Source organism: Balaenoptera borealis (assembly GCF_965194805.1).
Source record: "Balaenoptera borealis genome assembly, chromosome: 11".
Classification (NCBI taxonomy): Eukaryota; Metazoa; Chordata; class Mammalia; order Artiodactyla; family Balaenopteridae; genus Balaenoptera; species Balaenoptera borealis.
The window spans coordinates 15,867,849-15,939,757 of record NC_138868.1 but is presented as its reverse complement, the minus strand read 5'-3'; the positions used below and the strand labels follow the sequence as shown (position 1 = coordinate 15,939,757).

The 71,909-nt window shown below is 48.8% G+C and overlaps 1 long non-coding RNA gene across 1 annotated transcript; it reads right to left on the bottom strand.

The window, feature by feature from the left end:
* Window positions 1-26,718: 26,718 nt before the first annotated feature.
* On the bottom strand, window positions 26,719-71,707 carry LOC309605909. The gene is made up of 3 exons (XR_014231563.1): window positions 70,914-71,707; window positions 40,844-40,914; window positions 26,719-40,099 (listed from the first exon to the last, which is right to left on the bottom strand). It is a non-coding gene; the product is annotated as an uncharacterized lncRNA (long non-coding RNA).
* Between the last annotated feature and the right edge of the window lie 202 nt (window positions 71,708-71,909).

Sequence of the window (71,909 nt, the reverse complement as noted above, 5' to 3'; positions counted from 1 at the left end):
CTGCAAAGAAGTGATGCCATTTCTGTCTAAAATGAGTCTGTGACAGCACTGGGGAGGTCTGGCTGGACCAGGAGGGAAAACGGAAGTTGTCCAGGGGATGAAGGAAGTAGGATTTGGTGGGGTTCATGGAGCCCTTCTCTTAGGAAGAGAAAGAGGGGCTCTTCAGCTTTAGAGTTTTCACAGAGCTGTCATGAGAATGTAGAGCCAGGAGTTATCCAGTCCACTGCCAGTTTTCAGAGAAAAAAGAAGCAGCTGAGGCATGGGCAAGCTTGAAGGCTTGTGTGAGGAAGATGTGTGTGTCCTTCCTTTTATACATCTGTCTACCTGTCCGTCCATCCATCCATCCATCCATCCATCCAATAATATATTGTGCCCATTATGTGCCAGGCATCAGGCTGGATCCCGGGGGTGCACAGTTAAACACAGAATTTAACCGTAAAGTGTTCATATTATCTTTCTAGATGCAAACAAGAAAACAGTACAATATGATACAGGAAACGACAGAGCGCTGGATGCACACAGGAGAAACACCTAATTCCCCGTACCCGGAGACTCAGGGCAGGCTTTCTGGAGGAAACAACGTTTAACTTGACACCTGAAGGATGAGGGGAAGTTAGCCAGATGTGGTGGAGACAACCAGCCATGTTTGTCTCTTCAAATTCATTCTCCCCTTCCATGGTGTAGGGCTGTCCCTGGAAGGGGGCTACATCTCTCAGCCCTCTCCTTGCCGGTGTGGGCCGGTGACGAGATCTCGCTGGTAGAACATGAGTGGAAGTTACATGTGCCATTTCTGGGCTAAGGCTTTTAAGAAGTAGGTGTGTCTTCTTCAGTATCTCTTTCCCCGAACTGGACACAGATGCTGTTGGGATGGCAGAACCACAGACAGAAGGAGGCTGGATCTCCAAGACTTCATGGAGGAGAGCTGCCCACGGACAGGAACACCCACTTTCTATTCCTCTTACCTTACCCCATGGATGTTTGAAATTCATTTGTTATAGTAGCTAATGTTCTTTAAAGGGAATGAAGAATACACCCCATGAAGAGAGAAGGAGAGGAAAGGGAGAAGAGCGTTTTGGAGGAAACCTCGAGTATAAAAGCCCTAAGGAGGCGGAGAGAGAGAGAGAGAGAGAGAGAGAGAGAGAGGAGAGTGATGCCAGGGAAGGCTGGTAGGAAGACTGAGGCCAGGTCAGCCGTGCCAAGCAATTGGGACTCCATCCTAAGTTAATAGGGTTTAGCCAGGCCAGACAGCCCTAGGCATGCCCCTCTCCGCCCTCAGTCTCAGAGAAGATGGGTAACTTCCTGGAGGTCATCTGAACAGTAGACAACAGAGCTGGACTCAAGCCCAGGTCTTGCTGACCCCATGTACCTAAGCACTCAGCACCATGCTTTCAACAGAAAGTTGTACAACAGAGAAACTATGACATTCATCGCCCAAGAACTTTATGGGAATCCTGCTTGCATGGATTCCTTCTCCAGTTTTCTGGGACTGGACCTCACCCAACTAAGAATGCTATCTCCTAGCCCCCGGCCCAGGCCAGCACACAGAATGGTCACCCCCACCCAGCTACAGTGGCCATCTGCATCTCCCTCCCTGGCTGGTGCTCTGTATCCCCAGTCAAAGCGAGTGAACGTTCTGCCTGGTCCAGGCCCACATCTGGGGGGAGCCCATCACCCAGTGAGTGAGGTTGGTCATGTGGATCAGCTCCCACCCTGTGGTCTGATCCTCAAACGGGACACAGGAGGTGGCAGAGGTTGCTCAGAGTTACTCCTCTCTGTGGCTCCCTGGGCTAAATGAATGACTTGGCAGGGTTTCAGATGACACCCAGTACCCCCATTTGTACATCCTCAGGAGAACCAGAAGCAGACATGGCTGTGCTCCCTTGGGTTACTCTTAGCTAGGTGGGCCCTTGCTAACCCAATAGGCAGTGATAGTCGATGTGGGCAGGAAAGGCTAAGGGTTTGGCTAAGGTCCCCATCCCTCTGCCATCCTTCCCCAGTATTCTGTCTTTGTTTCTGAAAATGGAATGTTCTGTATCGCCGTTGTCCAAGGCCTTCCTTGGTTTTGCAAAGGTGTCTCTGGTGCTCCTACAGAGAGTAAAGGTGAGGTCCATGGGTACCAGAGCTTCTGGTGCTCTGCCCGCCTCTTTACCCATCCTCTTTTTCTCTGTTATCATGCCCAACTTTGCTCATTACGTAGCCTCTGAAGACAGGATTTCACTAATAAAACGAAAGTTTGAAAACAACTGCTTAAGTCCAGCAGTCTAATTTTCTGGAAGGAGACATGAAACTCAGAAAGGGGAAGTATCTTTTTTGAAAATATGTGCACATAAGTTATAGAAAAGTGTCGGCTTGCCTATTTGTATCTGTGTCATCATCCATCCATCCATCTCTCCATTCATCCATCCACTTGCCCATTAATCCCTTTGTCCATCATCCTCCCATCTATTCATCCACCCATCCACTCATCCATCCATCCATCCATCCATCCATCCATCCATCCACTCATCCATCTGCCATCCATCCAGTCAACAGGAACTGAAGGCTCAGGATGTTATGACCTTCTCACCTTGCAGCCTGGGTAATTGCCTCTAAAGCTCTTGGTCTTTGCACCATGGAATAGAAAGAACCTGGATTCTGCATAGATTTTTGCTCAAGCCCCTTTTCTGCACCTTTCAACAATGAGCTTAATTCCAGTTTCCTCAGTTGTAAAATGCAATCACTATTTCCTACCTCTGGATTTCTGTGGGGACTTAGTGAGGTAGTGTGTGCAACCCCTGATGGAGTTCCTACAACATGGCAGAGCCTCAATACCTGCTCAATGGCGGAAAGTTCTCCAAGTGCTCGGTGCTTGGGGGAGAGCAGGGGGGCTCTGGGCCTGCTCTCATGCAGAAGTGCTCAAGGCCACCAGGGAAGGAAGTCTCTCTGCTCCCCTTGTAGAAAACCAGGCCCTAGTCCTTCCTCAGCTGTCACCTAATTTTGGTCTGGCAGGAGCTGGTGACTTCCTTTTCTCCTCATTGTCTTGGAAACCTTGAGTGAACTTGGCCAGGACCATTTCCTTGGGAATGACTTATATTCACCCAGCCAGTCATATTGTGTACACCCTCCTGCCCCCGCCCTCTCTTACACACTTTCTCCCCTGCAGTCCTGAGGTCCCTCTCCCTTGCCCCCATAGAACCAAAGCTCACTCCCTGGCTTCCTGCAGGTCACCCCTTCAATTATCACCTCCTGCGAGAGGCCAGCCCTGACCCCTCGCTGCCACTCTCTCTCCCCTTCCCCTAATTTATTTTTCATCACACCACCAGAAGTTATATAGCATATATTTCATGTGCTTGAATGTCTGTTTCATACCAGCGGATATAAGCTCCGTTATTTTGTTCCTTGTTGGATCCCCAGCCCTGTCACATGGTCGGGGCTTACACAAATTTGTTGAATGAGTGAACTGGTGAGAAATCGAGAAAGCTTGAACTCCCCTTCCCTAAAATTCACCATATTCATTGAAGTCACCCACCCCCGTGCCACAGAGTGTCTATGGCCATCTGGGTCGAGGTGGAGATGATACAGGGTGAGTTCCTGCACAGAGCATGAGAACATCTCCCAAAGGGCAGGTGTAAATGTCAAACTCACCTGGTTGTGTGGGAGGGGCTGCACGCGGATCATACTTGCCCCCCAAGAGTGGGCACGGGAGTGACTCAACACAGGAAATTTGAGAGGCCTGACTTGGAAGTCACACAGACCTGGGTTCAAATCCTGACTCTACCACCTTCTAGGAGAAGTCACTTAGCCTCTCTGAGCCTCAGTTTCTTTCAGGCAATGGTGCTAATGATTCTTGCCTCAAAGGGTTGTTAATAACAAATCTACCCTTTATTGTTGTTTGAGCATTGGGTACAATGGTGGGCACTCCATACACAAACCTTGCCTTTGGGTGGTGCTATGAGTGAGTTGTGTGACCTTGAGCAAGTGACACTACTTTTGGGTGTCTCAGTTTCCCCATTTGTAAGATTTGTGAAGCTTTTGTGAGTTAATGCATGTAAACAATTTGGGTCTGTGCCTGGTATTCATAACATTCAAGAGTTTTATTTTTATTTGTACTCTTTACAAATCAAGGTATAGTTTATGTGCAGTGAAATGCACATATCTTAAATGTTTAGTGAGAAGAATTTTGACAAATTATGTATACGATCTCCATCCACGTAACCCACACCCAAATCAAGCACTGGAACATTCTCACCATTCGGGCAGATCCCTGTGCCCCTTCCCAGTCAACTCCTGCCATCTCCCTCCCCAAGACTGTGTTAGGTCTGTAGTGATAGACACTAGAATAGTAACTATTTATCACTAGAAAGTGCTCATGAAATTCATATGAATGGACTCATACAGTGTGTACTTTTTTGGGTCTGGTTTCTTTTGCTCAGCCTAATGTTTCTGAGGTTTATCCATTTTGTTGTGTGTACCAGTGGTCTGTCCTTTGTTATTGTTAAGTAGCATTCCATCATATAAACATTCCACATTTTCTGTATCCATTTTTCTGTTGGTAAACTGTTGGGTTGTTCACACGTGAGGGTAATTGGGAATAAAGCTGCGATGAGCATTCTTGCATCCGACTCTTTGTGGACATGTTTTCATTTCTCTTGGGTACCTAGAAAAAAAACTGCTGAGTCATAAGGTAAGTGGATGTTTAATCTTACAAAAAATGATTACAATCATTTGACGTTTCTTGAGAGTTCTTTTTTGGCCGAGCACATCATCTGTAACTTTCCACACTTGAAAAAAAAATGCATATTCTGTAGTTTTGGGGTATAATTTCTACAAATGTCAACTAGTTTACATCTTCTATAATCTTACTGATATTTTGCCTCTCAATTATTAAGAGAAGAGTGTTAAATTCCCAACTATCATTCTGGTTTTTTTCTATTTCTTCCTCTAATTCTGTCAATTTCTGCTTCACATAGTTTGAAGCTCTATTACGACGTACATAGACATTTCAGGTTATTAGGTCTTTTTGATGATTGGCCACTTTATCATTAAGAAGTGCCCTGATAGTATTTCTCATCTTATATTCTATTTTGTCAGGTCTTATATGGCCACATCAGCTTTCTTATGCTTAGTGTTTGCATGGTTTATCATTCCTCAGCCTTTTACTGGGAAAAGTGTATTTGTATGTAAAATTGATTTCTTATGGATGGCACAGAGAGGGTTTTGCTTTTTTTTTTTTTCACACATACACACTGTATTTTATTTTTACAAGAGATAAATAAACTGACACCAAGCATTGTAAATGGCTGACCACAACAAAAGCAACAATGATTGCAATTACCAAACAGGGTTTTGCTTTTTTAACACATTCTGAAAACCTCTGACTTTAATTGGATTGTTGAGCTCATTTATTTAGTTTAATTGTAATTTTTGATACATTGAGCTTGAGTCTATCATCCTACTATTTATCTTCTGTTTGTAATCGTCTCTTCTTTGTCCCTTGGTTTTGCCTTTCCTACTTTGTTTTACATTACTCAAGTGTTATTAATTTTTTAGTATTCCATTTTATCTCTTCTATTGGCCTTAAGCTATATATTTTTGTTTTATTTATTTTTAGGGGCATCTCCAGGGGTTAAAATATGCATCCTTAATTACCATATTCTACCTTGAATTAATATTATACACTTTCCTTATAATGTAAGATTTTAAAACATTATACTTCCACCTTACCCCCTTTTGACCTATTGTGCTCTTGTCAATTGTTTCACTTCCGTATGTGATGTAAAACCCTACAGCACACAGCTATTATTTTTGCTTTGAAGAGTCAATTTTTTTTTTTTAGTTTTCATGTTTTTTATTTTTTTAAAATATCTTTATTGGAGTATAATTGCTTTTAATAGTCAATTTTTAACAGCTTAATTGAGGTTTGCTTTACATAGCATAAAATCCAGCCATTTTAAGTGTACAACTCAATGATTTTTAGTAAATCTACAGAGTTGTGCAACCATTGTCACAAAGCAATTTTAGAAAATTTCCATCACCCCAAAAAGATCCCTTGTGCTCATTTCAGTAACTCACTATTGCCCTCCCCTCCTCAGCCTCAGGCAACCACTAATATACTTCATGTGTCTGTAGTTTTGCCTTTTCTGGACATTTTATCTAAATGGGATCATACAATATGTAGTCTTTTGTATCTGATTTATTTCACGTAGCATAGTGTTTTTGAGGTTCATCCATGTTGTAGCTTGTATCATTAGTTTGCTGCTCTCTATTGCTAAATAATATTCCAGTGTATGATTATATCACATTTTTTGTTTATCCATTCACCAGTTGATGGGCATTTGGATTGTTTCCACTTTGGGGACATGATGAATAATGCTGTTATGAACATTCCAGTAAAAATCTTTGCATGGATAATTTTCATTTCTCCTGGATAATATCTCAGGAGTGGAATTGCTGGGTTCTATAGTAAGTTTAACTTTTAAAGAAACTGCCAAACTGTTTTACAAAGTGGCTGGAACACTGTATATTTAGCCTGCGATATGTGATCAATTTCGTTTCAAAGAAGAAAAGAGAAAAAATTTTCTCTTCTATTTACTCACTTATTTACCTTTTATGGTGCTCTTTATTCCTTCCTATAGATCTGCGTTTCTATTTACTATCATTTCTCTTCAGCCTGAACATCTTCTTTTAGCATTTTTTATTGTGTGGGTTTGCTGGCAATGAGTTCTCTCAGTTTCTTTTTATCTGAAAGTATCTTTATCTTACTTTTATTTTTGAAGGATAATTTCATTGATAGTTTTGGTTTTTTCCAGCACTTTAAAGATGCTTTCCATTGTTTGCTAACTTGCACCGTTTCCAGTAAAAAGTCAGCCATCATTCTTATTATTTGTCCCTCCGAGTAATGCATCTTTTTTGTTTTTTCTGGGTGATTTTAAGATATTTCTCTTTGTCACTGGTTTTTATCAACATTACTATAATATGCCTAGTTATGGTTTTCTTTGTGTTGATACTGCATTCTCCTTTCCTTCTGGGATTCCAATTATATGTCTGCAAACTGCTTGATATTATATCGTAGCTTACTGATGCTCTCTTCATTATTTTTCAGTCTTTTTTCCTCTATGCTTAAGTTTAAGTTTATTTTGACCACTCTTCAAATTTACTGCTTTTCTCTTCTGCTGTGTCAAATCTACTCTCTATACAATAAGCTTTTCAGTTCTGATATCTTAACTGTTATTTCCAGAATTGCCATTTGGTTATTTTTTGAGATTTTCCATTGATATCCTGAAAAATCCCATCTCTTCACCATTCTATCTATTTCTTTCCCTATAAACTTCTTCATATGTTTATATATGTATTTAAGGTCTTTCTGTTGTTGTTGTTAATTCTAATAACTGTTACATGTCTGCTTCTATTACTTCTGCTTTCTCTTAGTTATGGGTCACATTTTTCTATTTATTCTCTTGTCTAGTGTTTAATTGTATTATATTCTTAAAAGTGTGTATAACAGAACAATTGAGATTGAAGTGTCATTTTAATGTTTTGTTTTATTTATTTCCTAGAAAGTCTAAACCCTTTCTGCTGTCTAATAGCTGGATTGAGAGGCTGCTCATCCAGATTTTGCTTAGAGTATAATTGAGCTGGGGCTGAGAAATAGCTTCAATTATTCTTAGTTACCTGTAATTAGCCCAACCACCAACATCCTCTGCCTTTTTTATCTTGTCAGTATTTGAGCTAGGAGGGGGTTGGCTGCAGTTTCAGGTATTTTTGGTTTACCTGCATTCCAATCACTGTGAGAATGCTCAAGACTATGTAATTTTTCTCTACTTATGTGCCTTTCCTCCACAGCTGGCTTTCAGAAAAGCTTAGGTAGGGCGGGTTGGGAGGATGAATTGCTGAACCAAATGATCTCTTCTTTCACTGAGAAGATGGCTTGTCCATCTTGATGGGCTGAGTGATGTCTTGTTTCATTCAGGATGCATCCAAGACCCCAACTTGACCTGTCATCCCACACCCTGGTCCAAGGCTGGAATGGTTTTCCTTTGTCCCTGCAAAGTCTCTCCATCTATGGCTGATGTTCCTCTGTCTACCTATACACAAACCAGAACCTCCTCCAAGTGTGGAAGCTGTCACAACTCTCGCTCCCCCATAAAGAGCTTGTTTCTTTCTGGAATTCAGTTCTTTGAGTCCACTATTCTTCCCTAGTAACACAGAAAGCTATACTTTTTATTTTTTCTGGGTTTTTCTTGTTGCTACCACAGGAACAAAGGTCTTTACATCTCTCTATATCCTTACTGGAAGTAGAAATTTCCATAAGTGTTATTATTAGTGGACACAATCATGAATAAAATAAGCACACAAAAAAGAATATAATTGCGATGAAGATTAGTGCTATGATGCAGAAGTACATGGTTCTGTGAGAGTATTTTCTGGCAGGATACCCAATGTGCAGATGAGGTAAAAAGAAACTGAGTACATTGTCCAAGATCACATCACTAGCAGAAAACAGGAGCAGGATTTTAAGTCATCTAATTCCAGAATCCACAATTTTACCCATTCTGCTGTAAAATAAGTATTTATATTTAATTTACTTGAAGTAAATTAGTAAATACTCAATGAATGGCGCTATAGAAAATGGCCTGTCCCTAACTGGGTCACAGCACATAGAGAGTCCTTGACAAATATTTATGGAATGAGTGAATAAATCTCTACCCACAACACACACATGCATGTACACACACACACCCTCTCTTGACCTGGAAGAAGAGCCTCATGCCTAAAAGGATCTGAGAATGTTCTGTCATAAACATTAAACCTATTTTCATGTCTTTTTTGAGCTGCTTTCTCCTTCCCTTCTGACAGCCAGTGACTCTGGGGAATTAAGCAAGGGGACAGAGAGGAGAAATCTCAGTTTCCAAATAGTCTCATGTTCTCAGATATCATCCCTGGAGCTTACTAGGTTCCTGGCTCCAAGGTGACCCAGTGGCATCTCCACTAGGGACTGGAGACTGTGGGGCTCAGTATCTTGCCCAAGGTCCATCTACCCTGGGGCTATTACAAAACCCACCCCTCAGGGAGTGGTGGTCCCTCCCAAGTCATCCCTGTGGTCTCCTCCTGGGTGGGGGCAAAGAACACTGCTAAAACCTGTGCTCAGTTCTTTAGACTCATGCAACTGTGAAGGGTCCTGCATTGGACCATTCAGTTCAAATCCCAGCTTTACTTGCTTCCAAATGCGTGAACTTGAGCAATGTGCTTAAACTCCCTGAGCTTTAGTTTCCCATTTAAACTATGGAGGTTAAAACTAGAACCTACCACACAGAGTGATTGATCAACTGGGCCAATGCACAGTCAATTTTGGCACAGTGCTTAGTACATAATAAACACTAAATAAATATTAGCCATTCTCAGTCATATCAGCTATTTGGATTGCATATTACCAAGAAGAAGGACCAGGACTTGAATCAAAGTCAACGTCTGTGTTTTACCCATTGAACTAGTTTTCACCCAGAGAGTTGGTTAACAAGGCAGATTCCAGATGCTATGCCCAAAATGCTGATTCAGAAGCTCTGGGGTGGGGTCCAAGAACCTGCATGCTGACACGCACCCGAGGTGATCTAGATGCAGATCTGGGGTCCGACTTTAAAGATCACCCTTAGGCTATCCCACCTCCCTGCTTGGAGCCAGGCACTGTCCAGAGACAGAGGTCTGGAGGGGGACCCTGATGACATCTGGTCACCAGCACATCTTCTCTCCATACTCTTCAGACAAGACAAAGAACATCTTAGTCTGCATCCCTGGTACATTTAGGTGGTCTGGGAGCCCTGGGGGATCAATTCCACAGCTGTCAGCATGAGACTTAACACAGCAGGACTGGGACACTCAAGTCCAACCCTGCTCTCTGTCTATTCTCAAGTAGTGGCAGCTTGGGGCTGCTCTTACCCTCAAATAGAAGGCTCTTAATTTGGGTCATAGAATTGCCAAATCAGGCTGTTGACCTACTAGGCTCTGGACCTATGTGAAGTGTCAGCTCTGCTCGCCAAACAGGTTTCATTCCATGGTCCAAGTCAGCTTGACAGTGGCTGCTTGGAGTGCCCTGTGTCCACAAGGATGCTAGGCTGAGTCTGGGTCAGTGCTTCTTAACCAGTGGCAATTTTATTCCCTAGGGGATAGTTGACAATTTCTGGAGACATTTTTGGTTGTCACAACTGGGGTGCATGGGGTAATGACATCTAATGAGTAGAACCCAGGGATGCTGCTAAATTCCTACAGTGCATTGGGCAGTGCCCCACAACTGAGAATTATCCTGCCCAAATGGCAGTCAGATCAAGGGGAGAAATTCTTCTCTAGGCTCAGTGGGAAACGGTGTCATGATTGATTAGCCATGTCTGGCATAGTGGTGGCGGGAGGGTAGTGAAAGCACATGTGGTCTCTATTTGCAGATTCTTTCAGCTTTGATTTCAGTCTGTACTTTAAGAGTCCCATTAAATGAGAGATGAGACATTGTAACTCCTGTTGGCCAAAGGGGGAAATAGAGACTCAGGAAAGTAACAGGAAACCCTGTGCTTGATCTTGCAGTGCTCCTGAGGCCTGGGGACACGTGAATGAGGCTCAAGGGGGCCTGTCCCCATTGAGGTTGGAGCTGCCTTTCTGGCCTGATTCACTCTAAAAAGACACTTCTCTTCCTTGGGGACCAAACCCAGGCCAGTCCTGGGGACATAGTGAAAGAGGAAATGGTCATATCCTCCTGGGCTCTTGGGGGGTGGGACCAGGAAGCAGTGGGATGCCCTGGGAGAGGAAAGGGCCATCAGGGAAAGCTGTTGAAGAAGCAGTGGGACACTCCCAGATCCTCTCCCCAGTTCTGTGCTGCAGGGTGACGGCTCCTTCCCACCCGACAGAGGACTCCATGTTTGTTCTCTGATGATTATGAATCAGGAGTCTCTGTCCTGGAGAGCTCCAGGCACAGGGGAAGATGGGGCACCATATTGAAAACAGGGGGTTAAGGGAATGTACCATAAGGAACACTGTCAGCCAGACGTCAAATTTCCAGACAAGAGAATGGAAAGGTCTTCCCTGGGGAGCTGACAGATCAGGAGGAAAGATCTAAGGACCCTGACATCCAGCATTCCCCACAGATGCTCAACACGCCCACCCTCTATTATGTCTGGCTCTTTATCAAAAGCAGACAATGAAGGATCACTGGGCATGTCTGAAAGCTGCTAATGCAAACTTAGAGACCTAAACAGACACACAGACCAAAGGCACCAGAACGGGAAAGACAGTAGGCATGGAAAAAATCATAAAAAATATAATCATAATTACATCAAAAACCTCTAGATCCAGAGAGAGATAGACGATAATGCATCCATGAAAAAAGAACACGATGCCATAAAAAAGAAACACAGGGAACAAGAAGAGCTCTTGGCAAACAAAGTATGATAGCAGAAACAGAAAGCTCAGTCGAAGGTTTGGGAGACAAAGTTGAGGAAATTTCTCAAGAATATATAGCAAAATAAATCATTGAGAATGGGAGATAAATGATGAGACAATTAGAGGGCTGGTACAGGGACTCTAATATTCAAATCGTAGGAGTTCTAGAAAGAGAAGGAAAATGATAGGAAGGAAATATCGATACAATAGTTGAGGAAAATTTCCCCAAAGTGAAGGATGTGAACCCCAAGATCAGAAGGACCCCACAAGTGCTGAGCACAGCGCACGAGCCAGACTTCCATCAGGGAAGGTCAAGGGGAAAATCTCAGGACGTCAGCAGCACAGGGAAGAGTTGACTGACTTCCACAGAAGTAAAAATGGAGTCAGAATAACTTAAAGCTTCTCGAGAGTAACTCTGGAAGGGAGAAGATAAAGAAACAAAACCTTTACATTCTGAAAGCAAAGTGTTTCTAACGTAGAGTTCTAGGTCACACCAAAAATGTAAAGATACCCTTAGACAAACAAGGACTCGAGAAAGGTACCTCCCACCTACTCTTTCTCAGGAAACTGAGAGAGTATGCTCTCCACTGAAATGAGGAGAGAAGCAAGAAACAGGGAGACGTGGAATCCAGGAAGCAGGAAATCCAGCTCAGAAGAGAGGTGAAGGGATCCTCAAGCTGATGGGGGGCTGGGCAGCAGGGGTGGGGAGTGGAGGGAGGGGAGATCCCAGAGTGCCAGCTGCAGAGGGCAACATGTCCAGTTTGGAAATGTCAGAAGGTTCCAGGAGAGACTTCTTTCAAGATGATGAAATTAATAGAAAGTCGGATGTGAATGAAAGTATTGAGAAAGCTTGGGACAACTGGCAAAGTTTAAGGTTGAAAAACATTCGTGATCAGGGCACAGAACACTAAGCAAATGAAGAAATCGTAACAGTTGTAACACAGAGTACCAATGTCACCAAAATTATGGCATAGCCATTTGGGGAGGAGAGGCGGGATGGAAGTGTGGGGTTGGAGCAGGAGAAGACAGAGATTTAATACTGCATGTTCTAGAGCAGGGAAGCAATGGAGAATGCCTAACACTGAAAAAATACATATAGCGATACAAGTCTGTTATGGAGCCATCGGGAGCTAAACACAGAATGATCAACTGAAGGAAGTGAAGTGGCCGTTTCTGGAGAAGAGGAAGCGGAGGCGAGAACGGCTGGAAATGGCCACTTGTCTTTACTAACTTCCTAAACCAGCTCACTCTTTGAACTAGGAGCCTGGGTAACTGACAAAAATTGGAAATTAAGAACAATACCATTGGCATGCATGCAAAAACTGGTGACGTCTGAGTAAGGTCTGCATCTGAGTTAATAATATTGTGCCGACATCCGTTCCCTGACTTTGACGATGTACTTTGGTTACTTGAGATATTATCATGAAGGGAAGCTAGGTGAAGGGTATGTGGGAACTCTGAACTATTTCTGTGACTTTTTGTGAGTCTTAAATGATTTCAGATTAAAAAGTTATGTAAATGGCAACAACCAACAGCAGTTATAATAGGCAACTACGCTGTCCGCAAAGTTATCCTTTGTAGAGGAAGGAAAATGAGCCTTCCTCACGCGGCCAGGCAGCTTCTGGAAAGAGCAGCCATGTGCAGTTGGCGCTCTCCCCAGAAGGCTGTGGCTGTGTGGCTGGAGGCAATGGGAGAGCTGGGTCACTCCAGGGCCAAGGAGCCGAGTGGTGCCTGCCTGCCAAATCTTATCATCCAATCTTTGTGGGACAAATGAACAAATGGGGGAGGGAGGCAGGAAGAATTGAATTTGGAGTCAGAGCGATCTGAGTTTACATATGAGGACTGCCTGATCCTATGTATCTGTAGCCTAATACCCTTGGGCAAAAGCCTTGCACTTCTCAATCAACAGTTTCTTCACCTGAATATGGATGTTCAGTGTGAAGGTTGTAAATCAATGTCTGCCAGGCCCCAGGCACAGGGCCCCAGAACTTTTTCACATATGAAGAACTGTGGCCCAGAGATGTCAAGCAGCTTGCCGAAGATCACACAGCAGATAAGGGGCCCAGCCAGGATGGGCACCCTGTTGGTGTGGGTTTAAAGTGTGGCTCCACCAAAAAAGCAAACCCTTCCCAGTCTTTGCCACGGTACCTTGGTGTGCAATCAGGTGTTCCCAAATCATCATGAAACACCTACTACGTGCCAGGAGGCGTTCTAAGAGCTGAAGTTGCTGCTGTGAATGAAATCAGCCCATGCCCTCAAGAAGCTGGCCTTCCAGTGGGGGAGCTGATAAACATAAACTTGAGAGGCGTCACATGTGAGAAAAGACAGCTGACAGGCAGGCTGAGCAGTTTGTGAGCCTGTGCCGCCAGACGGAGGCGCCAGCACTGTCCAGTCAGGAACCTGAGCAAGTTCCTCTTCAGCGGAGAGGGTCACGGGGTCTGGATTCCAGCATCCTGCCTCCTGGAATGACGGAGAGGTAAGACCAGCCTTGGGGATTAGCTCAAGGATGGTCTGGCTGAGTAAGCCTGAGGCTATTTCTATAGATTAAATGTTCGTGTCCCCCCAGAATCTGTAACATTGAAAAACCTAAGTTGAGGGCTTCCCTCGTGGCGCAGTGGTTAAGAATCCGCCTGCCAATGCAGAGGACACGGGTTCGAGCCCTGGTCCGGGATGATCCCACATGCCGCAGAGCAACTAAGCCCGTGCGCCGCAGCTACTGAAGCCCGCGCACCTAGAGCCCGTGCTCTGCAACAAGAGAAGCCACTGCACTGAGAAGCCTGTGCACCACAACAAAGAGTAGCCCCTGCTCACCGCAACTAGAGAAAGCCCGCACCCAGCAACGAAGACCTGACACAGCCAAAATCAAATAAATAAATTTATTTAAAAAAAAGAAAACCTAAATTGATGGTATTAGGAGGTGGGGCCTTTCTGAACCCTGCTTACTAAGTTCATAAAACAAGGCTGATGATATTTGCTTCACAGGCTGGTTGGAACAATTAAATGAGACGATACATCAGAATCATCTGCACACACGTGTTCAATAAGGAGCAGCAATATTCCATTGCATATATGTACCACAACTTCTTTATCATTTCGTCTGTCGATGGGCATTTAGGTTGCTTCCATGACCTGGCTATTGTAAGTATTACTCAGGCATAAAAAGGAACGAAATTGAGTCATTTGTTGAGACGTGGATGGATCTAGAGACTGTCATACGGAGTGCAGTAAGTCAGAAAGAGAAAAACAAATATCATATATTAACGCATGTATGTGGAACCTAGAAAAATGGTACAGATGAACCGGTTTGCAGGACAGAAGTTGAGACACAGATGTAGAGAACAAATGTATGGACACCAAGGGGGGAAAACCGCGGTGGGGTGGGGATGGTGGTGTGCTGAATTGGGCGATTGGGATTGACATGTATACACTGATGTGTATAAAATTGATGACTGATTAAAAAAAAAAAAAAGTAGCAGTTGCTATGAATCAACCCAACTTCAGTTCATACCTTCTTCCAATCTATTCTTCACAGTGTAAGGAGAGTGAACTTTTAAAAACACGGACCTATCACACCTCTCCCGCATTCAAAAGCTTGCCACTGTAGCTAGGATAAAGTCTAGCCTCCTCACCATGGCCTACACAGCCTCACTGGCTGCTGTACTGTTTCTTGAATACGTCAAGCAGATTCCAACCTCAGGGCCTTTGCACCTGCTTTCCCCTCAGCTTAAACAACACTTCATAATGGAAGCTTCTCCCAGGCTGGGTCAGCCCCCATTGGCAGCTCTTATGGCATTCTGTATGTTTCCTTCAAATCACGTATTTATTCTTGTGTTACGTGTTTAATGTGTGTAGGTGCCACCAGACTGTAAGTTCTAAGAGGACAGGGACCCTCTGCTTTGTTCACAATTATACCAGTGCCTAGTATCATCCTGGTACATCCTGACTCAATAGTGTTCAGTAAATAGTTTGTGATTGAAGGATAATATGAATGAATGAACGAATAAATATCAATTTAGCATCCCACTTCAAGTTTTCCCTGGCCCAGGGCTTTGGGTTGCTCTCAGGAACACTTTGGCATCACCCAAATTTTGAAGTAGAAACCTGGACGAAGTCTTTGGCACCCCTGGCCTCTATTCCCATCTCTGTAGGACTCTTGTAGTGAATTTGGGGAAGTCACTCCACCTCTGTTGTTCTCAAGTCCCCATCTATAAAAAGGAGGAAACAAGGCCCCTCCTCTGGTTTCCCGAGCGGGCTGGGGGAGCAGTGGCTGCACTTCTGCAAAGGCCTCTGGAGGAAGTGCTGGCCTTGGTCTCCAGCTCTGGCTGCACGCTGAGACCAGGATGCCTGATGCTGAAAATCAGAAGCCAAGAGAAGGTCTGCTGTTAGCCCCCACAGGGTCCTCTGTAGAGGGGGAAGATTTGGAGAAGGGGACCTATCCCAAAAATGTACCCCATAAGGTCATGTAGTGAGGTGAGACTTTGAGGAAGTTTTGGGAGAAGGTGAGTGTATTTTGCATGTGGAATAATAATCATGGTCAGAAAGGAGTACTGTGGTAGATGAAAAAAAGATATTCTTTGTAGCATCTTGCTTTAAGGGATAGAGTCTATTTCACCACCTCTTGAATCTGGTCTGGCCTTGTGACTCATCTTGATCAATAGGATGTGGCAAAAGTGACACTGTATGACTTCTTAAGAGGCTTTGTACCTTCCACTCTTGCTGTCTTAGGACCTAGCTCACGACAGGAAGCCTGGGCTAACCTATTGGAGGGGCTGCACGGAGGTGAGCTAAGGTGCCGGGCTGACAGCCCAACCAATTGCCAGACTGAGTGAGAAGGCCATCTGGGACCAGCCAGCCCCCAGCCAGCCTGCCAAGTGACCTTTCTTCTTGCCTAAAGTTAGTCCAGCCAACACCACCTGGAGCAGAGAGGAGCCATCCCACCTGAACCTTGCCCAAATTACCAAATCCTAAACCATGAGCAATCAATGGTTGCTGTTTTAAGCCACCATTTTGGGGCAGTTGGTTTCATAGCAATAGGTAACTGATTCAGCTGTCCGTCTGTCTGCTTGGCCAGACTTTCCTTACTCTTCCTGTGTCCTGATCACAGCAGAGTGTTGAGAGCATGCAGCAGCATCAGGCAGACCTGGATAAAAATCCTGAGTCTCCCACTTACTAGCTGTGTGACCTTAGACAGGTTTCCTAACCTCTATGAAGTTTATTTTCCTTCTTCAGTTAGATGGGGGATGCTAATAGCACACAGCTTTGGCTTATGGGTGATTGTGAGGTTGAAACGATATAATATTCGGTGTCTGGCACATAAGTGTTCAATAAATTTATTAAACTGCCAATGAATATTTATTAAACACCTACTACATATACACTGATCCTGGAATTATGGAGCTGAATAAGACAGACAAGGGCTCTGACCTCGGAGAGTTTATATTCATGCAGGGGAAGACAGAATAATAAACACATAAAAACTGAGACAATGGCAAATGGTTATACAGTCTCTGAAGTATGATGTGACAGAAAATGACTGAGGCATAATATGAAGGGAAATCAGGGCAGGCCTCCCTGGGGAGGTGATATCTCTGGTGGATGAGGAGGAGGAGCCACCCACAGGAAGATCAGAAGAAGGGGTGTTCTAGCAAGAGGGAACAGCACATGCAAAGGCCCTGAGGAGAGACAGGGGTGGGTGAGACCCAGGAACCCAGGGGGTCTGCAAAGTGCTGGGAGGAGTAAAGTGGAGGAGTCGATGCTGGTGGTAGAAGCAGACGGGGGCTGCTTTATTATTGTTGTTGTTTCTATTGACGTCAGCCCAGGCTCAGGACCTGACCCACAGCAAATGCTCAGTTCATGTCGGACATGAGGTCCAGGCATAAACTGTGTAGTATTTCCATAGAAACCCATCATGCTCCCTGCTGATAACTAGAGAGTCTCCCCAAGGTCTCATATCCTCTGGACCCAGCTGGCCCTGGGCTGATAACGCTTCCCCTTCCTCTGCGTCTCTCTGAGCCCCAGCTGTGAGGGAGGCCGCAGACTGGAAACAGATAGGCTCTCCCTCGGGCGAGCAGTCCGCACACACAGACAGCACACAGGGCCCAGGCGGCCCCAGGCCAGGCCCCGCCGCCACCCGTAGCCCACATCAGCAGCCCGGCCCGGATGCAGCTGGGCCCCACCTGGGCCTGCGGCAGGAAGTGCTCACGTCGATGGGGCCTGGGGAGTGGCCATCCACTGCCCAGACAAAGGAGCTGGACGGAGACCCCTTCCTCAGAAGACGAAACTCAGCCTCCCGGGCGGAACATCAACACAAGTGCTTGTGTGACCCCAGGATGGAGACCGGCTGCCCCGCTCGACAGCTGAGGAAATGGGCCATCGTGGTGGGACTAGCCTGCCCTCAGAGAGGGGTGCTTCCAGAGCCAGACTGCACCCTCCATTTGGGCATATGTGTGTAGTCACACGGTCACACACAGGCAGACTCACACAGCCACACACTGTGAAGACAGATCCAGATATAACATGTTCTGATACAGTAAGACAGGAAACACAGAGACACCATGACACACAGCAGATGCGAGAAGCACACACAAACACACACCATTCGGTAGGACGCGCTCCTGTGAAGATGAGACACACACGTGCAATTCTACACGACAAGGCATATACACCCATCCACACAGACACTCCTCACAGCACACACGCAAAGCTGCAGACACATCCATGGATGCCGCTGCCCTCACTTCCCAGATAATTGTGCCAGAAAATAGAAACACCTGCTCCCCACCGAGCCGTCACCCGGCAGCGGTGGGAGCAGAATGATTAAGCCTTCACAGGAGGCTGGCATTTTCCTGGCTGCCAGAGCGGCCACCAGCCTGAGTGGCCTTTGTGATGGGCCCCAGGGGACATTCCGCCCAGCCTCTCTCCCCCTCCTCCCTCTCGGGTCGCTGGAATAACTCCCCACCTTCCTGTCCCGAAGGATCCTTCTGGGGCTGATGGCCCACGTATGAGGGTGCCAGGATGAAACCTGCCCAGGGAGATTGAGGCCTGGACCCACAGATTCCCAAGGAATTCTCATTCCCGGACTCGAGGATACTTGAGAGACTTAAATCAGCCGTGGACATGTCTGGTGGATGCCCTCAGCTGCTCTCTGCTTAGTCCAAGTGCTAACCTCAGTCCCTCTGGCCAGAGAGGGACTCAGTTTTCCTTATTTGCCATCCTGGACCGGGATCTTCATCTGTTCCCTCTCACATATGGTTGTCTCTGCCACCCTGGCCTTCCTGCTCCTTTTCCAACACACCTGAGGCTCATACCTGCCTTAGGGCCTTTGCACCAGCTCTGTTCCCTGTATGAACCCCACCCCCACCCCTGCCCCAGGTCTTTGCCTGGCTGTCTCCTTCTCACCATTCAGACCTCAGGTCACATAGCCCCTCCTCCAAGAGGCCTGCCTTGATCTACCCAGTTAAAATGTCTCCTCCAAGTGGGCCCCTCAGTTATTTCCCAACTCAGTGGTTCTCAATCCTGGCTGCTTGTTAGAATCTCCTGGAGAGCTTTTAAAAAATCATTTGATGCCAGGCCCTGTGTAGGCTAATTAACTAAGAATCTCTGGGGTTTGGGTCTTGAGTGCTAGCGTTTTTAAAAAAAAATCCCCCATGTTGTTCTAATGTGCAGTCAGGATTGAGAATTCTTGGCCCAGAGGCTTTTCAGTTAGTAAGAGGAAAGGCTGAATTTTGCAGCTTCCTCACCCCCTCCTCATCATTGCTGCTGTTTATTGAGCACCTACTCTGTGCTGGGCCTGTGTTGCCTTACGTGCATTATGATCTCAGTACACACTTGGGTAGCACTTGCCGTGCATGCAGTATGGTTCAAAGGGCTCTGCATGGGACAGTTCATGTCATCCCCCTAACAGCTCTATGATGTAAGAACTAGTATCATCCCCATTTCACAGATGAGGAAACTGAGGCCCAAAGAGAGAAAGTAATTCGCCCAAAGTCCTGCAGCTGGAAAATGGTAGAACTGGGGACGTAACCGAAGCAGCGTGTTTCCAGAGCCTGGCTCTTAACCCTGATGACACGACTTTGTAAAGATGTAGAAAATCTGGCTCAGAGAGTCAGGAGACTTGAGGATTCAAACCATGTCACTCTGACTCTGTAAAGTATAGGATGCAGGCACATTCATGATCCCTCATGTCCTTATCTTCCCCCCACCCCAGAAACCAGCCTTAGGGGCAGCAGGGCAGACAGGAGATTGGAACCAGTATGGGTTAGCCCACTTGCTGTCCGTGAATTAACTTAATAATAGTAATAACTGACTTATATATGGCAGCTACTATTCAACATACATTGACTTATATCAAAGGGACCCTCATTTTATGGAGAGGAAGCAGATGCACAGAGAGTTAAGTCACTTGCCCAAGGTTACACAGCTGGTCAGTGCTGAGCTGAGACTTGAACTCAGGCAGGTTGGTTCCAGAGTCTGTGCTCTTAACCCCTATACCATACTCCCTCGCACCCGCCTTGGTTACTTAAGCTGCTTGAAATTCACTTTTCTCCTCTATGAAATGGGTACATTAGCGCCTACCTCTTTCGGAAAAGTAGAGGACAAAACAAGAGCACGAACGTATGGACAGGCCCTCACACAGGGCCTGTGTGTAGCAGGCATTTGACAGGAGAGGTCACTGAACAGAGCAGGCAGAGTCACAACCTCGTCCTGCGGCAACTTGCCTCGAGTCTCACACACGGTAGGGGCTGAACTAACGTGGGCCGTGGATGCAGGTGGTGACATTTGGAGGCCTCCAGCCTGCTGATCCCCCAGAGAGGTGCAGGGGCCCAGTAGGCCCCTGGGACCCTGAGCTCCACCTGGGCACCTTCAAATGCGTAAACCTCCTTTGTGCACCACTGCTGGCCCTCCATTAACGTGTAATTGCTACTGCAGGCGTGTAGTTGTGTTCTCTGGGGTGAGATTTACAGCAGAGCAGGAAACAGCCCAGCAACAGGCATGATGGAGACAGGAAGAGAGAAGGGGCTGGGAGACCAGAGGGAGAGGAGCCTTCCAAAGAGGAAAGCTGCGTCCTTGGGTAAACTTGCAACGTGGGTTTTCAGATCCAGACCTCATTTTATATGGTCTGCCCTGCTGCTCCCACCAAGCACGCCCTGGAAATCCAATGTCTGAGCCTCCAAGTTACATCTCCCATGAAGACGTGAAAATACATCCACGGAACAGGCAGTACTGGGATTAAAGACTTTTCTGAGTCTCTGTAACTTTATCCCCGGGTGCGTGATATCACTGAAATCTGCGAGAATCATCGAAGATGCCCCATCCGGTGGGTATGAAAGCAGCCTTTTGGTTTCAAGGCTCCAGCTGTCCATCCCGGGGAAGGATCCTCGCATACCTTCCTAGGTGTGTTGTTCATTGCTTCAGCCCTTCAAAAGGTCTCCAAATGCGCACACAGGCTGCTGAGTATGTGCTGTCAGCTCCATCGTGCCCTCCAAAGATGCCTTAGGAGTTAGGAAAAGTGGGTACAGTGCCTCAGATGTGCCGTATTTTCTCCTCCCTTCTTGCCTTTGCACCTGCTGTTCCCTCTGCTGGGGACGCTCCTTGTCTAGCCAGCTTGGCGAATTTCTCCTGGTCCTTCAAATTCAGCTCAAGCATTACTTCTTTTGTGAAACCTTCCCCAATCCCCCTTCCACCTGCCCCCCCCACAAAGGCGCTGCTCCCCCAGGTGTGAGTTCTCCCATAGGAAGCTTTGTCAGAGCTCTTCTAATTCTTTCCTTTTGTGTTTGCTTCCCAAGATCAACTTCGGGTCCATCATTAAGCCACTTATGCAGTAGACCAGTGGTCCCTGAACCAGCAGCATCAACGTCCCCTGGGACCTTGCTGGAAATGCAGATTCTTGGCCCCGCTCCAGACCTGCTGAATCAGAAACTCTGGGGGTGGGCCCATCTTTCAACAAGCCCTCTAGGTGGCTCTGATACATGCTCAAGTTTGAGGACCAGTGCGGTAGGAAGATAAGGCAAGTTCATAACACTTAATCCGGCACAAATAATACAAATAACAATCACAGCAAATACCATTTAGAGGACCATGTGCCAGATGTGTGCCAGGCAATTTACCTGCATTAATTCTCCATAGCAACATGTGGGGAAGATACTAATATACCCATTATATGGATAAGGAAACTGAGGCTCAGACAGTCACTCCCAACCCTGGGAAACAATTGCCAAGTGGTGGATCCAATTGTAAACCAACCATGGCCAGCTGCTCTGACTACAAAGCCTATATGTTATCGACAGACGGTGCTGTCAGCATGATTTGGGGGTTTAAAAGAGGGAGAGATCACATCCAAGTCAGGTTCTTTCTAAATTTTATATTTTCAAAGCATAATTTTAAAAGATTAAATAGTGATTTTTAAAAAAAGCAAATCCTTGCTTCCTCCTACGCAGATCTCATCCCAGCTCTCAGAAACAACTACTTTCAACTCTTTTGGTTGTTTTGGGGGTGGTATTTACTTTCATATTTTAAAATATTTGCATCTTGTATAATCTTTTTTTTTTTTTTTTAATAGGGGATAGTGGGCCAAATGAATGGGGGTTTTTGTTTGTTTGTTTTAATTTTTATTTATTTATTTATTTATGGCTGTGTTGGGTCTTTGTTTCTGTGCGAGGGCTTTCTCTAGTTGTGGCAAGTGGGGGCGACTCTTCATCGCGGTGCACGGGCCTCTCACTATCGCGGCCTCTCTTGTTGCGGAGCACGGGCTCCAGATGCGCAAGCTCAGTAATTGTGGCTCACTGGCCCAGCTGCTCCGCGGCATGTGGGATCTTCCCAGACCAGAGCTCGAACCCGTGTCCCCTGCATTGGCAGGCAGATTCTCAACCACTGCGCCACCAAGGAAGCCCTTGTATAATCTTTTGATTTGTCCATATTAGACCCAACCCCCTGAATTATGCGAGATAAGGACTTTTGCTCAAGTATACCCTGCCTTCAGGACAACCACACAACTCTAGGAAGCGTTGTTCACATCGTAAGCATCATAGATATTTATTTATTAAATCCATAGTCAGTGTTTCATAACTGTGACAAAATAAATTTTACTCACTGCTGAGTCAAGTAGTGTACTGTGGTTGCATTTTCTTTCTTGGACTTTTTGGTTTTCGTAGAGCTAATCTGAGGGCTCCTGTGCTGCCCTTTTTCTTAATTCGCTTCCTTATAGAATGTTCTAGAATCATCATGAGTATCATCATTCCATAGTGTGTTCTCCCTGAAAATTCCAGCATCTTTCACTAAATCCACATCAGCTCAATGCTCTGTGATGACCTAGATGGGTGGGATGGGGGGCAGTGGGAGGGAGGTCCAAGAGGGAGGGGATATAGGTATACATAGAGCTGATTCACTTCATTGTACAGCAGAAACTAACACAATATTGTAAAGTAATTTTACTCCAATAAAAAAAAAAAGAAAAATAAATAAATAAATTGTATTCAGCTTTAATTAGCTTAAATAACAGAGAAGTTTTTGTTTACTTGTTTGTTTTTCTTTTTTCTCAAATGGCAAAAATCTAGAGGCAAATCCAGGGCAGGCATAGAAGATCCATGATCATCAAAGACCCAAGCTCATTCTACCTTGTTGCTTCACTACCCTTAATACAGGGCTCCCAACTCATGGTTCAGGATGGCTGCTTGAGTTCCAACATGTCTGTATTCCAGCCATTAGAAAGAAAGAGTCTTCCATTCCATATAAAGATGCTTTCTGAAAGTTGCACACATCGTTTCTGCTTACACTCCAATATTTGCAACTTAGTCACATAGCTACACCTAGCTGGGAAATGTAATTTTTTTTTTTTAAATATAGTCTTTATTCTGGGTGGCAAGTGCCCAGCAGAAAAACTGGAGTACCGAGATCAGGTAAGAAAGGGAAAACTGAGAGTAGGGGGCAACTGGCAGACTTGGCCATACTCCCTTTTGCTTAACCACGTGAGCTGGCATTCTCACACCCTTGCTGAGAAAGCATGGGGCCTCTTCCTGCATCACCAGCTCTGTCTCCCTGCAATTTGTGCTCTGGGCACCCGACACTGCTCCTTGCCTCGAGGTCCTCCCACACACCGTGCCTCTGCTAGGATGTCTCCCTGAGAGCCCAGCACATCCTTGATGTGATAACTCCTGCTTACCCTCCACGTCTCGGATGAGATGACAGCTCCTTGGAGACCCTTCCCTAATCCCAACTGGGTCAGGATCAGCTAGATGGTCTCCCAGCCTCTCGATCCACTTCTTTACAGCGTCTGTTGCAACTGTCATTAGATATTGACTTGTGTGATTAAGCTCACTCACCGGCTCTCTTGCTAGACTGTAAGCTCCTGGACACAGGGCCACCTCTGCCGGGCTCACTGATCCGGCTCATGAAAGAACAATAAACCTTTGTGGCATGAACAGTACCTGTTCCTGGAAAGCCTTCCTCCTAAATCACATGTCCTCACCTCCCTATCCTTGTAGAACTAACTAAAATGCCTCCTCCCCTAGGAAGTCTCCCTGTGCTCCCTCTGAGACAGTGGCCCTCCCTCCTGAGTGCCCGCAGCTCTCTTAGTCGTGATCGTTTTCTGCCACGTGGCATTGACTTTGGGAAGCATGTCTCGCCTCCTCTGTGACCTGTGAGTCCCTGGAGGACAGGACCCAAATCTGATTCTTCTGTGGCCCCCACCCACACACATGCATAGGAACAGCCTAGAAGAGTCTCTGGTCCAGCAGCAGAATCGCTGAGAGGGAAGCAGGACTCTGCCTCTGGCTCACCGTGTGACGCCCAGCAATCACTTGCCCCACCTGGCCTCTCGGGACTCTTCTGGATCTGACATTCTCTGATTTGCCACCTGACGCTGCAGTTCGACTCGGGGGCTGCTGACCTCTATCCACCAGGCGTCTCTCCACGGGCCATGGGCTCAGGTTTCCTAAATTTTGTTTTCCATTTAGAGATCAAAGGAATAGAAATGCTGGACGCCAGCCTCACGGGCAAAACAAAACCAAAAAAAAAAACCCATCAGAGGGGAGGAACTTTTATAAAATTAACAGCTGGCGCCAGGGCTCCTCATAGGAGGACATGTAACAGTGTTTGGAAAAAAATATTTTGACAAGTGTTGGGGAGAAATGTAAGAACTGCAGGCCTGGTGCCCAAGGCTCAGAGTGAGGCAGGAGGCTGCCCTGTGAGGAGGGAGACTTCGCAAGCTCCCAGGGCGTCCAGGACGGCGCGGCTGAGGAACAACGCAAACAATGGCTAATATTTATCCATGTCCTGATCCGCACTAAGGAATGTGGACGCTCTGTGCTTAGTGCATTGCAGGAACCAAGGTGCCAGATTACAAAAAAGAGCAGAAAGGAAAGAAAGAGGGAGAAAGAGAGAAAAGGAAAAGCACAGAGCAGAAAAGAACAAAAAAGAAAAGACTAAGGAACCACCTCTGGTAGCTGAAGCCTTGGAGGAAATCTATTAGAAGGTGTATTAGCTACCTGTAAGGCACGTGGCTCCAGAAAAGGGAGACCAGAAATAACATAGCTTCAATGAGAGAAAATTCTTTCTTTTTCAGTAAGTAGCTGACATGCAACGGTGGTTCTGCTCCATGAATTTTTCAGGCCCTCAGCATGTGGTCCAGGAAGGTTCACTGCTCCGCCAGCAGGAAAGGGAATAGGAGGGGAGGGGATGGCCCTTGCTCGCAAGGGCTCCCCTGGAGGGTGCACCCGTCACTTCTGCTCATACCCCATCGTTTACGGCCTGTTCAACAGCCACACCTGCGGCAAGGGAGGCTGAGGAATCTAGTTGTATTCTGAGCAGCCATTGGACCAGTGAAATGTTCTATTACTACGTGAACAGGGGAGATGTTCCTGGGGGCAGGGGCTGGGGTGGGGTGAGGAGGTGCATGAGAAGTCTCTGCCACCGACAGAGATTGGGGTGCTTACAAAACCGAGGGAATCGGGCTCAGAAAACTGGTAGGAACGAAGGGTGGCCAGCCCTTCGTGACACAGCCACTGTCACACTAATAGGCCAGCTGGGGCACGTTGCCAATGTTGCCACTGGGAAGGACGTCCCATCTATTCCTGCGTCTTGGCATCGGGATCTGGGGGGAGGGGCATTCAGTCGGCGGAGGCAAGGTCACAGGTCTGAGCTTCAGCTGTCAGGGGCTTTGGTGCAAGGAGAGGGGCTCCAGGTCTACCCACGCCACCAGGACTGAGAATTCCTCCCCAGATAAGATGGGAGTTGGGTGTCTGGCAGCCTGCACCACCCAAAAAGCACCCCCTCCAAAAAAATCCACAATGCTTGTGATGTCATTTCATCCTCATAACCAGTATGCTGAGTCCCAGTTTTCAAGTGAAAGGGGTTAACTTTGCCAGTCACTTCTCTAGCACCTCCTGAGTTAGGCATCGCTCTAAGCACTTTACAATTATGAACTCTTATTAATTTGCCTGAGCCTCAGAACAACCATTTAGGACAGATACCATTAGCGTCCCCATTTTGTAGAGGCACTGAGAGGTAGGGAAAGCGCCCAGGGTTGCACAGCTAGTAAGTAGTAGCAAAGCTGGGATTTGAACCCTGGCCGTCTGGCTCCAAACCCAAGCTGATAACCACTGACTACACAGCTGGCAAGAGAGGAAGTAGCAGCTAAAGGTATGAGACTGTGCATTCTGACATGAGGCCCAGCCCCCCAGGTTTTCCAGCAGAAGATATTGAATTTGTGAATATTTTATGTAAATGTTTGTTGTTGCTCTTCTGGAAATTAAGCCAATTTCATGTCAGGATCGGGAGGCACAGTTCCAAGGCAGCGCTTCTGGGGAGGAGGGGCCCAGCAGGAGGAACAGGCAGGACAGATAAGCCCCTTCCCTTCCTGCTGCCCCCAGCTCCTGCTGGTAATTAGCAAAAGTAAAGGAGAAGGCTTTGAACTTCACTAGGTCTTGGGACAAAGGGCATAAAGACAATCTCATTGAGACCTCAGAGGCAGGCTGGCTAATAGCTGTCATCTAAGTCACCCGAACACTAAAGCCAGCAAGCAAGGGGCTCAGCTTCCTGCCCCGACATGCCAACGGCGGCCTGAGTCTTCAGTTCCTGGCTGCTGCCTGGGAACTGAATTCATAAATTTGACTTTTACCTGATCCGGACCCCATGTTCCCACAGGGGTGCTCCAAGCTGGCTGTGGTCACAAAGCAGAAAGTTGAGAATAGGAAAAACAGGGGTCTGCAAAATCCATCGAAGAGATAGCTGTCCCGGAATTCACCCAGCGTGTCCCAGGACTTACCCTGGGGTGCTGGGCCCTGGATCTCACAGGGACCTAACTGACCTCAGGAGGAAGTGTAGGTTTAAGGGCTGGGATGTTGGGAGGTGTGGGTCCTCAGAGGCCTGCTGTCCACACACACACATGCATACGCACCCACATGTATACACATACACGCAACCGTTCCCAGGCATCAGGAAGGCCCAAGGTGTCACTTGACTGAGTCACACCACATCCTGATACCACTTATTATGTCCCCAGGGCCAAAGGGGTCCTACTCTTCTGGAAGCAGTAAGAGAGTCATCCCCTCAAAACTCACAGGCCAAGGGAGTCCATTCCTTAGTAAGATATGTTAATTATTATTATTACCATTATTGTTACTCAGCTATCATGTTTTAGTATTTCCAATACCATCAATTACAGAGTTTCCTCACTTACAACCGGATTAGGTCCTGATAAACCCATTGTAAATTGAAAATATCATAAATCGACAATGCTCTTTTACACCTAAGTTACCAAATGTCATAGCTTAGCCCAGCCTACCTGAAACGTGCTCAGAACATTACATCAGCCTACAGTTGGACAAAGTCATCTGACACAAGCCTATTTTATAATAAAGTGTTGAGTCTCTCATGTAATTCACTGAATACTGTACTGAAAGTGAAAACCAGAATGGTTGTCTGGGTACAGATGGCTGTAAGTGTGTCGATTATTCACCCTCGTGACCACGTGGCTGACTCGGAGCTGCGGCCGCCGCTGCCCAGCATCAGAAGGGATTATGTACCGCGTATCGCCAGCCTGGGAAAAGATCAAAATTAAAAATTTAAAGTATGGTTTCTACTGAGTGCTATTGCTTTCACGCCATCATAAAGTCGAAAAATCACCGTCAGTCAGGGACTGCCTGTACATTAGGCACTTGACGTTTGCTAGCTTTGGTCTTCCCCCCATGTGGGAGGTAGGGACCCCACGCACATCCTGCAGCTGGAGAAACAGAGGCTCAGAAAGACGGACTGACGGTCACACAATTCGTAAAGTGCAGAGCCAGCATGCAAGCCCCTGGCCCATGCTGGAAGGAGGGCACCTCCCCAGCACAAGTAGGTAACGGCTCACCCTTCTGGGAGCAAAACAGCAATTCTTGAGGTGGCCTGGAAGAAAAGGTCCTTGTGGGAAGGGTTGCTGGGTCGACCAACAAAGCTGTAGCTCCTGAGGTCTCCGTACCACGCTCCCTGGGAGACACACTGGAGGGTTCTCACTGGGTCCCAGCACCACAGGGAAGTCACAGTTGAATTCTGACAGACTGCTGCTCCTCAGAACTGCACACCCATGACCCAGCGGCAGGGCTGCATCTGGGAAGCCATTTTTGTATCATGCCTTCCTTAACATTTGCAGGTGATGAGCCGATGGGACGAGGAATGGACGGCTAACCCAGGAGAGCCAGCCTACTGCAGAGCCGGGGACCCCTTTTTGTCATAAAAATGTGAACTAAGAGACAAGGAGTCTCTGACTAATGGGGGTTCTGAGTCTGTAAGGGACCGTGGAATTGGGGCCAGTTTGGACACCAGAAAATTACAAGGTGCTCTTTTGCACTCCCTCTCTCCACAGACCAGCAGGCTCTCGCTTGCATATCTTAGACCAAAATTACAGGGAAGGAAAGAAGCCACAAGGATGCAGAGTAAGTCGACAAAAAAAGGAGAATCATAGAAGCAAGATGACATAGAAAAAGAAGAGAGGGAAACAAAATAAACGAGAAAAAGATACTTTCTTGGTTCCTCCCTGCTTTGGGTTCCGTGAGGTCCAAAACCATTTCATTTCCATGATATCTGTCCCCTCCCCAGCCTTCCTTTGAGCTATTTTGAGTCATTTCTATTCCTTGCAACTAAACCATCTCTGACTAGCAGAAAAATTGGAACCAAGAATGGATTTTCAATAATGTCTCAGAAGAAACTTGAAGCCTCCTGTAAGATTAAAGCAAAGTGAAAGACAAGGATGATTCTGCGGTAAACGGTTTAATGGCCATACATTCCTCCCATCCCAGTACGCTGGCTCCTTTGCAAAGTGACTGCGCTGAATGTCCCAGCCAGAGGTGGAGCCCGTTTCTCCATCTCTTTGATTCTAGGCTGGTCTGTGACAGTAGAATCTGACCAAAGTGAGGTTGTGTGAATTTCAGAGCCTAGGTCTCAAGAGGCCTCTCAGCTTCTGCCTTTGTCCCCTTGGACCACTGCCCCAGCATCCTAGCAGCCCACAGTGGACCACACGGGCTCAGATTGTGACCTCATTGAGAGGAGGCCTTGGGGAATTTGTGGCAGCTGAAAGGAAAGATATTGGAGCACGCTAATCACTCCTTCCGGTCTCATGTAAAAGGGAGAGAGAGAAACACCAATTCCAGGTTTTCCAGCTGGAACCAGACATTTTCTTAAATGGCGCAATTTTGTAGCTTTTTGCTTATATCCCGCCCTCTGAAACAGCTGATACTAAATCCAGAAAATAATCGTGCACCTTGACAAATTGCAACAGCTGAATTTTCTGCCATTCTGGGTTTCTCTGATCAAAATTAATTCATTTAATGAAAAAGACTGGCAGAGAAGGTGGAAATTGGGCATTCTAGGCAGAGAAAAGCCTTTGAGCAAAAGCTCAGAGGGATGGTATCAATGAGATTTGCACTCAGATACAAATAAACAAGTGTCAGATGTCAGATTAATGAGGCGCTTAGACCAGTGGTTCCTAAACTTCAGAGTACATCAGAATCACCTGGAGGGCTTGTAAAAATGCAGATTGCTCAGAGTTTCTGCTTTAGCAGGTCTGGCTCTTGGGGGGAGGGCAAAAATTTAGTTTTCTAATAAGTTCATATGTGATGCCCAGGCTGCTATTGAAGCAGGTACCACATTTTGAGAACTACTGGCCTGAAGTTTAGCCCCTAGACAAAGAGGGGATTGTTCTTCTCACCTTATAGTAGGTGATTGGAGTGGTAGTTCAGGCCTCAGCAATGTCATCAGGAACCCAGAATTCTCATCTTTCTTCTTGGACATTCTTAGCTTATTGGTTTTCATGCTTATGTTTGAGGTCTCATGGTCACAAGATGGCTGCTGCAGCTCCAGAAGTCATGTCTGTATTTAAGGCAGGACCTATAAACTAATGCAGCCTGAACTCTTTACCAGGAATTCAAAACTTTCCTTGAAAGGCCAATCCACCTTTCACTACTGCTGGTCCCAACGCCCCCTGCCAGATTGTCAGATACATATATGGGCCATCTCTAGCTGTAAAAGAGACTGGGAAATTGAGTATGTAGCATTCTCACCTCTATAGTAGAGGCACGCAGGGAGACGGGGGTAGAGAATGAAGCTACAGATGTGTAGGTGCCTGGCTTGTGACCCAAAAGTCTGGAGGCCAGTCCTTACTGGACTCAAGTAGGGGACCTAATAGGCACCCAATAAATATTTAATTCTGAATGAATGTCAGGAGTGGATGCAGAAAGAACAATGAGATTAGACCTTTCTGCTTACCAGTTGGATGATCTTGAATAAGTCACTTTACCTGCCTGAATCTCAGTTTCCCTTTCCATGAAAAAAATCGAATAACCCCACTGAGTTGTTGTGAGCACTCAATGAGATATCAGATGTGAAAGTGTCCAACCTGGGGCCTTTGAGCCTGACAGGTGGGATGGAATCAGAAGTGTGCAGCTGTACCATTAGCCCCAACAAAAGCATGCATGGGCTGGGCTCGGTGCTAAATCCCTTATGTGCTTCTGTCGTTTCCTCCCCACATTCCCATTCTTCACATGGGAAAACTGAGGATCAGATGAGGATTTTAAAGTCAAAGCTGGTAAACAGAGAGCAAGGATTCAAACCAGGTCTGTTGGGCTCCAAGTATGCACCCCTAGCCACTACTCCAGACTGCTTTCACAGAGAAATAAACTATGCAGAGCTTCCAAAGCCATGAGCTCAGCCGACACCATTCCCCATCCTTCGCCCTGCTCTCACTGGGAGCAGTAACTCAGGGGAAGCCAAACTCGCCTTTGCTGTCCCTATCCGTCAGCTGGCCTGCGGGAGCCAGGAGAGGCTGGCCTCCCACTGAGACTGCCTCCCCCAGTGGGAGAGGAGTCCTGCCAGGTCAGGGGAGTGGCTCCAATTAGATACCAGCTCCTGCCCAGGCAGGAGGCAGAAAGCAGGTGGAGGCCAGCAGGGAGCAGGCAGTTAGAGGGTAATTAGATGTGGATATGGAACAGGTCCCTTAATAAGGAGGCTGCGCTGGGCAAGAGACACTGGGGAGGGGCATCACTCCAGGCACCTGCCACCCACCAGCATCTTGCACTGGGCGCAATGGGGAAGGAAGAAGCAACTAACGTTCTTCGTGGCCCAGGCCCTGTGCTGGCCACGGGTCTCCTTCACCCTCATAACACCCGGAATGCAGATGAGAACACAGACTCAGGGAGAGAGAATAACCTCAGGGCACACAGCTAGGGATGGCAGAGATAGAGGATGAAAGCTCTGAGCCCCAAGACCGTGTTTTCTCCTCTAGCACACCGTTGTTCCTATGTTCTTCATCTGCTCACGCCTTCTGATGTTAGAGCATCTGATGGGTACTAACAGTTGACACCAGGGATGATATTCAAAGTATTTAACCACTGGCAGGGCAGGGCTGTGACCAGTTGGAATAGACCCAGGCCTGCTGGAGGCCTGGAGGGTCCTGAGGGGCCTCAGCTGCACCAAGCATTAACCCCTTGGCTGCTGGATCATGGGAAGGTCCAGAGGATCCCACGAGATAGGCTGGGGTGGCTGAGACAGCAGTGAGGGTGGGGGAACTTGGGGGCTCAGAGCAGCAGCTTTTAACCAACTGGTAAGGAGGAATTTCCATTTTAGTAACCAACATGGCTATAACAAACAATGCAGCATGGCAGAACCTTAGCCACTAGTTGGGCCCGCTCTTGGAGGCGGTGTGCACTTCCTAGGATACAGAAAGGCTGCCCATACGCTCCCATTGAGCACACCTGTCCCCATACCCCAGAGCTGGCACCCAAAGCCCAAGATGGGTGACTCACGCCTTCTCCCAAGAGCAGGGAAGTCTTCCCTGGGGAGTCTTCCCCAGGCGGGAGCAGCCGGCTAGGGAAGCCCCCATCTGGCTGAGGGAATCTGTCTGTCTGGAAGAGAGTGGAGTGCGCCAGACTCCACAGCAGCTGTGCCCAAAGAAAGTTCAGTAAATCTGAAAGGTTGTCCTCAGGAAAGAGGATTCCCTGGGTAACTGTTTGGGAAACGTGCATGCTCCGTTCCCCTCTGGAGAGTCCGGGCCCCTGTTGACATGTTAAAGGTTCTCAGAGGTCCTGGTGGGTGGGGGGACAGAAGATCTTTTGACTTTATGTAACCCAACATTTTCTAGGCATTTTTAACCCCAGAGCTGTTCTTGGTTTAACTCCATTGGGCCTCCGAGGGCACGAGTTTTCCCTGGGATGCAGCTTTGGAAATACCGTTATGTACAAAATGCCTTCCCTGATCCCAGCAGCCCAGATGTGTCCACTCAGTCGCAGCTGATGCTGGGGACACAGGATGAATCAGGAGGAAGGGGAACAAGGTTTGGGGGTGTGGGTGCTGGTTGGCACCCTAAGGGACTCCAGAAATCCTTTATTTTCCCTGGAGGGTCTCCCTCCAACCAATAATCAAAACCTGTCCACAGGTAGGGGGCTCAAGCAGGGCCCAGTCCTCCCCTCAAGGTGGAAGAAAGGTTTAAAGCTGCAACTCAGTCCCTGAGCACCAGGAAACAATCCCTCGGAGCCAAGGGCTCTGGACTGGGACAAACAGGGTTCAAGTACCAGCTCCGCCTCCGACCAGCTGTGTGACCTTGGGCACACTGGCGTCACTTAACCTCTCTGAACTCCAGTTTCCATCTGAACAATTAGACTGTAATGTTTCGATCATAGGGTTGTGGTGGGAATAAAGAGTTTAGCCACACTTGATAGCACTGCCTGTGTGCCCTGAGTGGCTCTAAGCACTTTACATGCATATATATTAGCATTGCTTCCTTAACAGTTCTACTGTTGGGGGGGGGGGGTGTTCTTGCCCCCATTTTACAAATGAGGATGCTGGGCCACAGATTGCTTGTGAGTTGCCCCCAGGTTGCACAGGTGATAGGTGGCAGGGCCAGGACTCCAACCCAAGGAGTCTGGTTCCCAAATCCACTCTGTCAACCATTACCCACAGAACCTGGCTGAAGTAAATGCTCAGTACATGGTAACAACAATTTGTGTCCTTACACAGAGGTTCTGGGGATCCAGAGATCGCCGAGCAGGGGTCAGTGGGTGTTGAGAGGGGCCCATCTAACGCAGGAAGAGTGAACAAGTCTAAGAAAAGGGGGACACAGGAGGGGAGCTCTCTTTTCCCAGAAAGCATGGATGTGACTTCATATCACAGATACTCTACTTCTAGGACAAGGAGGGAGGCCTCATGGAGATGTCCCACCTTCCCCAATGCCATGATGCACTGGTTACTAGGGCGGAGGAGGAGGAGGGCAGAGGTTGTTTTGTTCAGGGTATAACCTCCGTCCTAGAGTCTAGCCTTGTAGGAAGTGAACATCCCACAGCTGGATGTGAGTAGTAAAGGGCATGTCTTAGCCTGGGGTCTCCAGAAAGCAGAGCCTATGACAAAGGCTTAAGTGTGAGTAGATAGTCAGAGAGTGTGATCCAGGGACAAGGTCAGGGCACTGGGATGGGGGGCCTCAAGCAGAGTTGCTCCATCCCATGGGGCTGCTAGGAGCACTCAGCCCAGGAAGAAAGTGGAAAGCATTCATGCACAGGCTCCATCCCCCACTGGCCAAGATCACCTGCTGATTGGTGCCAGAGAAGGTCCAGGCCAGGAAGGATCAGAAAGGGGCAGGCAGGCTTGAGGAGAGGCAGATTGCTCCTCCACGAAGCTGAAAAACAAACAAACGAACAAACAAAATCTGCATGGAGCAGGGCATCACAGCTGTGGCTGGAGTGAAAGATGAGACCAAAGGATTTGAAGTGATGCCCAAAGCTATCTGATTCCAGGAGTTTGGGGCAGCAAAGTGTAGTGATCGTAGGCAGATTGTGTATTTTAGAACGATTCAGCTGATTTTGAGGGAAGAATGCATGACCTGAAGGATTTGAAGTGGGGAGGCCAGAGTCTCTGTATCTTAAACTTTGGCGGCCCCAGAATCACTTGGAGGGCTTGGTAAAGCACAGATTGCTGGACCCCAGGCCCAGGGACTACATTCCTGCCATGCTTGGGTGGTACTGATGTTGCTGGCCTGGGGAAACACACTCTGAGATGCACCAGTGTCAGTTCTGGGACAGGGGAAAGAAAAGAATGGCTTCCAGACTTCGTGATTCAGAAGATGGCAGCAGGAGACCCTCATTCCAGTCCAGACTCACCTTTCTGGCCTCAGTCTTCCCATCCCTAAGTGAGTGAGTGCATTGCTCCTGATGATCTCTGCAGGCCTTTTCTGCTCTGAGATCCCATGAGTCTTCAGGCTCAGAACAGAAAGGGGGAACAGAGAGAGCTGTCACCAGTCCCGGACACTTAGAAAGGAAGGAAGAAAGTCTGACTGTCCTGGGGCAGCAGAGTTGACCTAGAATTTCAATGCTCCCCCTGCTTACTGCTGGAGGAGCTGACAGGTTAACCCACTATAGCCACACTGGCCTCCCTTCCCTCGGTGCACCAACTGTGCTCCTACCTCAGGGCCTTTGCACTTGCTGTTTCCCTCTGCCCGAAACAGTCATCCCCCAGATTTCTACAGGGAGCATTCCCTCATGGCTCTCATATTTGCTCAAATATTTCCTCCCCTGACCATTCTTTCTAAAAAACCATCACTTGGTCCACCTCTACTCCCTTCCCCTGCTTTACTTGCCATCACTCTACCTGAGGTCATGTTGCCTGTTAGCCTCCAGAAGTGTTGTCCAGTAACTTCCTGTCAGGTGGACATGTGCTATTATCTGCACTGCTCATTACGTAGCCATGGGCCACATATGGCTATTGAGCACTTGAAATGTGGCCATTGTGACAGAGGAACGGAACTGACCATTTTCTTTTATTTTAATTACTCTACATTTAAATAGCCACATGAGCTAGTGGTTCCATAGTGGGCAGTACAGGTCTATAGCCTCTATCTCTCCTCAAAGAATACAAGTACTAGGGGGGAGGAAGCTTGTCCCCTTCATTTGTGACTATATCCTGGGCCCAAAACATTTTCAAGCCCACGTAGTAGGTGCTCAAAAACACCTCATGAATGAATGCCTCTATTATCATAGAATTATGTTCTCTTGCTCCCATTTACATGAACGAGGCCCAGAGAGGGTAAGCATTCCACAAGTCACACACAGCAAGCCCCCGCCCACTGATTCAGACTTCCTCCACTGCCCAACCCTACTCTGCTCCCTGGTGGTTTGTTGGCAGCAGGGAGCTGATTAAAACCAATCAGCCTGATTAACCGCAGAGAATCTGAGATGTTCAGCTCTAGGTGGCATTTAGCAGAGGCCAAGACAGCGAGTGAGCAAAGGCAGAGCCCCCAGGCTGCTGCCCCAGGCTGGGGAGGGAGGGCTGAGATCCACCGGGTACGTGAGTCACAGGCTGAGTGTCATGAAATTGCTCTCGCTGACAACAGAAGAAGGAAAGACGAAAGCCCAGGAGACAGCCGACTTAATATTTTTTTTCAGTTAAGAACTCTTTATGGATTTCTGCTAGACCAGACTCAGGAATCAGGGGTCAAAGAAAAATCTAGCTGGGTTTTAAAAAGGAAACAGGAAACCTTGCTTCCTGCTGGTTTAAGCAGGAAGTGGGTTTATAATTGGAAAGAGAAAGGTGGGCGGGGGGGGGGGGGGGAAACCAGGGGGTTTCTGTGGCCGGAAAATGCTGTTAGCCTGAACGGTCCCTGTTACTGAGGTTCGTGGTGCCCTAGTCCCCTGGGAATGAGGACAGGTCCCCAGGCCTCACAGCCCAAGTTTGCATCTTGTTATCTAGCTTCTCTGAGCCTCAGTTTTCTAATCTGTGCATTGCAGAGGAAGGCGCCTGCCCCCCAGGCGACGTGAGAATAACACGTGAAGGAGCCGGCATAACCCGTGCTTGGCAAGGGGCAGCTGATGGTACTATTGTCATCAAAGCCCCCCAGTGCTGGGAGAGACGGGGAGGTCAGAAAAAACTCTTCCGAGCCGGTGACAAACTGGACCTTGGACAGCAGGTGAGGCGAGTGCCAGGCAGAGGGAACAGCCTGTGCAGAAGCTCAGAGGTGGGACTGACCCACGGGCAACACAACTGGGGGGTCCCAGCTCTCTCCCTGCTCCCGACTGTGACCTCAGGAGACCGTCCATCTGTCCCGCCTCCTCCTCCCCACGACTCCCCTCATGGGAACTCCCGGGAGCAGGATGAAGGTTGGGGAGGCAGAGCCAAAGGTGAGGGTGGGGCAGCAGGCTGAGGTCGAGTTCATCGGCCTGGGAGGTGACAATGTGGCCCCGAGGAGGAAGAGGAGTCTTCTCCATCTCCCCACTGAGGGCTGCTAGATTCAGCGAAGAAACCAAACACAAAACGGGATACCCAGTTAAATTGACATTTCAGATAAACAGCAAATAATTCTTTTATTGTCAGTATGGAGAAGCCAGGACGTACACTAAAAAATTACCCCTTCCTTACCTGAAACTCAAGTGTCACTGGGTCTCGTGTGTGCAGGCCTTGAGCTGTGTGTTGGCAGCGCAGTGCCAGATCCATTGCCCGGGAGTTGTCCCCTCTTTGCTCCCGGATGAAGTTCAAGGACCAAGGGCCAGATACACCAACCTCCCAGCTTCACTCAGTATCAGGGGCCCTTATTCCTCCAACCCCATGCTCGAGCCTCCAGACCTCGCCCTTGCAGCGCCCTGGCCAGGAGCGAGCGAGGTCCTTCTCACCCCTGCTCCCCCACCTCCCCGACTTAGTTCAAACTATCCTGCAGGGACTCGCTTCGGTCCTCACCCCTGGCCTCCCACAGGAGTTCACTTGCTCTGTTACCATTTCTCACAGCCCTGAACCTTTCCTTCCATAGAGGCAGATATCGCTCGACATTGGCTTGTGAAGCCCCGTAGTTTCAGGCTGCACAGTGGCTTTGGCTCACCGCTGTCCGCCAGCATCTGGCCCTTGTTCTCTGTCAGCAGGTGCTGCTGCTATTTTCATTGTGTGACCGAATAGGAACTATTCCAGGAAGTGGGGAGGAAGCAGATAAGGAAGGTCTGAAGCGCTCATGTACTCACTCCTCCCCTGAGAGAAGAGGCCATTTCCAAAGCTAGCTTTCTGGACAGGACAGGGACCCATGGCTGCGGTCTAGGGGCCAGAGCTCTTGAGGGAGGCTGAGAGCTGGAATCCCAGCCCTTCACGTCCAGCCGTTCACATCGGGCAACCCTCTACTCCTCCCCGAAGCGCTATTGCTCCCCTAAGTAATGCCAACATCCTTCTTAGCTCCGCTTCACTGTGAGGCTTGTCACTGAAGACCCCATATCCTCCTGAGAGGGGCACTGGCCTCCCCCAACCCATCAGGCTGTAATCTCTGAGCAGCCCTGGGCGGTCAGGGTCTGTCTCTGACAATGTCCTGTCTGTCCCCAGGACCTCACAGTGTCTGCACACATAGTACGAGCACAGTAATTGTCTGAAGGGTGAATGAATAAGTAAATGGCCCATTTCCTCCACACTGAATGAGTTTCTCAGGGACTTAGGGGGAGGGGATTGAGGCAGCAGCAGAAGATAGCCTTTGGGACCAGGAATCAGGGACTAAAAAGGGAAGATGATGCAGGGAAGGGGGTTGAAGCCACAGGCATGCTTTTCTACGTTGATAACATCTTGGACCAAACCCGGGGGGCGGAACTGGGTTATCACAAATTAAGTCTCCCTAGGCTGGCATTATCATCTGATTTCAAGCAAATTACAGAATTAAGGGGTGGGGTGGCTGGGCCTGTTCTATATTTGGCGCTGACATATCAGCAGAGCCAGCAAGAACCTTCTGGGACTGTGCTCAAAAACCTGATTAGGGTCGGTTTGGACCAGAAAGTCAAGCGCTCCCCCAGATGGCCAAGGATCTCACGGGCAGGAGGTGGGGGCCAGAGGAACAGGTCAGCCTGAGACACTCGCACCCCCAGCCGCCATTAACTCAAATAAGGTCGCCGTGGCCGGGGTGGCAGCTGGCAGATGCTGTGTTGCCAGAAGGTGCTGCTGGCACCTCTGATGGGGATCAGATTACTCCCAGCATCCAGGGAGGCTGGGAGAGAGAAACCAAGGAGGTGCGAATGAGTACATCTTGTCAGAGCAGGAGGGGGAGACTGGGGGGGCTAAGAAGGTGGGGGGCACTGTGATGTGAATTCGAGGAGGGCTTCTCTTTGCAGCCTTAGCTCTTGCTACCTGTAGAGGACACCTGGTGTTTTTACTTGCTTAACATTCATTTTCCTCCTTCTGGAAACATCATTCTGGTTTTCATTTGAGGAAGAGCCTAGCCTCCACTCTCAGCCCATGTCATCTCGGCAGGGCTGACACCCTCCACCCCCGAGATCCAGGGCTGGGCCCAAGCACCAGCCCAGACAACAGCCCTGAAAACAGGGATGGCTTGCCATGGAAGCTGGGTCATTCAGGGTCAGCCCTGGGACTTTGGTTTGGAATTATTGGGAAACGATCTATTCTTTCCCAACTAGGCTTAAAGCAAGAGGGAGGGAAGCCCTGAGACCTTCATTTATCTCAGAATGATGCCAGTTCAAGAAAAGCAGAACTGGGAGATGGAACAAGAAAGACTGAATCCTGGATCCAACTGCACCTGAAGCTCATCGCCTGTACTCTTCTGATAATGTGAACAAAAAATTCCCTTTGAGCTGAGTTTCTGTAATTTGCCACCCAGCGAACTGATTAATCATCTTCAGCTCTAACACTTCAGTCACATGAGCCTCGTTGCAAGTTCTCAGGAGAGATCAGACACCCACCTCCACCTCCAGATTGTTACTCAGACTATAACCTCTAGGAATGCCATCCCCATCTCACAACCTCCTGTTGAAACCTTACTCTGCCTTTCATTCAAATGACACCTACTTCAAGGAGCATCTTGAGATGCTGCAGTCACACTACTTCCTCCATCACCCTGACATCGGACTGAACAAACTTTTTTTATGGGGCCCACGTGGTGGTGCTGAGTCTGCCCCATTTTTATATGTATTTAGCCCTCTGCACTGAGCCCAGAAGCTGTGCTGGGAGCACAAATCTCCTTTTATCTTCACACCCACCCCTTGAGGTGGGATCTTTACAATCTCTGTTCCCCAAGGGGGCGTTGATTCAGAGAGGAGCTTGTGTCCAAGGTGAGAGGCAGGGTCAGGCTTGCAGAGCTCCATCTCTGGCCTCCAATGTTGTGCGGGCCCCGGGCTTGTTTGCCTGCCGGGGTCCTTCCTCTCCACTTTTCCTGCAGTGGCCCATGGGAGATGTGTATGGAGAAAGAGTGTAAACGCTGCAGTCACCCCATGGGTTCAAATTCAGTCTCCACTTCCTAGTGGCTGCGTAACCTTGGGCAAATAACTCCTCGGGGTTTCACCTTATCTTTTTTTTTATTATTATTATGGTAAAGTATACATATTATGAAATGTATCATTTAACCATTTTTCAGTGTACAGTTCAGTGGTATTAATACACTCACATTGTTGGACAACCAACACCACCATCACTCTCCAGAACTCTTTTCATCTTGTAAAATGTAAAGTACCCTTTAAACACTAATTCTCCATTCTCTCCTCCCCTCAGCTCCTGGCAACCACCAGCTTGTTTTCTGTCTCTCTGAAGTTAATGACTCTAGGTACTTCATGTAAGTGGAATCACAGAGTATTTGTCCTTTTGTGACTGGCTTGTTTCACTTAACATAATGTCCTCAAAGTTCATCCCGTTGTACCACGTGGCAGAATTTCCTTCCTTTTTAAAAAGGCTGAATGATATTCCATTACACATATTCTACCTGATCTTTAAGCCGAGGCTAGAATCGACCTCGACAAAGAACATCAGCCGTTACTATAGGCGTTAGGGCGGCCCATTGCCCTCAAGGCCCCGCGGGGGCAGGGACGGGGGCGGTATCTCCGGTGGGCGGGGCAGGCTCCTATGGGGACGGGGAGACAGGTCCATGCTGAGGGCTGCCATCAGTACCACACCCCGCCTCAGGTAACTACCCACCAGCGAGGAAAACAAGGGGAAGGATTGGCAACATCTCAGCAAATTCTCCGCCCACCGTGGGAGATAGGGTGTCCCTGCGGTGAGAGAGCGTCTCCACTCCAGTTCCTCTCCTGTCTGGGGGACATCCACTCCAAACCAGGAGCCGCCACTCCCGCTCGCCAGCTCTCATCCCAGTTGCCAAGGAAACGCCCATCTGTGGGATGGCAGAGCAGGAAAGTGGGCGAGGAAAGTGCCGATCCAGAAACTCTTGGCCAAGCCCCCAGTGAAAAGGCGACGTTGCAACATTCCCCCGGGATCGGGCAAGGCGTCAGTACTGTGGAGCAAGGAAACTAAACACTTAGTGCCAGTTCAGGGGAGCTGCCTGTGGAAACCCTGGGGAGGAACGGACATCGACAACGGTGCTTTGGGCCAGAAGGATTCTTTTGGGATGGTGTGGCCTCTCGGGATTCCAGACCCTCCTGGGCGGTTGCATGGGCTGAGGCAGGCACAGGGCTGGGCCCAAGGAGGGCAGGGCAGGGAGTGGAGGGGGATACGCTACAAATCACCCTTAGCCTGTTGGCCGTGCTTGGGTTTCCCGGGGGCAGCACACCGGACACCTGTGAGATTCTGCAACCCCCACCCCCCCTCCACGATCATCCAGAACACTCCCTCCTTCGAAAATTCTAAGAGTTAGAATCAAAATGATCACTCTCCAAGCACACTTAGATGGAGCTGGTGAAGGACAAGCGGCTTTGGGGGCTTTCTGAGGTGGGAGGATGTGCCACTCTTGCTGTAAGTGGGAACAATGATTGGGCCAGGAAGCTGCTGGCAATATGCCCCCTGCCCCATATAAATGAACATCCCAGCCCTGCTGTGGAAGAGAGGAGTATCACCTCAGCTCTCCACTCCCTCCCTGTCATCGGATTCTACACCCACACCCTTTGCCGTGTGACTTGACAGTACCCTCCCTGTAGGGAAAATATACTTCCTAATGCCACTGAGGTTGGGCCTGGCCGTGTGACTTGCTTGGGCCAATGGAATGTGAGTGGACCTGATGTGAGGTTTTCAATGTGCTTACGTAATTTGGCCTGGTCTTGGGCACTTAACCAAACCCAGAAGAGATCAGCTGAACCCCAGCCAACACCAGACCTGGAAGGGAGAAAAAGAAATATTAGCTCCTGCAGGCCATTAAGGTGTTGCTGTTTTTTCCTCAGCATTATCACAGCATTGGCTGATGAACGCATTGATACATGTACATGTATCCAAATGACACAGATGCAAGCTCACTCAAATACACCAGATGTGTATTATATACAAGCCACAAATACACAAACTGAAATTCACATACAAATTCTCCCTCGTGGCTGGAGACTGGGAAGTCCAGGGCAGTGTGTCATTAAATTGTGTTTGCAGCCCTCACTAGACATTAATTACCAGCTGAGGCTGGAAGCCCATGCCCACCTTTCTTCCAGCAGAAACCTGGGGGAAAGTGAGGGCAGTGTGTCCTCCCCTCTCGGTCTCAACATGATCAGCTCAGGGCAAGACACACCCACTCAAATGCCCAGTTTGAGTTGATTGCACGGACACCTGCCAACTTCCAACACCGACACCTATCCAACTTCCTACTGGGCACTTTCTCTCTGGATGATGGGGACTCTTGGGGCCCCACCAGCCCTGGAATTCTGGGATTCTTTTACTCCATGCTGAGGTCAGCAGGCTGGGAGGCAGGTGGAGGGGGCCTGCTCAGCAGAGGACAGCCATATCAGGTGTGGGACACGTGGGCTCCAGCCCGGCTACCGCAGCCATCATGGCCCTGCCCCTGAGCCACAACCCGCCCTGGACACAGGGACCCCCGTGGGCCTTCACCAACATCCCTGAACTGGGGATACAAGGCTTTATTTAGCACATGGTGGTGACAGGATGGGGCTCGGGAGTCAGACTGCTTGGGTTCAATCCTGCTCTGCCCCTGCTTAGCGGTGGGTCTTTGGACTAGTCACTCCACCTCTCTGGGCCTCAGTTTCTGTTTTTGTAGCCTGTTTAAGGCCTACCTGCCATCTGCGCCTGAGATGCCAGCCCCTTTTGCTGGTTTCAAGGTATTGCTCTATCAGTTCCTCCCTCTCTCCCTCCCGCGCTGTCAGCTTTCTCCTTCCCTGGGTTATTCTCAACAGCAGACAAATGCACTCAAATTTCTCCTACCTTCAAAAAACCCCTCTCCAAGTCCTCTGCCCCTACATTTCCTCTGTTGCCCATGAAGGAGTTGCCAGACTCCGTCTGTGAAAGCGGGTTGTCTCCACTTCCTCTCCTATTCTCTCTTGAACCTACTTCAGTCAGGTTTTTGTCCCCATTATTCTGCCAAAACCACTTTTGTCAGGGTCGCCAAAGGCTCCCATATCCTTAAATCCAGCATCATTTGGGGGCCTCCTCTTACTAGCCTTTCGTCACCAGTTGATGGCTCCCTCCTCTTGGGGCCTCGGTACTCCTGCTTTGTCCCTGCCTGCTGGCTGCCTGTCTCCTCATCCTCCGCTGACACCCAGGGCCCGGGGCTTCATGGGCTTCTCTTCTGTCTACACCCGCTTTCTCAAAGATCATAGAGCCAAATACCATTTATACAGTGGAAACTACCAGCCCAGACTTGGGCCCTGACCCAGCTGCTTGGGGGTCACCCCACTCCCATGGCTGATAGGCATCTAACATCTACCATGTCCACAGCCGGCATCTCCGTGTTTTCCCGTCTCAGTAAATGGAATCTCCCCCTGCCTGTCACTCATCCAAACACCTGGACAGCCTTCTCCCTCTGATCTCCCCTCCAAGCTTCAGCACTTCCTGTCCTTTCTACACTCAGGATGCATCCCTAGTCTGGCCACTTCTCTCTTCCTCCCCTCCTTCTTTCAGCGTGATCCCTGCACGTCGCTTCTCTGCCCCAAATACCGCCCCTTCCAAGATGCTCCATTTCTCTCAGATAAAAGCCCAGGTCCCTGCCCTGAACCACAGGCCCTATGTGTACAGGTCCCAGATGTCCGTGGGTCCCCAGGTCTCTGCCAAGTACAGTTTGAAAATCCCATACAGAGGTCCCCCAGCCTAACTCCCCTCCCCTCCCTCTCCCCATCGTTCACTCTACTGCAGTCCCATGAATCCCCCCCACTGCTCCTCAAACACTCCTTTAGGGCCCCCCCGCCTTTAAAGCCTTCACAATGGCTGTTCCCTCTGTCTGGAGTACCTTGTTCAGATACCCACATGGCTCCGTCAGCTCTGTGATCAAATCCCACCTTCTCCTGAGGCCTTTCCTGTTTGCCTGATATTAAATTACAACACCACCACCCCAAACCCACCCCACCAGCCCCCTTCCCACACCGATCTTCTCTTTTCCTTATTTATGATTTTTATTGTTGGTTTCCACCATAGAATGTAAGCTCCATGACGGCAGGGATTGTTGTGTTTTTTCATGGCACCTAGAATGTAGTTGGTGCTCAATAAGTACCTGTTAACTAATCAGTGAGTGAATGCGGGCCATTAGCACCTCTCTCGCTGGGGTTTGGGTTCAGTGAGAGAGCACAGGTGGGTGCTCAACGCGGGGGCACGTGGGGTCCACGCGGAAAGCTTAGCAATTATTGTATTGTCACTGCTGTTACCATCATCACCGTTATTTTCTTTTTTTCTCAGATGTAGAAAGTAGGGCTCCGAGAGGCAAGGCCGGCTCAAGGTCACAGAGCATGGCCACCACAGATCAGGCCACCTGGACCAAGCCTCCTTGATGACAGATGTGCCAATCCTCTGCTTAAGACACCCAAACCTCAGGGAGGGATTTGGAAAGCTCTAGAGCTGGGAGGGACCCTAAAAATCCTCTGCCTAGTGGTTTCAAACTCAAATTTTCTCTTCCTTCCTTTCCCCCTCCCTCCCTCCCTCTCTCTCTCTCTCCTTCTTTCTCTCTTACTTTCTCTCTCTTTCCCTCTTTCTTTTCTTTCTCTGTCTCTCTCTTTCTTTCTTTATCTTTCTTTTCTCTCTCTCTCTTTCTTCCTTCCTTCCCCCCTCCCTCCCTTCCTTTCTTTCTCTTTTTCTTTTCTTTCTCTTTCTTTCTTTCTCTTTCTCTTTATTTCTTCCTTCCTTCCTTCCTCTCTTTCTTCCTTTTTCTTTCTTTCTCTCTCTTTCTTTCTTTCTCTTTCTCTATTTCTTTCTTCCTTCCTTCCTTTCTTTTTCTTTTTCTTTCTTTCTCCCTTTCTTTCTCTTTCTTTCTTTCTTTCTCTCCCTTTCTCTTTCTTTTCTCTCTCTCTTGCTTCTTCCTTCCTTCCTTCCTTCTTTCCTTCCTTCCTTTCTTTCTTTTTCTTTCTTTCTCTCTTTCTCTGTCTTTTTGTCTCTTTCTTTCTTTCTCTCTCTTTATCTTTCTTTTCTTTCTCTCTCTTTCTTTTTCTTTTCTTTCTCTCTCTCTTTCTTTCTCTCTCTTTCTTCTTTCCTTTCTTCCTTTCTTCCTTCCTTTCTTTCTTTCTTTCTTTCTTTCTTTCTTGCTTTCTTCTCTCTCTCTCTCTCTCTCTCTCTCTCTCTCTCTCTCTCTCTCTCTCTCGGCAAGTGTGATATAAACCCCCTCCCCCTCAGCCAGAGGCTCCCTCTTCCTCTCGCCACTCTACAGAGGAGAAAAACTGAGGGAAGTGAGGCGAAGAGCCTTTCCCCAGGTGGCAGAGGGGAGAGTGGCTCCCAGGCTGGCCGCTCAGAGCCCTCTCCTCCTGCCCCCACCACAGACCTCCATTTTCATAAGTTTCACGTCCTTGCCCCTCCAAGTACCTCACTCCATCCAGCCCACTTAATTGAAGCCAATTATTTAGTACAAAAGAACAGAGAACACATCAATTCCTGCCTTTGTCTCTACAACAGGGCCCCGAACAAGGAGCTCCAGCTGCCTTTGTCCCCAGAGATGCTCATTAGGGAGCAGCTGAGCTCAGCCTCCAAGGGCAAGACAGGGCCTGCCAGGGGCGCACTGGTGTGGCTAGAGCAGTCTGCTGAGGACTTCTGGGCCGGGGTCCTGGCTGTGAGCATAGAGTTCTTGACATGGGATAGAGAGCTTCTGGAAAGTTCAAGCCATGGGGTGTAAGAGGCAGAATGGCTGGGAATCTTAGGAAAGTCATTTTCCCTGGAGATCTTGATGTGCTGACCTGTACATTGGTGACAACAAGGGAACCTGTAAGTTATACCTGCAGAGGACTTAGCACAGTACGTGGAACGTGGTGTGGGCTCATGTTAGCTATTTTTATCCATTTGTGATGGTTACTAGGTTATTATCATTAAAGCATAGTATCATTAGCTTTGGAATCAGCAGACCTGGATTTGAACCTGGCCCTGCCTCTTAGGAGCTGTGTCACCTTGAGCATGTCATGTCGCCTCCTGAAGTCCCCATTCCTCATCTGTAAAATGGCTGGGATGGTTGTACCTACCTCCAAGGCCTGTTGGGAGAATGGAAACGCAGAATGGAATATAGACCTGGCAGCCTCTGTAAGAGACAGCCAGGTATGCGCCAGGAACTTAGAAGCTAGCAGGTTAGATCAGCCAAGAGTCTGAGCCTGCAATCACCCAGGCAGCCCAGGAAAGGGAAGCATTCACATCTGACTCCTGCAGATGTCAGGGAGCTCCTGCATCCATGGGGGGACTGTAGCACTGCTTCCGGGCTGTGTGACCTTGGCAGGCTGCCCACCCTCTCTGGGCCTCAGTTCCTCACCTAGCAAGTGGGGACAATGATGTTTAAGCTTAGCTCTGATGCTTTATCCTTCCTAATGTGTGCCAGCTTTGCAAAAGCATTTTAAAGCATGGAGTCTTCCCAACAACCCTTGATTGAGCCCCATTTCAGGTATGTGGAAACGGAGTTCAGAAGGTTAAAGTAACTTGTCTAACATCTACTAAGTAACAAACAGCAAAAACAGGATGTCAGCCCAGTTCCTGGGAACCAGAGTCTGCATTTAACCATGGTACTTTACTGCACACCCCTTCTCCAGTCTGGAGGTGATTTCCTACTCAACCTACTGAAGGAAAGGTAGCTGTGGATATTGACACAGGGAGAGGAAGTAATCAGGGCAGGCTTTATGGAGGAAGTGGCATTTAAGCCTTGAAAGATGGGTCTGATTAAATTAGGTAGAACTGAGAGAAGGGAAAAGCAGAGGAGGAGCATGGAAAGGGCACAGAGGACCAGAGCATAGGGCATGCTTGGAGGACACTACATGGTCCCTCTGGTGTGGCAGGTGGGGTGGGGTGAGGGCGTCACTCAAAACTAGAAGGTGCTCCTTATGTTCACAGCAGCACTATTCACAACAGCCAAGACATGGAAACAACCTAAATGTCCATGGACAGACGACTGAATAAAGAAGATGTGGTACCTACATACAATGGAATATAGTCATAAAAAGAATGAAATAATGCCATTTGCAGCAACATGGATAGACCTAGAGATTATCATCCTAAACAAAGTAAGTCAGAAAGAGAAAGACAAATACCATATGACATCACTCGTATGGGGAATCTAAAATACGACACAAATGAACATATCTATGAAACAGACCCAGACTCACAGATGTGGAGAGCAGATTTGTGGTTGCCGTGAGGGAGGGAAGGATTGGGAGTTTGGGATTAGCAGATGCAAACTATCATATATAAGATGGATAAACAACAAGGTCCTACTCTACAGCACAGGGAACTATAGTCAATCTCCTGTGATAAACCATAATGGAAAAGAATATGAAAAAGAATATATGTATGTATAACGGAATCACTTTGATATACAGCAGAAATTAATACAACATTGTAAATCAACTAGACTTCAATAAAATTAAAAAAGAAAAACTAGGAGGTGCTAACAAGCCTTGGCCCCTGAAGCTTTAAATATAATAAAACCAGCTTAGACGATGCTTTCCAGTGCCCTCCCTGCTTGGTGTCAGCAGGCACTGACAGCACCTCTGTTAGTGCCAGGCCCACCTCCTTATCAGGACCTTGATGATGACCAAAGTCCCTGACCGGTGGAAACACAGCCCTCCCTTACTCTGGGGCAGGGTTTCTCAACCTCTGCGCTACTGACATTCGGGACAGGACAATTCTTTGCTGTGGAAGGGCTGTCCTATGCAACGTGGGAGGTTTAGCAGCAACCCTGACCTCTGCTCACTAGATGCCACTAGCATCCGTTCTCCAGTTGTGACAATAAAACATGTCTCCAGACACGACCAAATGTCCCCGGGGGTGGGGGGGTAAAATCACTCCCAGTTAAGGAGCCCTGGTCTGGGGCCTCCCTCCCTGGGCTCCGGTGCAGACCTCCTGGGTCCTTTACCTCTGATCACCATCCTCATATACTCCCAGGGGGCAGCCGTCCTCCCCACTTCCAGTCACTGCTAGGGTGATGGGCTTTCCCCAGAGAACAGGCTGAGCCCTCATTCTGGGTCGTGGGCTAACAACCCCACCCAGGAGGAGCCGGTCGCCACTAGGAAATGGACCATAATTGCCTGGTTGCAACGTGCCATGATAAGATAGATGCACTGCCTCACCCAGGCACCCTCATCCATTACTGTGCAGAACAAACATCTAGCACGTAGAGACCTGGGGCATCAATTTTGGTAATAATGATAAATCTCAGTGATTTTCCAGAAGGTCAGCAAGCCTGGGGGCAGAGGGGTAACTCACTGTTAAACTCCGATAAATCATCTTCATCACTCCGTGGAGGGAACAAAGCATTTTTCTTTTTTGGCCACAGTTTTAATCATATAGGCAGTGATATTACAGAAAGTTTAGAAAGTAGGGAATGAAACATCCCCTGTCCTGACACTGGGACGGTTTTTATTCCTGCATATTTGGCCCAGCGCAGGCGGAGTCTTTGTTTTTTATTTATTTATTTATTTTTGGCTGCGTTGGGTCTTTGCTGCTGCGCGCGGGCTTTCTCTAGTTGTGGCGAGTGGGGGCTACCCTTCGTTGCGGTGCGCGGGCTTCTCATTGCGGTGGCTTCTTTTGTTGCGGAGCACGGGCTCTAGTCACGTGGGCTCCAGTAGCTGTGGCTCGTGGGCTCTAGAGCGAAGGCTCAGTAGTTGTGGCGCATGGGCTTAGCTGCTCCGCGTCATGTGGGATCTTCTCTGACCAGGGATCGACCCCGTGTCCCCTGCATCAGCAGGCGGATTCTTAACCACTGCACCACCAGGGAAGTCCTGAGTCTTTGGATATTCTGTTTTCTTTATGTTTTTATTTCAAATTGTGTATAATGCCAAAAACATCTCTTTATGTTGCCCTGTGAGATCCATTAATCCAGGACTGTGGTGTTTGCCCAAAGGGCAGCTCAGGAATACAGGGGCCTGTCTTCATGGGTGGGGCCTTTGAGGGTCTGTGGCCTCATAAACATGAGGGTGTGGTGTTTACTCAAAAGTGGGTCTTAGAAGTGTGGTCAGACCCTTGGGTGGACCATGAAATCCTGCCACATCATAATTATAAAAATATAGTTCTTGCCCAAAAGAGGATTTTGGAGGACCAGAGGATGATCAGTTCCTTGAGTGGAGGCCGTGAGATGCTGCAATTTTAAAGCTATAAGGATGTGCTATTCGACATCACAAAGCCCTGCTGTTTCTAAATTTAGGAATATGTGTTTTCCCGCAGGGAGAGGTCGGCTTCTCGGGTGAGGCCACGAGATCCTGTAGCTACAAAGGCCTTGGGAATCAGTATTGGATGTCAAGTGCTCCTGATCAGAAACTTGCCTCCCAGGGCCCGAGGAGGCACGGGGTGTCTGTCACACAAGGGCTGGTGCAGTGCTCGCTCCCAGGGAGAAGCTCGGTGGGAGCAGTTTCTGCCAGACGCACAGGCAGCCACAAGGGCAAGGATGAACTCTGGCCCTCGACCTGGGTTGTTCACACAGACCCCTCCTTCCGCAGGGCCGGAGGAGTGAAGTCCGGCAGGCTACTCGGCCACAGGGCTCACAGGCTGATTCAATGAGCTTGTACCATGTGCCACTGTCCCGGACCTCACAGTCCACAATGAATAAAACCATTTTTGGCTTTGCCCCGGAAGAAGCCACTGGCCAATGGCAGCGTCCACCAAGCAACGCAGTAAATAATCATTGCGTTGCAAACCTTAAGAACCAGGAAGCATGCTCACAGGGTGACCCCGCTGGAGGAATGATAGAGGAGTGGTATCTTTACAACAGTGGGGTGGCCTCTCTGAGGACGTGGACTTTCAATCTGAGACCTGCAGGAGGAGGAGATGCAAGTGCAGGGCCCTGAAAGGGGAAGGGCCAGTGTGTTGGAGGAACAAGGGGACCAGTATGGCTGGAGAGAGGCAAGCGAAGGGAGAGGGTGAGGGGCTATGCCTGAGATGGTCACGGAGGCAGGCGAGGAGGCTTTTACAGGCCACGGCGAGGAGTTCAGGCTTCATCTTGAGTGAACTGGAAAGAGAGTGCAAGGATGTCTTTAGAAAGATGACTGGCAGCCAAGAGGAAAGCATGTAATGGAGGTGGTGGGTCAATTGTGGACATAGACAGGTCAGGGGGCCCGGCCTTCCTCCAGGAGAGAGATGCAGTGGCCCTGGGCAAAAAGGCAGAGCGAAGATATGTAGCTGATCCTCATTATTCCCGGGTTCTGTACTTGCGAATTCACCTTCTCGCTAACATTTATTTGTAACCTCAAATCAGTACCCATGGTGCTTTCATGGTCATTCTCAGACATGTGCAGAGCAGCAGAACATTCGAGTTGCCCACGTGCATGTTCCCTGCTGAGGTCAAACAGAACGATGTTCTGCCTCTTCGTTTCAGCTCTTACTGTAAGCAAGTGTCTTTCATGCAGGCTGCTTAGTTTGCATAAAACTAAGCAGCCTGCTTAGTTTGCATAAAACTAAGCAGCCTGCTTAGTTTTTCATGTTTGTACTTTTTGGGCTGATTTTGCTCTTTAAAATTGTCCCCAGTTATAGTGTGGAAGTGCTGTCTAGTGTTCCTAAGCCCAAGAAGGTTGTGATGTGCCTTAAGGAGAAAATATTTGTCTTAGATAAGCTTTGTTCAGGCATAGAGCTGTTGGCCATGAGCTCAGTGTTAATGAATCAATATATATTAAACAGGATGTCTTTCAAGAAAAACACACATAAAACAGGGTTATGTATAGAGAAGCTGATGAAAATATTGCAGCCAGAGGCTTGCAGGAACCTAACCCTGAATTTCTCCTAGGAGCAATGGTCCCGTATTCCCTAATTCATTGTTTGCACAACTTTATAGAACATAGCTACAGTGAGTAATGAGAATCGATTGTATTTGAAGGTGGAATCAACAAGACTTCCCCACTGAATTAGATGTGGAGGGAGGAGGAAGAACCAGAGAAAAGTCTCCATTCCTGTCCCGCCCTCCAGGCAGTCGTGGTTGCCACCAACATTTGGGGGACTGGATCAAGGTCCCCCACCCCCTTCTCTTCCCACCTCCTCCTCCATCCCTCACAGCAAGGAGCTCACACACATGCACATCTAAGCAATGTCTACACATCCCACCAGCAGACAGTAACCCTGTGACCACTGGGGCCTAGGGGTGAGCACCAGAACATCTGTCTGGAGGGTGCACCTGGGGAAGAAGCCCTAGTAGCTTGGCAAGCCAGCTTGGGGCTGATGTTCAGGGTATTCTGGGGTCTTATGTACCTAGAGTCTGGTCTAGAAACAGGGGGTATGAGCTCCAAGCAGGCATGTCCATTTGGTTCCATGGATTCCTCACTCCATGAGAGGGATGCAGCTGGACGAGAGCCAGAGCAGGACTCTCAAACACTAAGCTGTCCCGTTCAGTAGCCTCATGCCACATGTGGCCATTGAGCACCTCAGATGTGACTGGGCAAATTCGAGATGGGCTGTAAGTGCAAGAAACATACTAGATTTTGAAGCTTTAGCATTTAAAAATCACACCTCAGGGCTTCCCCGGTGGCGCGGTGGTTGAGAATCCACCTGCCAATGCAGGGGACACGGGGTCGAGCCCTGGTCCGGGAAGATCCCACATGCCGCGGAGCAACTAAGCTCGTGTGCCACAACTATTGAGCCTGCGCTCTAGAGCCCGTGAGCCACAACTACTGAGCCCGTGTGCTGCAACTACTGAAGCCCACACGCCTAGAGCCCGTGTTCCACAATGAGAGAAGCCACTGCAATGAGAAGCCCGCACACCACAACGAAGAGTAGCCCCCGCTCGCCGCAACTAGAGAAAGCCCGCATGCAGCAACGAAGACCCAACACAGACAAAAATAAATAAATAAATAAATAAATAAATAAATAAATAAAGTTCCTGCTCTTTTAAAAAAAACCCACACCTCAGCAATCACTTTTATATTGACTACTTGTTTAAATGATAATACTTTAGATATAAAGTTAAATAAAATATATTTTTAAAATTAATTTCACCTGTCTCTTTTTATTTATTTTTTGAACATGGTCACTAGAAAATTTAAAACTACATACATGGCTCACACTTGATTTCTATTGCATGGTACTGTTCTAAAGTATGGGGCACAGGGCAGGGACCTCGGCTGTGCAGGAGCTGGAGAAGACCCGGGTGGTGGGGTAAAGACATGGGGTACAGAGACTCCTACGATAATGCTGGACTCTGTGTTTACCAACTTGTTGACTGCTGCCTTCCCAGGTTCAACAATTATCAAGATTTTGCCGCATTTGCCTCATCTGGGATCCATTTATTTAGTGATGGTTAAGTTTTTCCCAAGTAACCTTTAGAAAGGCAAAAATGGTCACAAAGTCTTTCCCTCCCATTGAGAAGTGGAGTTTATATCTACACTCCTTGCTTTGGCCAATGGAACTTTAACGAACGTGACTCAAACAGAGGCTTGCTCATTTTTGCTGCTTTTGGAACAGTGCTGCCTTGGGAAGAAACATTGATGACCCCAACTAATAGCCTCCCTGTATCTACACCCCCTTGCATGTGATTTTGAAGCTCCTCTCATCAAGAGATGGAGTCGATTTCTCCAGCCCTTGAATCTGAGCTGTCTTTAAGACTTGCTTTGATCAATGGAATGCAGTAGAAGTGAAGTTGTGCCCATTCTAAGACTAGTCCTCAAGAGGCTTTGCAAGCTTCTGCTTTTTCCCTTGAGCTCTGCTGGCTGCCACGTCAATAAGCCCCAGCTAGCTTGCTGGAGGCTGACAGACCATAACGGCTAGCAGCCAGTCAAGGACAGCCATACCCCTGCTAAGCCACTGATGGCAGATTCATGAGCAAGCCCAGCAAAGATAAGTCGTGTCCAGAGCAGTAGGACTTCCCAGGCAATCTGCAGACTTGCGAGCTAAATGAATGCTTGTTGTTTTAAGTTATTAAATGTGGGCTTGTTTGTTATGCAGCAAGAGCTAATTGATACAGTGATATAGATACAGATGAGATTTGAACTCTGTCAGACCTGATTCCAAAGCCCAAGAGCTTTTAACTACCACACTCTACCAGTTATGTTCAACTTCTGCTGACCCCCAAAGCTTTGAGGTGAAGTGGAAAAATCCCAGCCTAATGATGTGGGAGTCATCACCTTCCCTACAAGCAATAAGAATGGCCACCCCATGTTGTGCCACCTTCAAAAGATACACCATCTGAACTTTTGGTCCCAGGATAAAACATTAATTAGGAGGCACTGCTGTCCTTGGGGATGACAATTACTCTTTGAGACACCAACATCAGCTACCTTCCTCATTAAGGATTATTGACCTCATTCTTTTATGTCTATTGTTAGGACCCAGGAAGAGGCTGCTTTGCAGATCCTATTCTGCCTCGATAATTACCCATCATAGGAACTGAGCACCTCTAATGGAAGCCTTCCTAATTTCCAGCACTTACCAAGCACTTTATGTTTCCCCCCAACCACTATTCATACAATTCATTAGAATTGCTCTTTGGATGAATTTAAAAACCTCTTTGATGATATAATCACTATACTCTGTATTAGTGCTCTTCTCCAGGATATTACAACAATTTACAGCTATTTACCCAATTCACCTCACTGTGTCCTGTGAGACCAGTGGGCAGGTGTCGTGAAGGAAAGAAAGAAGCCAAGTTTCTTACTCTCCCTACTTTACCAAAAGTGGAACTTACACAGAGAGGCTATATGTTCTATTGCTGCATAACAAATTACCACCAACAGAAAGACTTAACACACAATTTCCTATCTCACAGTTTCTGTAGATCAGAAGTCTGGACACAGCTTAGCTGACTTCTCTGCTTCAGGGTCTCAGCAGGCTGCAATCCAGGTGTCGGCCAGTGCTGCAGTCTCATCAGGGGCTTGACTGGGGAAAGACCTGCTTCAAGCTCATTCAGTTTGTTGGCAGAGTTCATCTCTTTGGAGTTCAAGGACTGAGGTCACCATCTCCTTGCTGGCTATCAGCAGGGGGCCACTTTCAGCTCCTATAGGCCACCCAGTGTTCTCTGCCATATGGCCCTTTCCTTAAGCCCTCTCACAACGTGGTAGATTACTTCTGTAAAGCCAGCAAGAGTCTCTCCTTTTCTCTCTTCAGTCAATGAAGAGAGTTGTATACAGTAAGATATAATCACAGGAGTAACATCCAATCAATCACCTTTGACATGTTCCATTGGTTAGAAGCAAATCATGGGTCCTGCCCACACTCAAGGAGAGGGGATCGTACAAAGGTGTGGACACCAGGAGGCAGGTTAACATCAGGTATCTCCTTAGGGTCTGACCATCACGTTAAACAGAGGACCCAAGGTCACATAGCAGTCGGTAATTCAGTGCTCTGGCAAGAGTGCCCAGAACCTTAATAAACATCTGTGCTCTCGTGGTGGTGGCCTTTGTGTTGGTGCCCACATGCATGCACACCCTCATCACTACTCATGCACCCATATCCCTGGCACCTGGCAAATCCACCAGCTCAGATCCAGCTGAGGCTGTAGCAGGGTGTCCAGCTTGAAGAGTGACCCTCCTCCACCCAGGTAGACCTCACATTAAGCGATGGCTGTTGAGTTAGTACTAGTGGAACACTTCGAACAGAATCTGGCACTCTCCCAGAGCTTAATCCACTCTCGCTATTTCTGTTATTCCCAAAAAGGAGCTTGTAAGTCAAATTTAGAACAACCTGACTTCAAATGCACAAGAGGTATATACACCAAAGGACTGTGAGTGTGGGAGTGACTTTTCTTAAATATATATTTTTATAATGCAAAGCATCACTCCTTCATTTTTGTTTCTTTTGTATTTTCTTATCCAGGCACTGAGCTAAAGACTTTCATAGATTATTTTACTTAACCCTCACAGCGTTTTCTAGAGAATAAGTTTTATTTTCCACATTTTGCGAAATATGAGCCAGGAAGTGACCCAGGAGGTTAAGTGACTTGCCAAGGCCACATGGCCTGCCAGTAGCAGACCATGAACCCCAAAGCTGTGCTGTGAAACGCTCAACTGACCTGCCTCTTCCTTTCTTCACCCGCGATTTTTCAGATTTGGCCTCTAGTTCATCACGCTGGATTCTACGTGAACTCAGTCAGCTTCTTCCACAGCCTTGGTCCATGACCCATGGTGCAAGGGTCGGGGGGTGGCAGGGGGCAACAACTACACACCCCTCGAGGAGAATTAGGATCCGGGCTCTCTGGCCCTCATACACACACACATATACACGTTCACATTTGGCCTCTTTTAAAGAAGACAGACCCAAAAAAGTCAAACATTGTTTGTTTGCTCTATGGAACAGTCTGAACTAAGTACATGCAGTCAGGAACCCATTGTATTTTTCTCCCATCATTGCCCCAGCTCTGCTCTGTCTACTCTCCTTTTGACGCTCTAATGGCATCCAGGCAGGTCTCTTAGTTTCCCAGGCACTTTGTGAAGGTATAAGACCCAATCCAGAGTGATACGGGTTCAAACTTCAATGTCTACCTAAAGAACAGTCCAGCTTGGGCTTGGCCCAGGGCCTGCCCCAGGAGGAGGTGTGTAGGGAGACAGAAAAGTCACATCTTCCCCTTTCCCCTTATCCTGGGGAGGAAGCAGGAGACCCAGTTCACCTCTTCCCTGGGGCACCTCTTGCTTCGGGGACCCCTTCTTGGGGACCAGCCCTTTTGTAGACAGCTCAGCAGGATGGCTCAAGCCAAGGGCCCACCCCAAACGCCTACATCCTTGCTACACCAAGTGATGGGCACGCATGCAGCCCCTGCCCCCATGCCCAACACCTCTCTCACTCTACTATCTCTCTAGCTCTTGGCTTCTCACCTTGCCCAGAACAGACTAGACATCACACATGCCCAGAGGGGGCCAAGATGCTAAGGGCCTCTTCCAGACACCCCTGTTTTCTATGATGTCCTCTAGGACCTGCCTCACTAGATTTGGTGGAAGGACCACCAGTGGGAGGGGACGGGAACAGCCATATCATGCCCTCCATTGGCTGGTGGTTTGTTTCTCAGAATTCCCCCTGAATCCCAAGGCTTGGTGGTGTCTGTATATATGTGTGGGCACATTAGGGGGGCTGTTTAGCCTCCTCTCAATAAGTCCGCAGCTCGCTCTTCTGATTGTGGGACCACTTAGCACCCATTGTTTTCGTCCCTTGAGTGGCAATTCCGAGGCAACAGGAAAGCCTCAATCAACAGCCTGTTACCCATCACTGTATCCTCAGCTCACAGGCCCCCAAGGAGCAGACTGAGCTCTTCTCTTCTCAGAGTGCAGGTGCTAAACACGGCTGATGATTACATCCTTCCTTGGAAGAGGCTTGGTCTTGCTGTGCAAGAAGCTATTTACTGCACGCGAGACTGCAGCACCCTGCTGCTGGCCTGAAACCAGCCACTTCCAAAATAAATCCACCTGTGGCCGCTGGTGAGGGAAGAGCTGGGCTGGCTGCTTTGATCCACCAGGCTGGTGGGTAGGAGGAGTCTGGTATTGCTCCTGGGTGGCCCCCAGCCCTGCTATGGACCTCTGACAGTGTGTTTTTTAAAGCCACCATTGATTTCCCTCTTACAAGGCTCTGGGCTGTACCAGCTGCTCTGGTATGAACTGTCTTTTTGAATCTCGTTGACAGCTCTGTGAAGCTCACTTCTCCCTTTTATAGAAAAGGAGGCAGAAGTTCAGAGTAACTTTTCCAAAGTCAGGCAGAGCAGGTAGTACTGATGAAGGTAGGCTCTGAAGCAAGGCCTATTCTACAGTCTGTACCCACGAACAGTCTGCTATGTGACTCCTTCCAATGAGAGCACAGCGGTGAAGACCTTGGTCTGGAGTTGAAGGTTTTAATCCCAACTTGGTCACAACCTCACTGTTTTGACATTGGACTTATATTACACAATTTCTTTGAGCTGCCTCTTCTTCTTCATCTATAAAATCGACAGTCCAATAACACTGCCCTCATAGGGGTATTGTGAGGAACAAAGGAGACAAAGTGGGCAAAGCGCTTATGAGGCCACCACGTACGGGCGTTCAAGCTGGGCACGGCACTACCGCAGGCAGCTGAGCAGTGCACAACTTCTGCAGGTGTGCTTGACAGCCCTGCTTAGCACGGTGCCCGGGAAAAGATCACTGCGCAGTAAAAGTGAGGCTCTCAGTTCCTGGGAGGCACCCCCCCAGGCAGAGAAGGAGGTGATAGAAAACATCCTCTGGTCCTTCTCTCCCCCTGGGCCCCAGGCAGCCCAGAGGCTGGCTCCTCCGTGGCGCTCACTCCTGCAGCTCCCTGAGACAGCACTGCCCTGGGAGTCTCCTGGGCAAATCTGTGCAGAGAGGAAACAGAAGGGGACGATGAGGCCGTGGACGATGCTCAAAGTGTGCACGGGGTGCCCAGGTCGGCGGCAGAGGCAGTGGGTTCAAAGGCCTCCAGGCTCTGTCCTGTGGTCCTCAGCCCTCTCAGAGGAGTTGGGGAGAGAGGCTCAGAATGGAGGGGCTGATGGGCACCCCGAGACCTTGGAAGAGGGAATGGCAGTCAGATGTTTCCTCTGGAGCCAGGAGCTCTCTTTGGCACAGTGGCAAGAAGCTGAGGTGTAGTCACCTGCTTGGGGATCCATGGGGGTAGCCTGAGACTGAGCAGGTGCTGAGCGCTTTGCATCTCTGAAAGGGTGGGAAGGCTTAGACGGTCCTCTGTGTGAGTTAGTGGGGGGCAAAGTTTAACTCACTGTAAGAAATACTTTCTAAGAGACAGAGTTTTCCAGGTGATACACTGCCCTTAAAGTTGGTGAGTTCCCCATCCCTGCAGGTATGCTAGCAGAGATGCTGCAGAGGGGATTGAAGCATCAGGTGGGCAGTTGGCCTAGGTGGTTTTCCAGACCTGAGGTACGATTATCATTCTGAACTCTCCAGCCTCCAAAGCTACCAATCAGCGGATACTCTGAGCAATGCCTGGGCAGCACCGGTCAAGGGCAAGTGACAGGTATCTTGATTTCAGAAGCTGCATGGGGGAGACCACAGAAGACTGCTTAGCAGGTGGGAGGAAGGGCAGGGAGGCAGAGGTGGCACTGGACCTGGCTGCACCCGGGCATGGGCAGTGCCAGCTCCCTCCCCAGGCGCCCGGAACCATCCTGGGCTCGGGGCTTTACAAGCCTTGGCTCTGGCTGAGAAAGCACCAGCTTTGGCCAGAGGAGCAAGGTTTAAAGGATCTGTTCCCATCCCCCAACTCCAGCACACAGGCCAGTGCGATCAGCTGCACTGTCTCATTCATGCAGCCCTACAGTGGCTCCCAGCATTAAAAATAACACCAGATCCTTGGCTGGCCTCCCAGACCCCTCATGACTTTATCCCAGCCACCTCTCTGACCAACTCGTCTCCACTCTCTCCCCTCTTCCTTCACAGCACACACATTCCCACCTCAGGATCTTCGCCGTGCTGTTCCCTCTGCCTGGAACATACTTTCCCAAGACAGCCACAGGCTGGTCTCTCTCACTTTATTCGGGTCTCTGCTCAAGTGTCAGGCCTTTCCTGACCATCCCGTCCAAAAGAACCCTTCCCCAGCTCTCTTGCCCCTTAGCCAGCTCTACTTTTCCTCCTAGCATCTATCACCACCAGATATGACATATTAATTTGCTCATTGTCTGGCCTCTACTAGGATGTACCCTTCAAGATGCCAGGAACCCACATTTCTTCACTGATGTTTCCCCAGCACCTGAAACAGGGCCTCTACTACACCTAATGGGTCTCATAAGTACTTGTTGAGGAAGGAAGGAAGGAAGGAAGGGAGGGAGGGAGGAAAGAAATATTTATTGAGTACCTTTCATATGGCCTGGTGGTTAAGAACACAGGTTCTGGAACTAGGCTGCCTGGGTTCAAATTCCTGTTCTGATTATTTCCTCATCTGTAGAATAGTGATTATAGTGCTCTCGTCAAAGTGTTGTTTCTTAGATTAAATGAGTTAATTTATCTACAGTACTTTGAACGGTACTTGGCATATGGTAAGTGCTCAGTAAATGTTAGCTCTAGGGCTTCTAGTGGTGTTTAAAACAGATGCAGATCCTGCAAGCTTGCAGTCTAGTAGGGGAGGTAGACATGTAGCAAATAAAAGCCCAGGTATACAAATTGAATTATAGTAGGTGCTGTAAACAATAGGAGTTTGGGGGTATTCTTATAAATAATAGAGCTTGGGATGTTCCTGTAAACAACAGGGGTTTGCGGTGTTCTAAGAAGCAGACCTGATCTGCTTCATGGAGTCAGCAGTCTTCCCTAAAGAAGTGACATTTAATCTGATGAATTGGAGAAAACTAGGCAGAGATGAAGGAAGAGTGTTCTAACAGAGAGCATAGCATGAGCAAAGGCCCTGAGGTGGTGGGAGCATAGTCCATTCTTATAGGGACTGAATAAGGTCAGTTGGCCTAGAGCCCTGGGAAGGGAGAGGGGACAAGACAAAAAGAGACTGAAGACAGAGTCCAAGACTTACAGAGATTCTGTTGCCCTGCCATTGATGTGTAGCTGGCCCAAGAGATTCATGGGACCATGGATGCTACAATATGAACCCTCACGTCAGTCTCTGCACTGAGAGCTGGATTAGGCAGGGGAGGGATGGGGAAGTCATCCCCCCATCCCAGTACACAGTGAGTATCAAAATATGATTATGGAAATGAGAGGGAAGGAAGAAAGGGAGGGAGGGAGGGAGGGGAGAAGGAAAGAAAGAATTTGCTTCCTCTTTTTGCCAAATGTCTACTCATTCCTCAAAATCTCAGTTAAGTGCCACCTCCTTCAAGAAGTCCTCTTTGACTGCACTGGTAGACTTGCTCCTCTCCTGTGTTTCCCAAAACTCAGTGCAAGAAACCCTATTAAATCACTCATTGCTAACAATGATAAGAACAGCTGTTATTTATGGAGCAGCTACTACGTGCCAGCACTGTCCTCTCTACTTCACGTTTGCCAGCTTGAGCTCCTCCTCCAGCTTCCACAGGCCCATCTCACCTGGTCCTCCTCTTACCCTCCTCCTGCTCCTTCTCAGCCTTCTCTGCTGCATACGCCTCCTCATCCCCACCTGAAGGTGGGCTGTGGGAAGCTCCAGTGCCCTGTGTCCGGCCCTCTACACTCACTGCCGCGGTGATCTCAACCTGTCTGCATCTTTATATGTCACCTATGCAGGCACCTCAGCACGTGCATCCCCGTTCCTGATTTCTCCCTGCTGCTCCTGATTTGATGCCTCAGCTGCCTATTTGGCATCTCCACTTCGATGTCTAATTGGCATCTCATTCTCGGCTCTCTCAAAATCCTCTACTAGCCCCCAGGACTTCCCCATCTACCTAGAAGATGGCTCCATCCACCCAGTTCTCAGGTTAAAACAGAAACTCTCACTTTCCTCCATGTCAATATTCAATCACAAGGCTAGTCCTGCTGGCTGAATAAATCTCAAAGCCTACCTTTCCTTGCTGGCTCCACTGCGCATCACGGCACAAGCTCCTGCCCTCTTGGGCCAGCATTGTTGAAGCAACCTCCCAGCTGGCCTCGTTGCCTCCACCCAGGCCCCCTGGAATTCATCCCCAAAACACCACCAAAGCACTGTTTCTAAAGCTGAAAACTGATCTGACCACGCCTGTTGAAAGCCCTCCAGATGCTCCGCCGCGCTGTGATCAGAATGAAATCCACATGTCCCATGGTGGTCAACAAGGTCCCATTCGATGGCCCCTACCCCCTCTGCCAGGACGCTGCGAGCCCAGGGGCCCTCCTGACCTCAGACGAGCCAAGCTTGCTCACCTCCCAGGGCTCTGTCTGTGCCGCCATCCCCCTTCCCCATTGCCTGGCTGGACCCTGCTCGTCCTTTAGGTCCCATTAAAGGCTGCTGCCTCTGAGAACGCTTCCCTGCCACAGCTGCTAGGGCAGCACCTCCCTCTCACACCCGCCGCATCACCTGCTGGACCCTATGGTAGCGATTCGTACCTGAAACTGCATCATTAACGTGCAAGTCTATTCTGTCTGCCCAGGACGTGAGCATTCAGAGCCTGAGGTCTCCGTGTTGCTCACCTGTGCCTGCAGGTGCATGCCTGGCATGTCAAAGGTGCTCAGTGAAGAGGTTGTGACTAGCTGACCAACTGAACAACTGACCTGTTACCTACATAATCCTCGCTGCAGCCTCATGAGGTAGGTACCCCCACTGGACCGGTGAGAAAAGCCCAGGAGGGCTTCCTAACTTGCCCTAACAGCTCGTAAGTGGCAGAGCTGGTGTGGCATCCCAGGCTGGTCTAACTTCAGTCTGCACCCTACACCACCAGGTCATGATGCCCCTGCTGGATCTTATTTTTTATAAGCCCCCATCCCTCCCTAGCTGGAGAGGAAGGAACCTGGTGTCCACTGCTCAGAAACAGAGCAATTCAGTAGAGTCTACTTCCTGGCGTCAGGCTGGCACGAGCATAGCAAAGTGCAGGAAGGAGCTTGCTGTGCAGGTCTCTGAGCAAGAAGCTCTTGTCTGATTGCTTCTGGCAGGGCCCTCCGGAAGGGCTGGGGCAGCAGAGGAGCGGATAGTGTAGGATCAGCATTCCCAGGCACGGAGAGGCTAATCACAGATGATCATGGTCCGAAAGGTGGTTACAGCCCAATTATGGGCCAGAACAACTAATGACAGCTGGCTTAGAAGGGTGGCAGCCTCGACTGCAATGCTCACCCCGCCCCAAGGCTCCCTGGGTTGGGCTGCTCCCCACAGTGGGGTGGAGACTGGGACACCTCTTTGCACTCTGGGACTGGGGCCTCTCCAGCTGTAGAACACAGCCTGAAGCGTGGCTGGCAGAGTCCAAGCAGCCCGTGCCCCAGAGCCAGCCAGCCAGCCAGGCTGACTCACCGTGCAGCCCTGTGGGCCTCTCTCCCCTCTACACCCAGGCAGGGGAGCGGGAGGAAGAAACCAGCACCTCCGGAGCACTCAGGATGTGCCAAGAAATTGATCAGGTCCACAAGGATGCTAACCCCCAGGGCAGTTCAACAAATCTCCACATTTCCGATGAGGAAACAGAGGCTCAGAGAGGTTACGTGACTTGCCCAAAGTCACACAGCTAGAGAGTTCATGGGATCTGATTCAAACCCAGGTCTTTCTGACACCAAAGCCATGTTCTTTTCAGGATCCTGGATTCTGCAACAGCCTTAAGGATTAAGGAATGCTTATAGTACCTGATATGAACAAAGATGTCAAAGTGCAGAGTCTGAGCCCTATCCAGATGGGTTAAAATGGCTCAATTCCTAATCAGACTCCAGAGGGTGTGGATGTTGTGGACAAAGTGACTTCTACTGTTGGGAAGTAACTGCCAGGATGGGCCATCACTACACTAGGTGAACTGCATGCACGAGAGACTGGAGGCAGGGGTCGCCCACCGTCAGTTCCCAGAGGCAGAACCAGGTTCTGAGACAGAGGAGAGCATAGGTGGGAGAAAAGATGGGAGACAGACGGGGTGAGGGGGGAACCTGCTCCTTCTGCTGGAGGGGGGTTGAGCGCAAATAAACGGTCTGTTAACCCCCTTCCCTACAGCTCGCAGACAGAGCTGTTGACAGAGCCATTTGACACCAGGGCCATTTGACACCACTTCCTTCTGTGTTTTCCCACAAGGATCCTAACAACGAGCAAATTTCATATTACCTTAAAAATTGTTCCCAAAATATCGCCCACTTCGGGCTCTCCATCTCCCTCCCCACCCTTCCCAATATCTTGTAAGCTGTTTTCCTCCAAATAACCACGGCTAGCACCATGACCTTGATTGGCCAGCTGGGAAGAAAAGTAGAGCAGCAGATGGATGTGAAGACAACACCGCCTCCCTGCTGGCTGGGGACCAGGGCTCAGCTAGGGGGAAGGATGCCATTAGGACACCTGTGGTGTCAGAGTGGAGGGAGTCCTTGGGGGGCAGGTGCGGAGGGCTTCTCCAGGAAAGGCTGGTCCTGCTGCAGAGTCTGGAGTGTTCTGGAAGCTCCTGGGGTCCTGCGTGCCCAGAGGTTTTGGTAGAGTGAGGGGAAGGGGGAACTTTACTGTTGGTATGGTCAGGGGGCTGCTGGAGTGACCTTGAGGATTTAAACCAAAAAGGGACCTCTTCTCCAGGGCCCTAGTTTGAGCTTCTCTGCTGCTGTGAGAAGCTGAAAGTAGAAAAAAAGTCAGTGTCCTTTAAGGCAGAGCAAGGTTCCCAGAGAGCTGAATTATGATATGTACGCTTGATTGGCTTGTACCCAGTTTGGACCGAGAGAGCGCCACACTCAGGATGATTGAAAGGAAGGGAGGGAGGGAGAAGGAAGGAAGGAAGAAAGGAAGTGGAGTGGGGCAGGGAGGCCTCTGCTAAATACCTTCTGTCTCCTTGTCAAAAGAGTCATTTCCAAACGGACCTCCAAGGAGCACTTCCAAGAGAAGTCACTGACCCTTCAAGGCAACCTGGAGGCTGTCCCTGAAATGCGCACCTATAGGTAGCAGGCTGTAGGATGTTGTCAGAGCAGGCACTTTGACATCAAGTATCGGAGAGGACAGAAGCATCCCACAGGAGCCCCAGGCTGTATTCTGAGTAGACCCACCTCACACCCAAACTTCCAGGTCCTGGTGTGGGATTGGCCAGGGGTGAGGTCAAGACTTCCTGGGCAGGTTTTCACAGAGTCCGAGGGAGCTGAGCCCCAAACACCCCTACCCAGAGCTGGAGCAGATGACAGCCAGGGAGTGGGAGGGTCAGAAACATCCTCACCCAAAGATATGTCTCCCAACTGGCTCCATGGCCTCCCACCCCGACCCACCCACCTATGGCCCACCACTGGGCTTCCCTACTAAACCAGTTGGGTCATTCACAAATATTGGACTCACTGTAGTAAATATCAATAACCTTTGTCAGGTAGAGGGAGGAGAGGGCTCAAGTTCTTCTCCTCCACAACCTGGCTACCAGGAGGTAAGTTACAATGAAAGCAAGTCTCACACCGAATTTGGCCACACACACACACACACACACACACACACGCACACACACATTTATTAGCAAGCACACATTATATATCACCAAGTGGGCCACAAAACTTCTGCTCTGGAACTCCATAAAGCCCCAGGTCTCATCCTGTTAGATGTTTCTTGTATGAAAGATTTACCCAAGGCAGATGCAACAGTATTAGTGCTGAATTCAGCTGAGATTCTAGAGGTAAGTCATGCACAAGAGCAGATGGACATTCTGAACCTTTAGGACCCGCTGGATTCTAAGACCTTGTTCTACAAGAGTGCCGGTGCCTGGATTGTATCCCCAGCCAATCAACACATTGCTGACACACTGCATTCACCAATGAAAAGTCACTCTACACCCATTATGCAAATGAACAACACCTCCGGTGCTGATTGGAGATAAAGACAACTGAAATGGTTGTAGTTGCTCCTATGAATTGTGGACTTCTGATTGATCTTTCAAATACTAACCACTCATGCTGGGAGTATGTACTCCTATTTGCTTTAGCTGACTATCCTTGAGTCTAGATTAAAAGTAACATAAAAGATATGTCACATTGTCTATCTGAAGTATTTTGAAGTAAATCATAGGCTAATGCCATTTAAAGAAGAGTGAGAGCTACAAAGACGTGGCTTTGGAAGCAAGCCTCGGGAACTGGGGATGTGCTCTTCCCCTAAGGAAAGTCCAGAGGCATGATGTGTAATTTAAAGAAGATTCCTTCAAGGCTTTGGCCTATGACTCTGAACCAGACTTGACACATGTTTGTTTACTTTTTGTGGTGATTTCACAAGTGGTGATTGTGCCCAAAAAAGACTACTGAGAAGTTTACTTTGAGTTTAAATAACTATAGTTCCATTTATTAAACTGCCAGATTCTTAACCCTAGCTCTCTCTTAAGCTTTTAAATCTGCTTACAAATCTTTCTCTGTTTATACTGAGCAGATTTCAGCAACCGCTTCTAAGAAGCCTTTGAATGATACTTGGTCCTGTTTATAACTGTAAGTAATTAATTAGACATGCCTCAAACAATTCATATCGTATTTATAAATGTAATGTTTTGAGTGAGTGGTTTCCCTTGGAGGGGGAGTGACTGGAGGAGACATGGGATTGTGGGGAGAGGGGTGCTTCTGGGGTTCCAGCAATGTTAGATTTCTTGACCTGGTTCAGGCTCACCTTGTGATCTGGGGACTTTTCTGAGTGTATGGTATGTCTCAAAAGAATTCTTAGCGTCATCTGTTAGATTTCTTTTTTAATTCATTTGCCCGTTTTTAACAAAATCTCCCTGGGTACTCAACTAATTCTTTTACATCTAGTCAATTAAATATGTATGTGTGGTGAACCTAAACTTCTCTTAAATAATCTATTTCTGAGCATAAGCTTCGTAAGATTTTAACTTAAACTCATACATCGAAGTTAACTACTCAATTATATTTTTAAATTAGGATGATTAGAGTCTCGCTTTAATAGGCCAAATTATCTTAGCATTACAAGTAAGCATATAACACAAAAATAAAACACTATGGTTCTGATTCCCATAAGCCTGTCTAAATGTAACCCCAAATCCTTCTGGAGTTCAAAGATGTGCAGCCACGAAAGAAAACCATTATCCCAGTTAACTGGGGCTGCCTGCCCTAAAGGGGGCAGTTATGAGCTGGCTAACTGAGGTTGCTTAGGTAGGAAATTTCTCCTGGGATACTGGTTAAGTTCTTGCTGTTGCCCTAGAGGCCTCCCTGAACCGTTTCCAGGTTCTCTGTTGTGGGCTTAAAAAAAAAAACCAAAAAAACCAAGGGCTTGTCTCCCCACTCCCTGGCCCAATCTCTGGATTCTGGTAATATACACACTCCTTAATTCATCTGTGTACGCCTACAGGAGGTTGATTACATGCTTACATTTGATTATGTCTTCATGTGTTTACACTTTTAAATCAAGATTTTTGAAGTGGATGGAATCTTCCTTCTTTTGAACTCTTAGGATGTCACAACTCTTAAAGATATTTACGTAAAATGCTATTGGATTGAATTTTCTCTTCTGCTTGATCATGATAAGATCATTTTTCTGAGAGGGGTGGGGAGAGGATAGGGAAGGGGGAGGAGGAGGAAGAATTTTAACACGCCACAGCTCAGATCAGTTTGCTTCAGCCATCACACAGCTTCTGCTCCTCCTCTCTCCTGGCTATTCCTTGCTCAAGCCCTGTTCCTTTGGAGGAAACTTCTCGGTGGAACCCAGCCCCCAGCAGGCTCACCAGACATGCCCCTGCAGCCCCAGGTCCTTATATACCGAAAACTGCTCAGCAAGCGTCAGCAGCTCATTCCATGACAACCTGCAGGCCCACAACAGCTGAAGACATCCAGACAGGCTCTCCCTGGACGCCTCACCTCCTGCCTTTCCAGGGAAACTTCTATTTGACCACGTGCTCACATGGATTCATCTCCTTATTCACTCCTCCAATTTCCAGCACGACTGGCAGGGAGACAGCTCTGTTAAAGTTAAGGAAACAGAAGGCATCCAATAGCCTGTGGGGCTTTAACCTGAAGAACAGCCAACATGTTGATTGAGCATTTTAGTAAGCGCTGTTCTACATGTACTTGCTCATTTCATCTTTACAAGAGCCCTATGGTGTCATTTCATTAGTCCTTTTTATGGAGGAGGAAGCTGAAGCACAGAGACGCTAAGTAATTTGTCCCAGATCACACAGCCAGTGAATAGCAAACCAGAATTGGAACATGGGTCTCCATTTTCAAACACTGCACACATAACTCCTAAACTACATGCTACTCAATTAGGGGAGGGACCAGGCTTAGACCAGGACCAAATTGCTGAGGGGAGAGGCTCAGCTAGTTACTGGACAGAATGGAGGGCTCCGACTGTCTTCAGGGAGCAGATATGGCCGAGAAGGGGAAAGGTGAGAAAAGAGTCAGTGGAAGATGTTAAGGAGAGGAACTGGGGAAAAGCCATGTCTTCTAAAAGCCACAGGAGCTTCCCACCTTCCGGGCACTGCACTGGGCCCCTTCGTCCTGAGATTCCTTAACCTCATACTTCATGCAGTCTTTCATAGCAGTAAGTCTCTCTCTGCTCTTGTACTCTTTGGAACCCCCCAAAAAGTAAATATTGTGATTAACAATAATGAATAAAAGCAAAGGGGAAAACCACTGCTTTGTTTATGAACTACACATCCCCTGCTCCATCCTTGAGTGCCCATCCAGGCAACCCCTCCCCTAGCCAGGATTATCTCACCCAATCCTCCTTCCAATGGTGCCTAAGATCTGCCCATTCTATAGATAGGGACATTGCCATGGAAGTGATGCAGCTTGCTTTCCATGGAAGTCTATGAACCCAAATCACATGATTCCTAACAATTATCCTATATTGCCTGTTGGGATGATGTCAGACCTCCAGCTGAGAGTCTACGTAGGTGACCAAGAAGCCACATCCCTTGCCCAGTGGCAGGCAAATTTGGTTTAAGTCTGCCATTTTCCAGGTAGTATCTCTGGGGGAGAGCCTGTATGGGGGAGGGGAGGAGGACTGACTTGAGAGGGAAATCGACTTATCCAAGGCCACACAGCAAGTCCGTGGTGGCCTCAGGTCTAGAACTCAAGCCCTGTTTGTTGCTGTCTCTCTCCTGCCCCCCTCCACCCCAGCGCACATGCTGCACTCCTGAGACAGTTAGCCTGGGGCCGGCTGAGCAAGCGTGTGCAGATTGGATTTAGACGAGCGCGTCTCACTCTGCCTAGCGTGCTGCTTAGTGATTGTTCTAAACCCGTGTGTGGGCTTCTGCACTCCCCCAGTCTTCTATTTCTTTCTGCGCCCCCAAATGGTCTCCCTTCCCCCACTCACATCCCTCTAGCACCCAGCACAGCAAGCTACACTCAGCAGGTGTTCGAGGAACGCTTGCCGAGTGGATGAGGCATCAGACCATCTGCAGGGGCCGGAGTGGGTGTCAGCTTCCCCACCCCCATCCAGCGCCAGCTCCAGGGCCCAGCCTGGGCGTCCCTCCACAGGTGAGCCTCATGGGTCCCAGGCTGCCAAGGGGGCGGATGGAAAAGACTGGGACTTCTAGAAGGAAGGGGCGAGGAGGCCTAGCTGTGTCCAGAAAGTCAGAGGATGCTCTAGGCCAGGAAACCCCCCACCCCCAGCTCTGACCTACAGCAGGGCCCTTGGGTGCCATCCTTGTCCCCTGCCTGAAAGCCCCAAAAGAACGGGAGCGCAGACCCCTCCCCAGCAGGCAGGCTGCCCAGGGGAAGGGAGTTGATACACAGCTAAAACTGCCCCATTTTGAATTTAGAAACTGCGGGGAACGTGTGAGCAGTGTGGGCAGCTGGGGAAAAAAGGAGAGAAGGCTCAGGCTTGCTCATCAGGACAAACGGACTCCCTGGCGTCCCTCAGGTCACATGGTGACCGGGCGCGGACGGTACTAAGGATTCCCAGCACTACGGTTTCCCCACCTCTGCTGTCCCTTGAGCCCGAGGTTCTCCCACCTGGTGTGCAGGATCACGGGACCTGGCTCACAGGCAGTTTCCTGGGCTCTAGCCCCCAGAGTCTAATCTAGCAGGTCTTGGGTAAGGCCCAGGGATTTGCATTTTCAATGAACCTCCTTTACTCCCGCCAGCCAGGTGATTCTGGTGCATGGTCTTTGAACCCCACCCTGGAAGCGCTTCTTTGGGTTTTGTCCCGAAAGGTTGGAAGCCCCGTGCTTATCTGGAAGAAGTTCTGCTTTCAAAGCTTGGAGGCCCCATCCTCTTGCCTGAGGCCACTCACACTCAGGTCACCTGGTCCCAGAGTGTCTCTGAAGGCTGCTGCTGGCCGCTGGAGTGGGCCCATCCAGGGTCCACCCAGGGGCGGGGTACCTGACCCCTCTCCTCAGGGGCCAGCTGAGGGGACACACATTCTTCCCTGAGAGGCCCCAGACCCCAGGCTGGGGCTGGAGATGGAGATTCCTAGAAGGGACCAAAGAAAAGGGCCAGGAGAGCAAGCAGAGATCTGAGCTGCCCTCAGATGGGGAGGGGCGACCGTGCAGGGGAGGAGGGGGTACTGGCCATCCCCCACCCCCGGGGCTGCTCCTCTGGGCCAGCCCTGCGGGTGAGGGTCACAGCTGGCAGAGCTGGGAGGCCCTGGAGATCAGCTAGCTGCTTCCTAGATGGGAGACTAAGGTTCCAGAAGTTTTCATCTTGAGCACTTATGGGATTTTTGTCTGTAAACACATCCTCATAACTCACTGTAATGCAACAGGCTCTGGTCTCAGGTTCAGGAAACCGTGAATCCCAGCTCTAAATCACAGAGACCCCGGGCAGGGACTTCTCATCACCTGGACTCACTTTTCCCATCAACAGTGACGAGATTGATTGGGTCAAATCAGGTAAAGCAACAATTGATGGACAGTGGCCACCTTGAGTACGGTCTGCAGAAATGCTGGGGTGTGTGCGGGCTGAGAGGAGACAATCACACCCTTGCGGAGCGTGTGCCTGGTACTGCCCTCAGCATTTGACATCTATTAACTCGCTCAGTCCCCCACAGCACCAATATGAAGTAGGTTTCCTTACTATTCCCACTTTACAGATGAGGAAACAGAGGCAGAGACAGGTTAGGGACCTCGCCCCAGGATTCAGTGAGTGTGTGTAGCAGAGCTGGGATTGAATCCCACGTAGTCTGGTCCTGGAGCCCACGCCCTTAACCACCACGCTGTGCTTCCTCAAACTCGACACACAAAAGCAATCTGCCCCCGGGCACGGCAAGGACGTCAGAGCCCTCACTCATAGTCTTTGCAGCCACATTTCCTGTCTGCGGTCTGTCACCCATAAAAGCTCGCACAGACAGGAAGTGAATGGAACAAGGCCACACAGCACGTCGTGGAGGACTGGAGCCCGGGACGGCACTAGGTCCTCACATTTGAGTTCACTGCACCACTCCATGCCTCCCTGGATTCACCAGCATTTGAGTTCAAAGTCAAAGGGTGCTGCTGACTATTTTTTTTTAAGTACCCGCCATTCCCACCTCTGGGCCTTTGCACAGGCTGATCTCTTCCTTGAAAACATCTTTCCTTCTTCAGAGCGCGTCTCAAATATCACCTCCTCCGTGAAGCTCTTCCAGATTCTCCTCCAACCAAACAGAAGCTGCCCTTGCTCTGCAGCCCCAGGCGGGGACCTGAGTCACATCCTAGTCCCGTAACTTGCCCTGGGCCGCAGCTTCCAGGCCCTGTGTGTGCAGCACGGATCCTGGTGCATAATAGGTGCTCAGTAAGAGACAGACGCACTAAATGGAACTGCAGCTTTCAGAATTCTGGCCTGTTTGCCATCTCATTCACTCAAGCTTTTTTCTTAAATGGAAAAGTAAAAATGAATTCTAGGCCTGCCTATGAATAAGGATTTAAAATCACCTTAGTCACAGGAACCTGATCTTTTCTCTCCCAGAGTCTGGTCTGCTGACCAACTTCCTTTGTCAACCAGTTTGGGTTTTTTTGCCCACACTTGGCTGTAGAATTTTCAGGTCAGTCTAACCACAGAGGTCTGAACTTCCTGCCACCCCGGCCCTGTGCGCGGGGTGAGGAGGAGACTATGAAAAATGTTCCTCTGCCCTCCGGGAACCCCCAGGCTGACGGATAGTCTGGGCATGTACAAGTCCATGTCCACCAGTGCTCCAGAGGCCGAGGGGCACGTGGCCGGGGCCCCTGTGGAAGGAAGTGCCAGGAGCCTTCTCCACTTTCTCATCGCTGGTTTTCTTCTCACTCTTCCCTAGTTAGAATAGTCCTCTTCTCTGCAGGGCCTTGCTGGGAGGGCGGACAGAGGAAGAGTGGCAGGGAGACAACAAAGACGGGGATTCCAGCAAACCAGGCTGAGCTGGCATCTGGAGGAGAGGAGGGGTCCTCCAGGCAGGGAGCCCCAGGCAGAGGTCCACAGCTGACTTTGGCTGCCCAGGAAAGCCATCCCAGGCAAGACAATTGTCCCGGGGCTCAGCGGGATGGCACCTCCTCTGGGAAGCCTGCTCTGATCCCCCAACTGCATTAGGGCCCCTCCTTGGCGCTCCCACATCCCCTGTGTTCCTCTGTCATGGTGCTGATTGCCCACTTCCGTGACTGTTTATTGCATGCCTTCCCCCAGGAAACTGGGCACTGCTAGAGGGAGGAGACTTGTCAGATCCTGAGCAACCAGCAGAGGGCCCAGCAGAGTCAGCATCAGTGAGTGAAGGAATGAATGAATGGAGTAGACCCTGGGGATGGGCCTTACAGGGCATGTGGGTCTCTGCTGGGAAGAGCCATGTGTTCTCGCTCTTTGTACTTGGCATGTGACAATCACAAGTTCTGTCTATTCTTCTCCCTCCTACTTCACCTTCCAAACTCTGATGCAACACTACATCTGCATACACACATACAAAGCACACACTTCCACACAAACTACAGACACATATACAGTTATACACACACAGACTTACCCATAGACTCTAGACAAAGAAAACTTACACACAGTAATACAGTAATACCCATACACCCACACACAATAATACACACACACACACAGCAAACAACATCTACATCCTTACATACTTGCACACATAACCCCACAAATAATACCCATACACACATATGCAGACATATACCATGAACATGCAGACAGACACACCACCCCCTCAAGGACACACACTCTGAATGATGTGCTTATCTTACTTCTCTTCCATCTAAGGATTTGTTTCTTTTCTTTCTTTTCCCATAGATCTTGCTTTTCACCTGCCAACCCTTATTGAGAACTTGCTCTGTGCCAGGTACTACATATAAAGATGAATAGGGCTCAGACCTGCCTTCAGGAGGCTCCCAGTCTAGTGGAAGAAGCAGACACAGAAAGTGACAAACATAAGCTGGTGTGATCATTCGATTCAGGAACTATTATTTGAGTACTCACTGTGTGCTAGACTTGTTCTGGGCTTTGGGAGTACAGAGGTAAGTAAGGTCTAGTCTCCCTCACCTCAAAGAAATTCCAGGCTGGAGGGGAAAGAGATGGGCAAAGATATAAGTATAATATCTCACTATAATGTACACAGAACAGTGGGACCTCAGAGAGAGTGAATAACTCTGTTGAAAGAGAATCAGGGAGGGCTTCACAGAGAAGGTGGCATTGGACTTTGTAGGATGAAGAGGAGTTCACTGTGATGACCTGATGCTGGAGCAGGTTGGCATTTGATGCAGAACAAAGGCAGAGACCTCAGAGGAGTCAATCAACAGTTCTGTGGGTCTGGATTGTAATGAGGAGTGTGTGTGTTTGGGGATGGAGTGAGAGGGATTGGGGACGTCTGAGGTAAAAGCTGAGGCTGAAAAGATAAACAGAGGCAGAGGCAGAGACCACCATCTCCATTTTACAGTTGAGGAAACCTGAGCCTTGAGGAGGTAAAACTGGCCGACTTTGACCTCTCTTGGACTCTTTCCTGCTCTTAGGGCCTGCAGCAAACCCCTCTGCCCATTCTCTCCAAATGAGACGAGGCTGCTTGCTCGTAGCTGAACGACTTAAAAGCTCAGAGCAGGCAGGATGCATTATAATTGGTTGTGATGATTATTTTCTAAAGTCCAGCTTGGCAGGGTTTCTGCCTCGAATAATTAGCAGCCCAGCAGGCCCCAGGCTGGGGTGATTTGGGCCTTTGAGGCTGAGCTGCCCCCAGACCTGGCCCGGGCCCCCTGCCCGGCAGCTGCTTGGTGGCTGTAGGCCTCAGTCGGTCAGCTGTGTCTAGGAGCTGGAACCCCTCCCCCTGGGGATCCTCATTCTCTCCCCCCGACCCCACTGTCACTTCCTACGGTTCTTACCGTGATGTGTCCACCCCTGCCGCCCTCTCATTAGCTGACCTCCCCCTTCCACCACCACTTCTTTCTCCTCGGGCGATTAGCAGTTCCCTGTACCTCTGAGGTT